Here is a 72,089-nt window from a genome sequence, read left to right as displayed (position 1 = left end):
TATTTAATGAATCGTTTAACTTATCTAAAGCTCTAGTGTTATTAAATGTGTACGAAGGTCCTCATTTGAATGAGTCAAATATTTATCTAGTATGGACAGTACTTGCAATCTCAAGGAAGTATATAACAAGAAGATAGAATACAAACACAATACCAAATTTGGAAGACTTCTACAGCCTACTGAAGACCACAGCATTGTTGGAAATTAAAATTAAAGAATTAAGGATTCATCCTAAGCCATTTATTAACAATCCATGGAAAAATGTCTTATCATTGATTGACACTTTATAATAACTGAACAGGTACACTCTAATAACTGGATTGTTATACCTATAAAGTAATTGTATATATTGAGCTCTGTTATAGTGTCAGGCTGATGTAAATAGTGTACATAGTTATTAAGCTGTTATATACAAATACTATAGAATTTATTCAACTGTATTTTTAAAAAAAAATTTTTGAGTAAAAAAAAGAAAGTGGCTGTAATTGGGGGGGTCTATATCAGATGAACAAAAAATCCATTCATCGAACGCATAAAGATCGAAGCTTCACAGGCATCGAAAATGGTATTGTGGGGGCTCAGTACAGTGAGGAGTAGGGTATTTGCCTTTTCCTCACTGTAGTGCAATCTAGGAGTTAGAATATATATTTAGCGGGGGGGGGGGGTGCAGGCCACCAGAATTCCAATTTCGATTTACGTGACATTTCGATTATTCTGTATTCAATGAACGGATTTTTCATTCATCTGATATAGACCTGTAATTGGGGCACATGTGTGCATGTGTGTGTGTGTGTGTGTGTGTGTGTGTGTGTGTGTGTGTGTGTGTGTGTGTGTGTGTGTGTGTGTTTGTGTGTGTGTGTGTGTGTGTGTGTGTGTGTGTGTGTGTGTGTGTGTGTGTGTGTGTGTGTGTGCGTGTGTGTGTGTGTGTGTGTGTGTAACTCTGTGACTCTGTTTGTTTTTGTTTGCCTGTGTGTGAGGAAGTGAATGTATCTGAGTTGTTGTGTGTGTGTGTGTGTGTGTGTGTGTGTGTGTGTGTGTGTGTGTGTGTGTCTGTACAAGTGCATAGTGTTTACTGTGTGTGTGTCTGTAAAAGTGCATAGTGTTTACGAGTGTCTTTACAAAGTAATTCCAGTAGGCGGCATTTGGTACTATAGCACTTTTCTAACTCTAGCTGTCACAATCTGCTTTGTATTTTATCAGATTGAACAGTAATGTATTTGTCTAACCTTTGTTTATTGCACCTGTGATGGGAGGGTCCAGTGCAGTTATGGCATTTCATATTGCAATTTATAGTATGGGAGAAGTCAGATGTGCACAAACATACACAAACATGTACACACACACACACACACACACACACACACACACACACACACACACACACACACACACACACACACACACAAACACACACGTGCTTTCACAAAAGCAATCACAAACATACCTCCACACTCAACGTACAACCCTCACCTGAACACATGCGCACATATACAAACACTCACCCACATGTATGCATGCACACAAATGCATCCCGTTACACATGCACTCACAAACAGATACATACACATACCCTTCCACACACATACACACACACGCACACACATGCACACACACCCGCACGTACACACACACACACACACACACACACACACACACACACACGTAATCCTGTACACATACCCATACAGAGACACATGCACAAACAAAACAGGTATTATATGTTGCTTAATCTTGTCTTTAAACCAAACTGTTCATGTCTGACTGTGGTTGCTAGCTCCAAACAGAGCTGTATCACACTTTTTGTAGCTGTTTTTAGCAAAGGACATATAATATACCGTGTTTTAAAATAATTTTGTAAAGTAGAATTTGGCATAGTAGTTCTTTTCTGTCTGTTCTCGTGCTGTAACATCTCTCTTTGCATTTTGTCAGACAGAACAGACATTAAGAATACACAGATTTTCTGTGGAAATAAGCACTGCATCAGAACTGCATTTCTTTGGAGTTATGGTTGTGGAGGATTAGTGGAGTTGTCACATTTTGCATTGGTCTTTATAGAGCAGAGAAAACACTAACAAAAATGTTGCATTTACACATTGTTTGGCAGCTCTGATATTGCTAGCTAATGCATTTCTAGTTTGACAGCTCTTCTGACAACTGCCAAGAGAGGTGTAGAAGCAGAACATTTGACTGATCCTTTGACAACTGTCAAAGAGTTTTCAAACTACATTTGACATCTATTTTGAGATCTGTCAAAAGAATGCTAATGTGTAAGATTTGCACCCACTTGTTTAAAGCAGCATAACACAAATCTATACAAATGAGTCTTGATGACCTTTGCTGTTTCTTATTGGGCTTTATACAATAATACTGGCCAAATGTTTGGAGGTTTGACCAATCATGTTTAAACATTTAGAACAACTGTTTTCTACAAATACCTACCTACTATGACCAATATGTACATAGCCTTGGCTTTGATCACCTTAGTTAGCAGAAAATGATAAAGACCTGATTATTATCCTGATGTCCCCAATTAGAATCATAGTTGTGGCACCTGCTTGAGCTGGCAGAAGGAAGGGTGGTGCAATGCACATAGACGTCTCACTCTCTTTGGAGGGGGAGAGAGGGAAATGGACTCATGCTCAGAGAAAATGGTCCCCAGATACAGTATGTTCCTGTTGAGGCACTTGTGATTAACATGCCCTCTCTATTGTCCTTTGCTTGTCAAATCCTGGATCATGTTATTGGCCATGATTCATGAGGTTAGGGATAAATAAGGAAAAAAACCTAACTACAGCATAAATGATGCCACTTCTCAGTTTACTCTCTCTGCCTTTGAAGGGGAAAGTTGGTCAGGAGGGAGACTAAAGGTTGGTAGGAGGAGGGGAGAAAAAGTCCCAAAAAATGCACATATATTTGGAAAAACAGCTTCCATTTCCTTTATTGCCAATTTAATTTGATTCAAGCATCATAGACATGTATATATTTAATTCTATTGCTCAGGTAGCTCCCACTGTACCTATGGCACTTGCCATGAAGATACCTAATGTGGCATATTGAATTTGATCTTACCCCACCCATCCATAGTTTACAAATTAAAAATCAATCATTAGCTATGACCCCAGTCCACTGTCTAGCTCAACATAGCCCATCAAGAGAGTTATTTTAATCACAAATGAAAGATATTTTTTAAATTATTTTTTAAAACCTTTGGTGGTCTGACCTAAACTAAACATTTTGTCACTGTAAAGAACAGCAAATTAATATTTTGGTTTGAGTCTGAGATAGAGATTAAGAATTCAAAACAAATTTGTACATGTCAAAATTATGTACTTGGATAGGAGTTGCACATTTGAAAATTCAGGAATGGTAAAGGTGAATTGTGATGTAATCATTCCTAAGTAGATTACAGCAATTTCCCGCACATCACAGTAGTGTACACTGTAATGTACCATGTTAAATGCATTTATTGCAGTCACAATTTTCTTAGCATTTTCAAAGGCTCCAAGGAAGATTGATAGCTGGGCTATAGTGATCTAGCTTATTTTTTTAAATCAAACACTAGAATCACATTTGGAAAACCAACTGGCTAACAAATGAATGGAAGGAATAATATATAGAAGGTCTGACATTTATTTTGTTTTGTTAATTATAAAACTACATTAAAGAAAAACACCATAGCAAGAATGACTAACAAGACTAAATCAGATGTGGTGTCCCATTCATAGGTTGTAATTAGGTTAATGACCACTAGGGCCCTTACATGCCTATCCATGTACCCAAAACCATTTGGGTCATGAGTATCACTGGTGTATATATGGGGAGGAGAGGGACATGTTAGTAGGGAGGTAACTAGGGATTTATACTGGGTTAAATACTTTTCTTATTGACAACCTCTGTCTATACGGGACATTGAGGTCAGACTGGGGGTCTGTTCACTATTTCTTATCCAATTGTCAAGGTTTTGTTTGAATAGAGTCAGGCAAGAACTCTGTTTTACATGGATAGAGAGCCTATTTCATAATGTAGGGATCCTTTAGGACACATAGCTGTCTCTCCAGCAAGTTCTGTTTATGTCACAAGTGAAATTCAAATCTCTGGATCTAGCGTTTCTAATGCTGTTTGGTTTGCACATGTGCAACAGATCCATCAGGATTGGGTCTTTGGCAGCCTTATAAGCCAAGCAACGATCCCCTTTCAGCAACCTATAGGACACTGAATACAAAGATAGAGCCTTTACATGATCAGTGTAGGACAGGGTTTTTATCCCCTGAATTCTCCTGGTGAGAAAGCTTTGTGGGCAGTCCAACTGTTGCAAGTGTTTGGTTAGATACATGCCAAAGGTGGAATTATCTTCAATGATAGGTCTGATAAGGGCCAAGTAGAGTGGTACTATAACTTCCTTTGTCCCGGACCCCATACCCTTACTTATAAGTTAGGTGACATAGAATGATTTTCTTATTATCTTAGCAAGATATTGGTCAAGGGCCAGATTGCTGTCTACATATATTCCCAGATCTCTTACTACTGAGTAAAGTCTTAAGTGCATTTTATCGATGGAGTAATTATCTTTGGGTGACAGCTTCCCAAGGGGCATTATAATGCATTTTTGGCATTGAATTTTAGACCATGGCTTTGGCACCAGTTATTTGTCTGTGTTAAACCCACTTGCAAGATGTTGGTGTCTTGGGGGGTAATCTATAACAGCTTCCAATTTACAGTCATCTGCGAATTTGATGAGCCAGAGGCTTTGAACATTAGCCCTGACTTCCAAGAAGAAGATGCCAAGCATGAGCAGGCCCAGCACAGAGACCTGAGGTACTCCACTGGTGATCAGTCTCTTGGTGGAGGTGGTATCACTGACCCTGACTTCTTGGGTCTTGTCTGTAAGCCAGCTGGCAATCCAGCAAGTTATGTAAGGATTTACACCTAGCTCAGAGAGTTTGTCAATAATGGCTGACTGAGATATTGTATTGAATACCTTAGCTGGGTAAAGATATGCAATATGCGCTGTTTTATTATCTTTGTCCATTGCCTTGGCGACCATCTCAAAGAAGTCCATTGGGTTAAGTAGGCTTGACCTTCCCTTAACAATGCCAAATTGGGATGGGATCAGTATCTGTAGTTTGCTAGTGTCCTTGTTTATCATTTTGTGATCATTTGTTCCATGGCTTTGCATATTAGACTTGTTAGAATGATGGATCTGTGGTTCCCTGGGTCGGTTAATGGTCTACTCTTGTGCAGAGGAATGACTATTGTGGTCCTCCATTCATTTGGAATGTAGTCTGTTTCAAGGCTGTAGTTGAAGTGTGCCTCAGGTTGTCCTGATAGGTTATGTTTTAGACTGCTCAGTTGGCAACCAGCATTGTTGTCAGGACCAATAGAGGTGGTGTTCTTGGCTTTAAAGAGTGCTGTCAGCAGCCGGTCCCTGCTGATAGCTGGGGGAAGTGTGCTGAAGGATATTTCACCAGGTGGAGCTGAAAAGGGGGAGTGAGGCCTGAAGTTTGAGCTGAATTTTATCAGCCAGTAGATTTGCTATATCACCCTAATTGGTGAAGGTGGCACCATTCACCACCAGTTCAGCACACGGCTGTGTGTTATGTGTAAGGTACTGGAAATAGCTGAAGAAGGTCTTCTGATTGTCCTTAGCCTGCTTGGCTATGCTGACCTTGTAGCTGGCCTTGTTGGACTTAATTAGACCTCTTACTTTCTTGCATAGTTGTGTAAGGGAGAGCATGTCAGTAAAGGAATTGATCTCCCTGATTTTGGCCATTATTATATACCCTGTTTAGGTTAGGATTCCACCAGTGGGATTTGTTTTTAGTGTTTACTTTTAGTAGATATGGCAGCCTCTGTGCAGCCATTCACAGACTCTGAATAATTCTGCATATGTAGCTGTGGTCTCAGTTTGGGGGAGCCTTGAATTTTGACAAGCTGTCACTTAATAGGATGGATTTTGCCTTTGAATAGTTCCTATTACTGGTTTAGCTGGATTTTGGATTTTCTAAGTTGATTTTTTCATCAAATGAGACAACTTTGTGATCTGACCTCAGTAGTGAGGATGTGGCATGGGGAGAAGTGTGTGTGCATGATGGTGAGTACCAGATCCAGTACGTTTGATCCTCTGGTTGGAGTATGGACTATCTGTTCCAAAGTGTTTGTGCTAATAAAGTCCAGGAAGCATTGTGCTTGTTAGTTTGAGGCAATGTACTTTTCACAGTCTATAGAAGGGTAGTTAAAGTCACCATTGAATAGGTGTTTGGTTGGATGGTGAGTTCCTCTATTAGGTTTATATAAGAGTCATGAGACTCTAGAGGCATAGATGGTGACTTGTAGCTACTCATGATATGTTGAAGGGCCTGACCAATGGTCACTTGCACATGGATGAGTTCCATGACTTCTTACTGTTTAATCATCCTGGAGGTATGTTTGTATCTAACATAGATAGAGACTCCTCCACAATTGGTCCCAGTCTGTGCTATTGTTGGTCTAAATATGTGGAAGGCACTATAACCTAGCACTTCTGGAGTACTTTCTATAGCTTTAAATCAAGTCTTAGTAACAGCACAGATGTCTACATTTTCTAGAATAAGGAGGGCTTGAAAGGTGCATAGTTTTTTGTTTAGGTTCTGAGCATTGAGCAGTAACACATTAAGGGTGTTTGTAGACTTTTTCACTATGCTGATATCTTTGTCTTTTTGACATTGTCTAAAAAAGGGTGTAAGGACATGTATAAAGTTTTAGCCAATATCCAAAAGCACAGAGGGGACAAGTGCAACCCATCCTTGGCAAAGCAGCATTCTCTTTTGACCATGTCCTGTTATGCTGACAGATATTGGATCCCCCTTGAGTGACACCAGAAACTATGCCAATTATTAAAATCAATCATTTTATATTCATACTGTTGCATTATCCCTGGTGAGGGTAGAATGCTGCACAATACAAGGCTCATTCTGAGAAATCCACTATGTCGTTTTTCATATAGTCCAGTGAGATATGTCTCAGGTCATTTACACACACATGGACTATAACAGAATCATATTGGTACCTGAAGTGCAGTAACTTAACTGCATGTGTGATATTTCAAATCCTGGCTCCAGATAGGCAACTAACCGTTATCTTCCCCTTGTTTAACCTAGTGTTTGAGCATTTGTGTGTCACACAATGCAGTCCCCAATGACAAAAGTATTAGGTGAAGTATATGTTTGACTTCTGGGCTTTGCTCTTGTAGGACCATTGGGTGTAGGCTTATGAGAGATGTTTGGTGTTGCTTTTGGTGTGTGCTTTAGTGATTGCTGAGGAGCTGTGTTACTATTATGTGAGATTTGGGAAGGTTCCCTTTAAGTGCCTCAGCATAGAGCAATCTGTATGTGTGGTAAGCAGTGTGTGTGTGTGTGTGTGTGTGTGTGTGTGTGTGTGTGTGTGTGTGTGTGTGGAGTGTAGAATGGGTATTCCTGAAAACCTCATTTGTATGCAGGATTTTTGTCTCTGTAGAAGTTGTGTATTTACATCTCTTGAATATTGTGTTATTTTGTTTAAGGATTAACTAGTTGTCTGAGAACATGAGGCAATTGCTTCATTGCCTTAGGATTCCCAAATCTATCAAGCTGGCCACATAGACATTTGGAAATTGCATATCCATGTTGTCAGGTATTGTAATAGGGTGGGCTGTTTAGGGTAAATGACTGACTTTTAAGAGAGATTTCCTAGTGAAATTTGTGGGGTTAAGGGCAAGATGTAATATAGTACTAGGATATGGTAGTGCTATTTGATACTAAGACTAGTTTCTGGGTTTAATAACAAGATGTTATGTAATGGCAGGATGTATTAGTGTTATTCCATGCACAAGTTAGCTGCTCTAAGCTTATTTCCTCACAATACTGCACAGTTTAACAGGTGTATGATCTAATCTTAACTTTATAGGGAAATTTTACTCTCTAGATGTTTGCTAGTGTACATGGCACTGCTAACCACCACTGCCTAGAGAGCAGCTCCATGCAAACTTGTTGATTTATATCAGAGAAAAAAGGGCTTGTAAACTGACTCTTATGCCCTCTAACCAATAATCAACCACACTTTGAGCTTCCTGCAATGCTTCCCAACTCAGGGAAACCAGGTAAACACCTTCTTCCACAAGATGAATGATCCTGGAATTTCTTAATGTAAAAGCACACCAAAATCAGCTCTTAAGTGCTGATTAAACAATAAATAACTATCAAACAACTAAGTTCCTAGCTAATTCACCCTTCTGCAAGGAGATTTGGAGGCAGACAGAAGTAGAAAAGCATAAAAACATAGAAAGTACTATTTTTGCCACAAAATTAAATATGTTTTTTAAAAATGCTCAAAACAGTAGTAATCACTCTAAAAAGCAAGTGATGTGAATCACAAAAATATCCTTAGCTCAGATGGCTGTTGATGTAGTTGAAACATTAGAATGGTATTGCAGATTTCTCTGTAAGTCTTTTTATATAATGGTAGGTTTAGTCATATATAGGCATTGCTATGTATCCTAGGTGTATATGCAAGAACTAAAGATAATTGAAAAATTAATGTGGGGTGGGTTCTATCTGTTTGTCTCTCCCCCTCTCTCTCTCCATATATACTGTATATATATTTAAGACATGGCAATCTGTGTTATCTGGAACTGCACAATATGGCCAAAAAATCATTTGCATGAAAGTAAGCATTGCTGTTTATATAGCCAACTATTCAGGCACTGTGTCTCTACATGTATGCTAAGGGTATCAAGAAGCTTAGGCTGCTCAGACTTCGATAGTTCAGAGTGAGGAGTACTGCCATTAACTCATAAAGTAAGTGAACACAGAGGATGTCTCCTCACCTAATTATACATCCCTCAAATTGATTCATAAAAGAAAGCATACAGAAATGTAGCTCAGAAATAAAAGTGAATATAATTGAATGGCAGTATTTGATGCTTTTAGTATTGCAGACATAAGTTCAAGCATTTGATTTGGTGGCTCTGAAGACTGAACTGAAAAATAATGACAACTACAAGCATTAGCGGTATTTTCAGCTCAGGGCAAATGAAAGCAATGGCCAGTGACTAGCAAATGTTGTAGTAAACATTTTATATGAAGGTCAATCTGGAGGTGGAAATGACCAGTTCTCAAAATCCTATTCAATAACACAAATTTGGTAGGCAGAAGGTAATTTCAGTAATAATATACTATTGGTATCATATGTGCTGTTATACATTCACTATAACAGTACACATATGTGAAAGTTAATATTAATGTACTCAAAACATCTATGTTATTCACCAACTAACAGGTCAGCTATAAACTGAAATTCTTGGCCATTGTTGTTTTTAATTAGCAATCCACAGAATGCCATATCTTGCATCAGTATTCTAAGACTCGGTAATATTCATTAATATTGGGCCTTACAAATGCATATTAAGCAGAAAAAAGCGTCTATACAATAAATTCATCTGGCCATCTGACTGCAGTTCACTTTGAAATGCAAAGTGATTTTAATAATATAAACTGAAATTCCGGACATCTGTTGAGATATTGCTTTATACATTGTGGCCTATGAACTTTTTCCTGTTTATTTAAAATATTGTAAAATATGACTGGCAGGTTGTTGTGGAATACTCAATATAAGCAGCAGGATTTAGCAAGAATTCATCATTATGCATAAAAAATATGTTATGCATACTTGAATTCAAGAAAAGAATAATATCAAAACTCTTATTTGTTATTCTGCTCGACTCATTTCTTTCAAATGATACAAAGACCTTTAACACCAATAGATATGCTGTCTCATATGTTAGAATAAATAATATAGTTACTAGTTGTAAAGATATGGACTGAGAGCTATCCCTCTCTTTACATACAGTTTAAATAGTAACTTTAAAAGTGTGCTCTCAGTAAAGATGACAAAAGACAAATAATGTTACAAAAACTAAGACTGAAAAAACACAGTGAGGGGATTTTTGTAAAATTTACAGAGTGGATCTGTATATGTTTCCTATTAGAGGAAAAATATGTGAAGTATGACAGAATGACTTGTGTATCTCTGCTATTTTGGTGTCATGTGTTTTTAAGTTCTCCCAGTTACTTAATAAAAGACAAGAAATTCAAGCCAATCTTTTAATTTTATCGTGAAAGTTATTGCTTCACATAAACAGATATTCTGTTCATATAGCAGATTGTTTCACTGCATGATTAAGAAGCAGTAATACTTTCAGAATGAATATTTGCAAACATTAATATGTAGGTTTAGATGTATGTTTTAATTTATACATATATTCTAATTTTGACTTGTTCAGTGGCGCTGGGATTGTACTAGTTGTAGGGTCATTTTACTCAAAGCTGAACGTGATTTCATGTTTTCAAGGTTTTTACTGCCTGTTACAATGCACTATGGTTTTGTGGTGACTCAGTGCCTTCTTCAGATTTATGAGCATTTTTCTACTTCTGATTGCAAGGCAACCATGACCTCAGAAAATAAGTGGAATCATTGCAGATAGGGAGGGAAAGGAAGTGAGAGTGATTTTAACTTCATATCCTTATGCATCAATGAAAAAGAAAAGGGAGCTCATTTTTGTGCCATTTATTTTAGGTACTCTTCCAAAGATTGACGAGTTCTGGTGCAGATAGGTATGAGCAATGTATTAAGTAACTTGTAATTTTGCTTTTAGATTGTAACTGAGTATTCCAAGGTGTTTACAGTTCAAGTAGCACTTCAATATACACAGCAACCTAGGAATGCACTTTATCAGATTGCATTTGTTATTCCGGATTGGACAGAGAGCAGGAGGTGAGACTTGAATCCTTAGGGTACAGGCCAAAATATCTGTTTCATAACTTCATACTTCCTGATCCCATTGCACTATGCTTGTTGGTTCGCCTGGTGTCTATTGCCAGTCAGTGTGTCTCTGCATCAAGCTGGCCTTCCTGTGAGTAGTTTAATAAAGTTTTTGTATTATTTCTGTCTTATCAACATTTTATGAGTGCATAATTGCTGTACGTTGGTACGGTAAGGTGGTGTATGGTTGTGAACCTTACTGTAATAAGATTAATGAGTAGAGCTTTACATGTTACTGTCTTGCTGTGGTAAGGATATTTTTAATTCAGTTCAGAGAATTATAATGGTTTCACATGCACATCAGACAGATTATGTCTGTATGGTATACAGAGCTCGTATAATTGTACACTCAGCCTATAATTAGACAAAATGTAAACAATAACAAATAGTATACTGGAGTATTACATATGGGTATGTGTGAGTTATGACTTTGATATTTTTCTTCTGGCTTTTTCCGGTTAGAAGTCACCATGGCAGATCACCTGTCTGCTCAAGATTGTCAGTAGAGTTTTTACAGTGTCAAGTTGCCAGCCCGGCGCTCAACCTTCCACGGAAGGCCCACACATGCACACACTCACGCTTAGGGCCAATTTAGAGTATCAAATCCACCTACAGCATGTCTTTGGGATATGGGAAGAAACCAGAGAACCTGGAGGAAACCCACGCGACCACAGCGAGGACATGCAGACTCTGCACAGAAGGCACCCTAGCCGAGGATCAAACCAGAGAACCTCTTGCGATGAGGCGACAACACTAACTACTGCACCACTGTGGCTGTCCATGACTTTGATATTTTTCAATGGACATTAATTACTATTTTAAAATGCACACAATGATTGGACAAAACATCAGTGTGCTCATTGTAAGATAAGCATTCCTGACAGGAACAAGTTCAGTCAGATTCCTTTCTTTTTCCACCCTGCTAAGCTGAGAATTTAAAATGTGGAATAAATATTCATTACCAGGAAACTGCTCCATGGAGAAAAGTAATACAATGCATTAAAAAAATTCTCACAAATATTGATGCCTTGAGTTCCACTACAAACAGCTCAAAGGCATAAAATGCAAACCTTTACCTGTTAAAAAACATTATGTCCCCATTACTTACTGATGTCATTCCTCATTCATCTGCCAGAAAACAGCTTATATGAAAAGTAGTCTGCACTTTTGTCAAAGTTCACTCAAACCATGTAGACTGTCCACAAAAAATAAAATAACAGGGGGAAAATAGGCAGAGATAGCAATGTACTGGGCAATCACAGAGGATGCCCAGTACATAACTTTGCTGCCCCAGAGTACCAGAAGATAGCAGAAGAACACTCAAGTCCTTTTATACAATGGCATTATTTATAAAAAAGGTAAGACTTTTTTTTATTAAATAATGTAATGCATAAATGCAATATATCACTCCCGTGTGAGGGTAATGCAGGCTTTACCCACTGCTGGCTTTGTTTAACCACTCATGTTTCACCTTTGTGATCAGATCCTGTGTTACTCACACCTAGTCATGAATTACTGATAAACTGAATGATACTTGCAGTTTACGGAACTTGAACATATTCTGCACAGGAAATGCATAGTGAGTACACAATAACATCCAGAATTGCACATGCCACAGGTTTGGACTGATATGTGCTTTCAAAAATGCATTTCTTGTGTTAGGTAGTGCAAACAATTGTTTGCATTGTGCATTCACATATCAACTCAAAAAAGTGAAATATGGGAAATATAACCGACAGTTTACCTGTTACGCCTTTCATGGGCATATGTTAGCTTAATAGTGTATAAATAATTGTAGAAGATTTAATCACCTTTATAATCACTATGGAGGAAAAGAATTTCATACATTTGCTGATATTGTGATAATCTTGCAGTAGGAAGGCACACTGTTCTTATTAAAATTGATGGAAGTTATATTGTAATAAAACACAAGGTAAAGATTATTAATTTGCTTGGGGTTGGAGTTTTGTTTACTTTGGATAATGTATTAAAACAGATAGTTGTTTTAATTTGTTAAAGAAAAAACATTAATTTCATACAAAATAGAAAGAGTTCCATCTTTTTTTAAAGTGGAATCATATGTTCCCTTTTATAAATGTGTAGAATGAGCTGACAGCATAGTAGACTTGCTTCTAGAGCTATTATACATAGGTGGGGTTAAAATCCAAATTAGGGTTGAATATAAATTACTAGTAAGTGGCATTTTATAGTGAGTAACAGCTAAAGAAAATGATGGCTACTTTTTTATTCTACAATATAGTGATTAGTAATATTGATGTAAATAGTTAAATTACATGACTCAAACATATTTTTTTACTATAAATCAAAAACAGTATGCTTTTTAATACTGTAAAGGAAGAAGGTGTTATTAATAGATTATATTGCTCCATACCTAAAATATGTGATTACAGTATGTTATTTGTAATGGACCTATGCTTGTTTCCATTATTATGTGAATCTGTGTAAAGCATGGTATTGTTTTGTATTGCTATGGACTGTTAACTTATACTAATTAACTAATAGGATCACTGATGCTTCATAGAATATGGGTCTCAACTCTGCAACCACTGCAGAGAGAATGTATTTTTGCATCATTACCAATAAAGGAATGTGAATTTGTGGAAAGCTAGTTGATTAAAGTATGAAAAATAAGTTGTATCATACATAAGTAAGACGATGGACATTTCTTCACTCAAATTATATAATTATCAGAAGCATTGATGGGAATATCTAAAGTAGAAGAATCAAAGACAGTGAATTTCTTACTCTTGCTTTAAAGGAAGTTGAGGCTACTTTCGATGCAGTTGCTTGTGAAGCCAATATTTAACTACTTGAGCTCCTTAATTTAGCTGTCATAATGTACAGACATGTGGCTTTTATGTAATGGATGTATCTGTGTTGTTTGACTTGGTAAGCTTAGATGTCATCCAGCTATTTATATGGGGATTCAAAAGTAAGTGCAGTGCACTTGCTTAGAGCTCTGTTTAATGGGATCACTGTGTGATGAGCCACATAACTAATCAGGCATGTAGAAATTTTGAATAGTGCCAGCAGTCAGACCAAAAGACTGCATAAAGACAAGTATAGTGTTAAAGGGAGAAGAAGCACCAGGCTGCCTGATGGGTGGGACACCACTACAGTAGAGCACATGAATAATGTAATGTATGTTATAAGGAAGGCAGGCTAGCATGGTCATATTTGATGCATAATCCAATGTCCAATGTAGCACCTCATAGCTGCATCTCTCAATTGTCTGGCACAAGAAGGCCAACTTGGTGACCATCAGAGACCACTGAGAGTCAACATTAAAGGGCCAACCCTGTTCATCTTATATATGGAAAGGAAATTGAAGATTAAAAGGATGAAAGGAGAACACATTTGGCATAGGCAAGTATACAAGGGTAACCATAATGTGTGAAAACATGGGAAAGGGTAATTATTGTTTGAGATAAAGAGCCACTTTTTCATCTTTAGAAAATAAGATAAGGACAAGATAGTGAGGGAAGGTTGTGAGTGGGATGGAAAGAAAAAGCCAGACAGCAGGGGCACAAAGAAATGTATAAAACACAGTTACAGACAGACATAAGTAGCATGAAAAGAAAATGCTGTAAGGACAATGGAGGGATACAGAGATAGAGGGAGTAAACGCATTTTGATGGGGAGAGTTGGACAATGAAGAAGGAATGGGAGGTGACACATAAGAGATAGAAAACACCAAGATGGGGATTGGGTAGAGACCTAGCATGGCTGGATACCAGACAGGCCCAGAGAGCAACAAACCCAGGCATCGGTCATCTCAGTGTTTGATAGTATGGACTGGTTGTTTTCCTGTGGTCTGATGGGTGAACTTGCCATCCATTTGACCCAACAAGATGCACCAGAAGGCATTCCATGTTGCTGAGGCAGGCATGCAGTTGCCACCACAACTTAGCCACTACCAGCAATAGCAAATGATGCCAGGTTACCAGGAAAGCACTTCTAGACCACTCTCAAAAGGGGAGGCTTCACTTCCACCTAAGAAGTGGACACAGAGGGTACCACTGACACTTCCAGGTCACACCCAGCAAGGGAATCATTACCACCATGCATAGAGGTAGTGAGGACCTACTAGGGGAGATTTCACTCTACACAGGCTGAGGTGAGTGTGGCCACAGCATTTTCTTTTCCTCCAAAACCAGCCCTACACAAGGACACACACTGGACAAAAAAGAATTATACACACATGCTAAAAACATAGTTGCAATGGTACAGTGGACTGACACAGACATGATACGCCTCCCAGTGCTGGAAGAGTTGCTCCTGCATTCTTTGGCATATAGTTATACTTACTGCATGTACCTCTACCAGTGTAATATAAAGTATGCACTCCTAAGTATACATCTAAAATGGTTTATCATCAAATTTTCAAACGGCACAATGCAAACCATTCAAAATTTCGCCTTTGCAAAACCACTTCCTGCATACTAAGTAGAGCAGAGTGTCAAAGTGCATTTAATGACAGAATCACATTCAAACTTTCGATATTTAATTTTGCAGTTTAGTACTGCAAATCACGTAACGTAACAACCCCCCCCCCCAAACCCCCTGTAAATTATATATCCCATCTCTGAGCTAGCACAACATTTTGGAAAAAGGGTAATTTCCTGATCGGCACTGTGCCAGGATCTCTAATCAAAATGTTGACCACATATGTGCAAATGTACAGTGGCATTCGCTGTACTGAAAACTCACAGCAGTGGAGGTCTGCAATACAGGAAGCAGCCTTGTGACGTTCGACATTCCTATGTTCGAAGAACCTTTATTCTACATTTTCATGGTAAACCATCTAAAACAACAAGATACTAGAACACATTAATACTTGAAAAGTGTTTAGAGTACATTTCTGGGTGTCTCTTACCAACTTGTTCCTCTCATTGTCAAACAGGTCAGTTGGGAGTTGCCTCAGGTCATTGCATTAATGATAACAGTGTTTACCAGAAATGTTGATGTTAGCATCACTGTCCATATCAGCAAGCTCATGCCAGCCATCCACTTTCTGCAAAGGCATATTATACTGCTCATATAGGTGCTCTTGAATGTTCCTATACAGGAAGAGTACAAGCATCTTGCTCTTCCTGGCACACAGTGCTGGAACTTCACATTCCACAACAACTGAAACAGACAGCTTCATTCACTCAATTCTGTCATTCCCCAATGTCTGAAATAGCTAGATCTATTCACTGAAGTCCACCACCATACAAGCAAAATGGTAACCCCTTAACCATGATAGCACTTTTGTAGCTCATGCTCTGTTGAATGTAGCGCTGCACTGAGATATTACTGTAGCCTGACAGCACAGTACCATGACACAAAGAATGCATATACTGCTGTGCCATGGCACTATTAGCACACTAATGCAGTGTGCATGGGCATGCTGATGACATGCTTCATGGTTACTGTGATGTGCACAGCCACCACCAACAAATCTTTGTAATGCAATGTACTACAGTAAAGATTCAGAAAACAGTAGGGCTAAGCAGCCTTATTAGCATAACAACTGCACAAATTTGCTTTTGTTTTCTTGATATAAAGAGTCAAAGCCATTTTGTGAAGCCCTGCTCAATGCCATACAATTGTGTAATAGGAGAATGTCAGGCAAAGTCCTGTAAACATATAGCTTTGCAGAGCCTGCCCAGTAATGTACATTAGCAAGGACAGCAAACCTGTGGAGAATGTCAATCACAATGGGGCAGTATTTGTGGTATACATGAAATAAGAACGTGAGAGAGGCATGGCAATACACCATCTGCCAGAGGTTTTGGGGGGACAGTGGATGCATTGTGAATAACATGCACAGAAATGGGTGGGAGGGGAGGCTGTCAAAACTATGGCCATCATACAGCAGACCATCCACACACACATACACACACACACACACACACACACACACACACACACACACACACACACACACACACACACACACACACACACACACGCACACGCAAACACACACACACACACACACACACACACACACACACACACACACACACACACACACACACACATACACACACACACACACACACACACACACACTGACTGTCTTGTTCTGACTGGAGGAATAGTTAGGATTGCCCAACCAGTTGTCTAGATGTCTAGGTTATTCTTAAAAAGGGTCATGGCACTACTATGCTTTACTTCTAAGGAGAGTATCTTCCATAAAATAGGTATTTTCTATTAAATCTTTCTTGCCACAGTTCCTATCCATATGTTGTTTAAGTTTAGGTTTCTTTGGCAGTTTTTTATAGTGGCATTAGCTTTGTGGATGTGTAGGAGGTATCATAGGATAGGGTCTTTCAAGTCACTGTTGCAAGGCAGAGATTTCCAATCAACAGTTGGTAGGAAACCAGATAGAGTAAGAACACTATAAGGTTGTTAGCATAACTCAAGGAGGATATACCCTTCAGTTATTTTGGTAAGAAAATGCCATGATCTATTTATTAACTAGTCAAGTACCTACCAACAGGGGACATTATAGTTTAATAGTGGTCTGATAAGAAAGGGGAGTAGAGGGAAATAAGACATCCTTGGGTCCAGAAAATACACCCCTGGTGATTAGTCTGGTTATATTAAAGAATTGTCCAATAACACTGCTCACATGGTAGTCCAAGCATAATTCACTGTCAATGCAGTCGCCCAAGTCCCTAATAACCAAGTCAATTTTCAGGGTGGAGGGGTCACCTATGTGATAGGAAAAGGAATGTCCCGATTTGTCCAAAATCACAATTCTGCATGAATTAGCATTTAGTTTGAGGCCATGGTTCAAGCACCTTTTGTTAATATGAGCTAGATCCTCTTCTAGGATGTGTAGGTCATTGGGTGTATTTACTGTTGCTCCGAGTTTGCAGTCATCTGCAGACTCCATCAGACACAGATGTTGTTGCCTGCTTTAATATCAGAAAGATACATACCAAAGAAGAGTGGTCCCAGGAACAACCTCTGAGGGACACCATTTTAGCTACTCTTTTAGCAGACAGCAGTCCTCCAACACTAACACACTCAGCTCTGGAGATGAGCCAGTTTGCTATCCAGTAGGTAACATGGGAGGTTATATTTGTGAGAACCAAGTCTAATATTGTTGAGATCCTCACTGAAATTTGCAAAAGATTGTGCAAGGAGTTTGCATTAATGAAACTCATAAATCTCTGCACATACGTGTCTGTGGTGGTGTAGGCTCCTCATTTATGGTGGGATAGTTAAGATTACCCTATAGGATGGTGTTGGCTCTATGGTGATGTACCTCATGCTTTGACAGAGCCATAGAGGAGTACAGTAGTCAGTTTTCTATATTATATTTAGTGATGGTACAAATCAAAAGCATTTGTGCAGCTCACATTTACAGAGCTCAGCAAAGCTTGTCATAATAACCTGTGTTCCTGAAGAGTTTTACTTGCATTCAGTGCTATCCAGGCAAAGCAAGGTATTTTAGATTGATAAATTGCACTTCATTAACTTATTTGAACAAATCAATCCTGCTCCCTTGATTTACTTGTGCATGGCTGGCACAGTGATGCAGCAGTTAACATTGCCTCACAGTTCTCTGGCCAATTCTGAGCCGGGGTGCCTTCTGTGCAAAGTCTACATGTCCTCCCTATGTTCACTTGAGTTTCCTCTGGGTAATCTGATTTCTTCACACATTCCAAAGACATGTATCTGGAGTGTTTCTCCCTGGGCTCCACTGAAAATAGGCTCTGTCCTAGTTAACTTTCCTGGTCAGCAAATGTTAAATAAATTTACGTATTTTACTTGTAAAAAGTACACTTCACATTGTTGTTGCTGTTAGACTGTTAGCCTTGAAATTGCCTTCTGAAGGTTTTATCTAACCAGTTGTTTAATTTTGTTTAATTTCATTTGTGGTAGCATTCTACTTTGGACCTTCTTTTACTGTGTTTTTACATAAGCAGGACTGGGATTATTTATCTAGTGGCAGGAAGTGTTTCCAGGTCAGTCTGAGTTAGGTAACAGACAAAAGGGTTCTTAGTTTAGTCATTTTATTGGCCAAAGGGGTCAGTATTCAACTTTCTTTATTTTCAATACTGATATAAATTCAGTGCATTTGCGCAGAGCTGCTTACTGCACCAGTGCCTTGTACAACTTGAAGCAAATTTTTCCCTATATAAAAGCATTGTGTGACTGGGTGTAAGTAAACATAAGAGCATAGGGATCCTTTCAGATACATATCTGTCTCAACAGCATGTTCTATTTATATTGCAAGCAAAGTTTAAATCGTTGGATCTAGTATTCTTGGTGCTATTTGTTTTGCAAATATGCAAATGGTCCATCAGAGCTGGATATGCAGATGTCTTATATGCCAGGTATAGATCATCTCTTGGTAACCTGTAGGAGGCTGAGTATAGAGATAGGGCTTTAAGGTGATCTGTACAAGACAATGTGTTAATACCCTGGATTATCTTGATGAGGAACCTCTGCTGGCATTCTAACTGTTGTATATGCCAGGTCAGGTACATTCTGAAGGTGGCATTGTACTCAGTGATGGGGCTGATAAAGGCAGAGTAAAGTGGTATTATAACTTCCTTGGACCTGGATGCCATACCCTTACTTATAAGTTGGGCAGCATAGAATGATTTTCTTACCACAAGGGTCTATCCTTGGTCCCATCTCACCAACACTGGTCGCATTTCACCTTAATCTGGTATCTTGTTCTTATTCAAATATATACCCCTGACATTGTATGCCTAGATCCTAATGCTAATCATTTTTTGATTAATTGTACTAAAGCAGTTTCTCTTTCAAAACTTCCAACATTCCATCTGCAGTTTTTCCATAGAACACATCACTCCAGTTAGTTGTATATACTGAGTGTTTTGCTTCCATATAATCTGTAATTAATCTTCTGTGCATTGGTTTATATTTCAGTTTGGCAGAATTATCTAGCAATGAATTAACCTTTATAACTCCATGATCATTGCACGTCAATGGTGATAAAACTTGACTTGAAGTAAAAGTAATTTCTTTAGAACACAAACAATGTTTAGTATGCGTCATTCCCTGGTAGTTTTTTTTTTTTTTACAATCTGAAGCAATTCTTGTTCCTGAACATACCTTGTGAATAATTTCCTTACTAATGTTGTTGAGTCAATATTATTCCAGTCTGTTTCTGGTAAATTTAAATTCCCAGCTAATATTATTCTTACCTCTTGTGTTTCATGCAAGAACTGTATGAATTCCTCTAGGTCATCAGTACTCTACACACTCCAACAATTGTTATATGTTCCAGGGTTGTCTTTGTTGTCACAGTTAGACAGTCTATACTATTGGTGTCATCACTGAACATGGAATAATCACATGTCTCACAACTATCTTCAATCCCTAACATAACACCTCCATCTGCTTTCTTGTTAGAATGTCTGTTACAGTAGAAATACTTGCATCCTGACAGAACTGGTTTCCTATGATTGTTCTTTAGCCATGTTTCACAAACAATAGCAACATGAATCTCATGGAAACGTAGCAAATTTTCCATTAAAAGAAACTTTATGATTAATGTTATTAGTATTAACAGCCATCAGAGATGTATCAAATATAGCTATCTGTGAACTGCTAAATTTCTGACTTGGCAATAATCCTGCCTAGTGTTTGTCAGATATTGCGCAATATCTGCTGCAAAAATTTGCTTCCCTGATCTTGACAAATGCATACCATCCTGTCTGAACACATCTTTGCCCAAAACTAGGCTTGGATGCTCTACACATTTCCATTTTTTAAAACAGGACATTTTTCCATGTGGGTATTTACCCATAAAATCTTTTCATTCACGGTGACCTGACTATCCTTTCTATATATGATTTGTGAAAAATGCATTGTAATTGTCTTAATTGTCACAGTTATTCTATCTAAGAGGGCTGTAAGTGCCATACTAACAGTCAGACAGTTCTTGTGGATGAGATCATTTGTATCAACATGAATAAAAAACGATCCGTACTTCCTTACATTAAGGCATTCCATGGCTTGTGACACATCTTTTGTTTTTGGTCCCAGCAAACATAACACTATTCAATGTTCATTATCTTCTCTGCAAATGTAAGTATAAATTCCTCTAATAATACATTCTCCAATTACAAGAATATCTTTTCTGACCAGATCTGAAGAATCTTCAACTACTAATATAGTAATATTTGCTTTATTAATTGTTACAAAGGAATGATCTTCATCAACATTAGTCTTATTAATCCAACTGCTTTCTTTCTGTATTAAATTTGAAAGCATACAATTCTCATCCAACTGGCTTTGCACTTCCACAGCTTGACCCATGTAGGCAGCATCTGTCTTTTTCATCTTTTTTCTTACAGTAATGTTCTTCAATCCTTCCACATTCAGTTTTGGTTTCTTCCTTTTCATTTGCCCCTTACCTCTTTTTTTCTACCTTCTCTTTTGGAAAAATGATGCTTTTTTTCTGTACATTGAAGGTTTTCTGATAGAGAAAAGGTTATCATTCCCTGTAATCTGTGTGTTACATAACAAAGCAGTGTCCCCTTTGATACATATTCTCTTTACAGACAGTTATCAGTTTCTTTTTCATCCTTATTTGTTTTCAACTTCTTCCTTTCTTTCTTTTTTTTGTTTACTTCACTCTGAATCCTCAGATTGCTGAATTCTTGTATCAAGAATTACAAAGTTATCAGGGGTATCGCCTTGTTTCATAGGGGGTGAATGATCTTTACAGACAACAGACACATGCAAAGTATGCTCAGAAATGTTGATGATCAATGTGTCCTGCAATTCACATTAGTTCTTGCAGCTAGCTGCATTCCTTATCAATGCACGAGCCAAGTGATCCACTGCTCAGAGTCATAACATTCTCTTCTCGGTCACCAGGGGCACTGCTACCCACACGGCATCACACCAGTTGCAAGCATGTGAGATTTCACGGGCATTGTTGTGGGTGCCCAGATTGGGGTTACTGGCCCCATGCCTCTGGATGGCAGGGAGTCGCGTGGTGGCTGGCATGCAGCCGAAATGCTGAACTTCCAGGTCTTCGAACCAATGCCCCATGGGGAGTGCGGCATCCTCCACAGTTATCCACGACTGCTGTTGAGGGGAGAGGACACTGGTGTGCACCAGACTTGCCATCCAGTAGATCCTCATTAAAGGATTTAAAGTGTACTCATTCCAAATACAGGGCCTCGACAGAGGCCAGTATTGTTATTTTTCATCACTACCTCCCCGAGTTGGGAGTGGAAAATTTGCATGCCTGCTGCCTTCCTTGGAAGTAGTAGCTGTTTCTCAGGCTCTGTCTCCAGAATCGAACACTGCTTCCTCATTAGCCATGGTCACTATGGTAGGCACAGATAGTACCATCAAAAGTTGATAGGGCAGACATTCGAATGTTGCGTCACCACCACGATGGCACGTGATCGGCCTGAGTTCATCTAGAGTCACCAGAACTACTGGGCTGAGACCCAGATTGGTTTTGGTCTGATAAATGCATGCATCCCCAGAGGTCAGCACTCATCAGCATGTGTTAGCTCCAGAATTATCACAGTTATGCAAGTAATGGTGGCATGATCAAAGGAACCATAACTGATTTTATGAGCCATTCGCAGTTTCACTGTAGAGTCCATGTGCATTGAGACTTGCATGGCTTAATCTATGAGACAACAACAAAAACAAATGGTTCTGCCACCAATTCCACTTAAAAACACTTGAAACTTGAAAACTTTAATAAAATATACGATGATAAGATAAAATGAAATAAACACACTGGCTCATAAACCAGATAAGCACTTTTGGTATAATACATTTTTCGAATCCTAAATGTTTGCCAGTGAAACTTCCTCTTAAATACCTTAATTTCCTAGTGTTCACTCACTTAGATGCATTTAGTAACCATAGCAGCATACACACCCTTCTAATTATGTCATTTTGAGTGCTGAAGAGCTTTCCCTTTTAGTGCAGGTTTTAAAGGGATAAATGCATTCAGACCTAGTGACTGATCTGATTGCAAATTCATTATTCACTTCATCTCTTCAATTTCTGTTCAGTTTACTAAATCCCCACCTCTTGGTGTTTCACGAAGCCTAGTTAGTGCCATGAATTTTAAAGAATGACTGCCATTTATACTAATATGCATATAAAGTGCATTGCTGGTAACTTTTTTTCTTATGTCGGATAAGTGCTTTAGGATACGTTCTTTAAGAATTTGATTAGTTTTCCCTATGCAGTATGCCTTGAAATGACTGCAGGTTGCCACATAGATAATGTTCTTACTTCAACAGTTTGCAAATCCTTCAAACTTATAGTTCCTCTTAGTCAGGGGATGTGTAAAAGTATTTGAGATGTTTATATGAGAGCATGCCTTGCAACTTCCACATCTGAATGTTTCAACTCTCCTATTAATCTGAAAACTCCTGTCTTCAGAAATAGCTTCAGTTTCTGTTTTATAACATAATAGTCTTTTTAAGTATTTCCTGTTCTTAAAAGAAAAGCTGGGTTGATCTCCAACAATTTCCCTAATTTTGTTGTCAGATGATAACACTGGCCAACATTTTCTGATGGTATTACGAATAGCAAAATTGTCAGTACTATTTGTCAACTGGCATCTCAGTTTGGACTTTACCTCCTTTTGCTTGATCTTAACTGTTTCACCTTGGTCCGAAAAATAGGGTCTTCCCCTCTGAGAGTGTAGTTCCAAGGTAGTTGTTTCATTGGTCTGTGTCTCTTTGACTTTGTATCCTCTCTTATTAAAGTCATTGATAAGTTTAATTTGCTCCTCCCTATAATCCTCATCCCTCGTGCAGAGCTTCGACACTCGAGTTGGTTAGTCAATATGTTGTCAAGAACATGCCTGGGTTGCATGCTAGTATTGTGTAGTAAATGATTGCACCATACAGGTTTCCTATACATTCTAGTATTGATGCTTCCTGTGTCATCTAACATTAACTTAACATCCACGAATTCTATCTCTGTACTACAAGATATCACTTCAAACTTCAAAAATGAAGTTGTGTTGGTCAAAAATTGTACAAAATGTTCCAAGAAGGTTAAATCGCCATCCCATAAGAGAAAGACATCATCCACAAACTGATAATAGAAAACTATGTTTCTATTCCATTTGTTGTTAATATCCACTTTCCACAGCTCTTCCCATCTTGCCAGGACCAGATTGGCATAACGATTTGCGGATGGAGTTCGCATCGCTACCCCAGACTTCTGCCAGTAATAAGTACTACCATACAGTAACAAGTTGTTATATAAGACCAATTTCAAGATACTACATAGTAAATGGATATCATTGGTTGCTTTGCGCTTCACACCAAAGTCTCTGATCACTTTGATCGCCACATCATTGGGTATTGATGTGAACAAACTATTCACATCCATAGTTACCAATAATAAATTCTTACAAGTATTCATCTGTTGCAGTTTCTTGTAAAGTCTACTTAAGAACTCAGCCGAGTCCTTTATCACTGCAGGTGTGTGAGGTAGCAATTTTTTTAACTCCACTTCTATAAAAATAGAAAGGGGTTCAGTTATCCATCCTTTTTCTGAAACGACTGGTCGCATCGGAGGGTCATGTAAATTCTTATGCACTGTGGGCATTCCATTGATGCTCGGTATAGTAGGATGACATACTTCAAAAAATTCAAACAGCTATTTGCTTATTGATCTATTCATAAGCTTGTCATAAAGCGTGTCTTGTACACTATGCGTAATGGTGTTCAATTCTCTTTTATCAATCCTCCTGTAGGTGGCTATATCCGCTAGCATCTCCTTCATCTTGGTATCTTAGAACGACATATCCAGAACTATAACTGCGCCTCCTTTGTCAACTTGTTTAATCATGATGTCCTTCATATTCTGTAATTCAAATAGTGCTCTCTTCTCATTTAGAGATAAGTTGTGGAAATATTTACTTCCCTTTTGCTGTCTATATTCAGCCACTTCATTTTCACATAATCGCACAAAGGCATCTACAGCTGGATGACATACAGGGACAAACATACTTGGTTTCATATATCTAATTCTAGTTTGAGATTTCTCATTGTTTATATGGCCAAAGAGATGTCTTAGAGTCACATTTCTCCCAAAATATTTTAGACCTATGATAAATTCACTTATTGGTGAATGCAAGGAGGGTATAAAACTTATTCCTTTCTCTAATAGTCGAGTCTGATCTCTTGTTAATACAATACTCTATATATTAAATACAAGGGAATCATTTATTCCTGAAACCACCGTTTCTTCCTCTCCCTGCTCTGGGGTCGTACTTCCCTTGGGGTGTTGTTCTGCAACAAAAAAGGAAGCTGTTGGTAAAGCAGTAAATGTACCACCCCATCTTTGGGTTTAGTGGCATTCTGTATATCAAAATTCTTGTTATTATTCAAAATGGATATATTTTCTTCACCCTGCTCAGATAGTTCTTCTATGCTGTCAGTATTGATTACTGAGCTAACGTTAGTCTCAAGAGCATGTATCACAGCTTCAGGTTTTCTTGAAACCTTTGAGTTCTTTTGCCTGGGTGTAGTATGCACTTCTGCTTCTACTACAGTTCTCGTTGGTTTCCTAGTAACAGTCTGCTCCTTTTCATGGCTTGCTAGTATTCCATTGTTTATATTAGTACTGGTCTGTATGGTTGTTTTCTTGTCTTTTGGCCATTCAAACAGGTGACTGTCACTAGGAAACCACTAGGCAGGTGAGTGGAGAGGAGGGTCCGGAGCCTGCACCACCACCACCGAAGGGAGGGGTCCCTCTCCCATGGAGGGGGCACCATGGGTGCTGGACATGGACCAGCAAATGTGACCCCCAAGGCCACTGTCTGGTGCAGAGCTTGGCATCACTCAGAGCCAGTGAGAGAGAGGGAGAAACCTCCCACAGCTCCTGTGCTCGGGCCACTTACCAGAGCAGAGCGGCCCAGCATGTGACAGGACCCCTTCACCTTGGCTTGGGTTTCTTAGTCTCACCTCAACTTCTCCCCTTAGGGTAGCAGAACACTCCATGCCCCCACCCACGCCTTGCTCCCAGGGCAGTGAAGCTCAACCCGCAAGCCATGACCCACAGAGCCACACCATGGGGGCCCTCCACCAGTGGGAGTCAGTCGACCTGATCGATCAATGGATGGTGGGGAACAGTGCCTCGACCCCACAAAGACACCTGGCAGGATGTCACTTGGGAGTGGGACCCAGACTCGCACTGTGACGGGACACCTCATCTTCCCTCTCCCAGGACTGAAACTCGGACTGGAGCACTTGGACTGGCACATTAAGATGAGATACCCTGTCATCCCTTAACTCCAGAAGGCTGCCAAATCATGCCAGATCACGTGCGCCTACATGACAATTGGGGGAGCAAAGTTGCAGGGTGTGACTGCCCCTTCAGAACTCCCCTAGGCTGCATGGGGGCAGATTCCCTTTCATGAGGACTTTTGAGTCCCCATCCTTTCTGATCCAGACCAATTCTGAAGACTTTACAATTTTTTGAGAACGCCTTTGGGAACAGGGTGAAGTCAGATGCCTCTGCCTGGCCAGAAGCTCTCTGGGCCCCACAGCCCTCTGCCCAGTGCTCCCTTAAGGACTTCTGTCAGGGCCTGCCCCGGCAGGCCTCCCCTTTGATGGTGCAGAGAGACCTCCTTCCCCAGCTCTGGCCTTCGCCTCACCTAGGGGGAGCCCATTGCCCCCACATCCCCTTGCAGTCTGCCAAATTGTCCCACATTGTACGTGCCCTCGAAGCCTCTCAGGGAAGCCTCCTCTGATCACGGGTGGCCACGTGGAACTCCCATCGTCTGCCAAGGGGCAGATCCACTCTCATCAGGACTTCTGAATCCCTCTCCTTTCCGATCCAGAGCACCACACTACCCACCTCCCACATATTTCCAGAAGGCTGCCAAATCATGCAGTGTCAGGGGTGCCCTTGGGGCCTCTCAGAGGACCTTCTCCCGATCTTGGCCAGCCTTGTGGAACTCATTGCAGCCACAGAGGGACAGGTCCACTCCCATCAGGACTTCCGAGTCTTCCTTCTCTCCGGTCCAGAGTGGCTCCAGGGAATTTGCGATATTTTGAGGACACCATCTGGTACGGGGCAAGATCAGACATGTTCACCCTGCCTGACAGAAGCTCTCCAGGACCTGCAGTCACCTGCCAGTCCCTCCCTTAAGGACTTCCATCATGGCAGCCTCTACCTCACCCTGGCTAGCCAGGCAGGAGCTTTCCAGGCCCTGCAGCCCCCTTGAGGACTTCCATTGTGGGGGCCTCTGCCTGACCCTGGTCACCCAGCCAGTAGCTCATTGGGCTCCGCAGCCATCCTCCAGTGGTTCCCTTAAGGACTTCCATCAGGACCAACCCCTATGGGCCTCCGCTTCAACCTTGGTGAAAGAACTCCTTCTCTGACTGCAGTCCCCCACCTCACCTCCAGGGAACCCTGCCACCTCCATGTCCGCTGCAGGCTGCCAAATCATGCTGTGTCCTGCATGCCCATGGATCATCCCAGGGGAGCATTGATCCAATCCCATCTGGTCTCATGGAACTCCCCTTGGCTGCCGAGGGGCAGGTTCACTGTCATCAAGACTTCACCATCCCCCTCCTTTCTGATCCAGAACACCATGGTCCCCTTTTTCCCCCATATCTCCTGCAGGCTGCCAAATCATGCCCTGTCCTGTGTGCCTCAGGGCCTCTCAGGGGGGCTTCCCTCCAATCAGGGCAGGCCTTGCAGAACTCCTATCAGCTGCCAAGGGCAGGTACACTCCCATTGGGGCTCCCATGTGCCCCTGCTCCTCTGCCCAGAGGGGCTCTGGGGACTTTGCAATTGTTTGGGGATGCCATCAGATATGGTGCAAGGTCAGATACCTTGTCCCCTGGCAAGAGCTTTCCAGGCCAAGCCACCTTCTGCCTGGTGCTCTCTTGAGGGCTTCCATCATTGGGGGCTCTGTCTGGCCCCTCTCACTTGTGCAGGAGCTCTCCAGACCCTGCAACCACCCACCAGCTGCCCCCTTGAGGACTTCCATCAAGGGTGGCTCTGCCTGCCCCACTCACCCAGGAGCTCTCTGGGCCCCACAGCCATCTTCCAGCCACTACCCTAAGAATTTCCACCCGGAGAGGGGGCATGATCTGGACCCTCTCACCCAAGCAGAAGCACTCCCTGTCCAACCAATTTCCACATCTATCCCCCTTATGGACTTTCATCGGGAGGACCCCTCTGGGCTTCCACTTCTACACATTCAGGAGAGCTCTTTCCCAGGGTTACATATCTCTTGAAGGCTGCCAAATCATGCAGTGTCACCCATGCCCTCAGAGCCTCTCAGGGGGACCTCTCATTGATCCTGGCTGGTCTTGTGTAACTCACCTTGGCAGCTGAGAGGCAGGTTTATTCTCATGAGGACCTTCGAGTTCCCATCCTTACCGATCCAGAGAACCATGCTCCCTGCCTCCAACATATCTCCTGAAGGCTGCCAAATCATGCAGTGTTGCCTGTGCCCTCTGAGCCTCTTGGGGAACTTCTTCCCAATCCGGGCCTGCCTCATTGAACTCACCTCAGCCTCCAATGGACAGGTCCAATCCCATCAGGACTCCTGTGTCCGCCTGCTTTCTCATCCAGAGCAGATCCAGGGACATTGCGATATTTTGGGGATGCCTTCAGGTATGGGTGAGATCAGACACCTTCCCCCTGCCTGGCAGGAGCTCTCCAGGCCTCAAAGTCTCCTTCCAGTCCCACCCTTAAGGACTTCCATTGTGGAGGCCTCTGCCTGACCCCTCTCACATGGGCAGGAGCTCTCTGGAACCCGCAGCCATCTGCCAGGTGTCCCCTTAAGTATTTCCATTGGTGGGGGCCTCTGCCTGTCCCGGCTCACCCAGGCAGGAGGTCTCCAAGTACTGCAGCCATCCACCAGCTACTCTCTTAAGGACTTCCACCTGAAGGGGGGGGGCACGATCCAGACCCTTTCACCCAGGCAGCAGTGCTCCCTGCCCAGCCACTTATCACTTTTCTCCCCATTCCAGACTTCCGACACAGAGAGGGCCATTGTCCGGTCCCCCTTACACAGGCAGGAGCTCTCCCAGCCCAGGCATTTTCCACCTCTCTCTCCTTTCTGGACTGCCATGGGTAGGGACCCACTCTGGGCTACCACTTCTTCCCAGGCAGTAGAGCTCTTTTCCCAGGTTACATATCTCCTGAAGGCTGCCAAATCATGCAGTGTCAACCATGTTCTCTGAGCCTCTCAGAGGAGCTACCCTCTGATCCTTCACAGCCTCATGGAAGTCTGCTGTGTCACAAGGCCTCAGACAGTCCCTCATCCAGACCTCCATGATGCCAGTGCTCCCCTTTGCCCTTCACCTAGGGCTTTCAAACTCACACAGGAGATGGTCCCATATCCAGGCATCTCTGCCCATTTTGCTGCATGCCTCCACCTCTCCCCTCAGTGGTGCCAGCTGCCAAAAAATGTGCCTTCCTGGCATGTGGCCCCTTGCCTCTGGTGTGGTGCCATTCTTGGGGCGGAATCCCCATGGTGCCAGGTAAAGAACCTGAAGCCAACCTGATGCCTGCAGCTGGCCCCAGGTGCGAGATGTCACAGCGGCTCTATCTCCAATCCCCTAAGGGCTGGGAGGATAAGATCACAGACCTGGCTTCCCAGGGCAGTCCTTGGCCCATCTGTGCTGATGGGTGACTTCCCTAGCTGGCCCCCGGTGCAAAATGCCCCAGAAGCCCTAACTTCACACCCCTGAAGGCTGGAAGGGCAGGATCTCAGACCTGGCTTCCTGGGGGTGGTCCTCCACCCACATGCACTGATGGGTGACTCTCTTGACTGGCCCTGGGTGTGAGATGCCACTGCAGCTGTATCTTCGTACCCCTGAAGGCTGGGAGGATGGGATCACAGACCTGGCCTCCTGGGGTTGCACTCGGCCCGCCTTCGCTGACGTCTGACTCTCCCAGCCATCCCCAGGTGCGAGAAACCACAGCAGCCCTTTATATGGTCCCCCAGGCACTGGGAGAACAGGATCCCAGATATGGCTTCCTGGGGCGGCCCCATTCATACCTCTCAACCATACCGAATTTCTCAGTTTCTACTGGTTTTGAGGTCCAATTTAATGGGGTGCTACAATTCCTGAGTGGCACCATTTAATTTCCAAATTTCCCAGCTTTTTTATTTTTTAAATTTGGTTTTTGCTGTTTTGAGCTGATGTCATCACGTGCACAATGACATCAGCTCCATGAACATCCTGCCAGCCTGTCGGAATTGAGCTCAATGTGTGTGTGAGCAGTTCCAGTTGCTCCAGCCAAGCCCCGAGGCTGTTAATGACCAAGAATGGAACAAGCTTAGTTTAGAAAGGGAAGCTGCAAGCAGGAATGGAAGGGTTCAGTTATTTGTCAGCAAGCAGGACTGCTGAGGAGGGATTGTATTAAGCTGTTCAGTAATTTATTATTGTATGCTGTGGAACAAGCTTTTCGGGTTTATTGTATCATGCTGCAGCTGTCTGATTATTTATTTTTATATTGTATGTTAAGGAACAAGCTGTTTGGTTTTACTGTATCATGCTGCGGCTGTTTGGTTATTTATTTTTATTGTATCATGCTGCGGAAGAAGCTATTCTGTTATTTATTGTACTTGCAGCACTACTGAGAAGGAGCAAACTATTCAGTTATTTATTGTATTATGCTGCACTGCTGAGAAGGAGTATGTGTGTGTGTGTGTGTGTGTGTGTGTGTGTGTGTGTGTGTGTGTGTGTGTGTGTGTGTGTGTGTGTGTGTGTGTGTGTGTGTGTATACGCATGGGTAAATAGTTGACCACCACTTGTGAAAACTTTCTAGATTTTTGTCTCATATTTTTGTTCTGTTCTGTTCCTCATAAAATCTGTGGTTTTCTGGATTTTTCAAACCAGTGAAGGATTGAATTCACGAAATAATGACAGGCATTTGAATTTCAGATTTCATATTCTTCAGAAAATTCAAATTAACACAAAACCTTTTATTCTAGCAATTTTCTAAGTTTATAAGACCAGTATTTGAAATTTGTCCCTATATTTGGGGCTGTGATCCCCCCATTATTGGCTTTGTCCAGGTTTTTTGTGCTAAGAGGTTGAGAACTATGGTGAGAACTGAATTCACTGAATATGCTTGGGGGGTGCATTCCCCCATAATTGCTTTTGTCCAGGTGTTTTGTGCTAAGAGGTTGAGAGCTATGGTGAGAACTGAATTCACTAAATGATAGCCATTTACATTTTAGTCTTCCTATCTTTCAGGTAACTGCTGATTTGGCATAGTGGTATGTTGCTCTGACTGTAGTGCACAGGGAGCTGGGGCCAAGACTTGGCAGTGAAACACATGTTGGTAACACAGCATTTTATTCTAGCAACTTTCCAAAATTATGCAAGCAAAGTTTAAAACATGTCCCTGTTTTTGGGCTTTTGTCCTCCTCCCAATAAATTTTGGCTTTTTCCAGATTTCTTGTGCTACAAAGTTGAGAGATACAGTTGAGTGTCAAGTGGATTTTACAAGGAGCTGAGAGCTTAAGGGGAACAGAAGTTTAGTGTTGCTTATGTGGAGTTTGTTTGCATTGTTAATAGCATAACAGGTTAAATGCTTGCATTTGATGCAGAAGGCTGTGGGTTCTACTCCCACAGTATGTAAATACATTACTGTACTGCATTGTACTTTTAAAGGGGGTGGATGCTGCAGTCCTGACAATGTCCTCTTTGGTGGCAATAACTAGTGACATAGACTATTTATTCCTCAAGGGCAACAGACACTTTATTTGTAGATGAAACAATTAAATATAAAGTTGTTTGCTAGCAGTAACCTCTTCATTAGTTACAAATCTCTTTGATGTGGAATTATTTAGATGACTCTTACTTTTGCAGAGATTGTGCATTTTGATTGATACTGCTGGACTGTAGAAGTTTGAGTAGACTTTTTATGATGGAAATGTTCTGAATTGGGCAGTTTTATCATTATTGGTGCATGCGTTTTGTTTAATTGTTTACTGGAAAAATGTTCAAAGCAATACATTTAAAATGCCCTCTAACAAATGTACTGTATTATATAAGGAATATCATTTAATACAATCAGGAAGGTGTATCAAAGAACACATGTATGTTTCATATGCAAGGGGCCTATGATTTGAAAACAGCCCAGAGGTAATCTTTATCTGCCATTGGCCAGATGTATTTTCTTTGAATGTGGTGGGTTTCAATGCTGTTTCAATGAATGTGAGTTTCAAGGGCAGAGAAGTTTTAATGCTACATCTATTTTCATTGTGAGACTGCATTGCTTTGCTTAGCAATTGTCTATTAGTGCGTGTGCTGTAAAATGTAAAATAAAACTTTTAAATGAAATCCACATCATCGTAGAAATAAAGCAGTATTCACATTACAGTGTTTATGATAAATGTGGCAAAATAGCCAAGTAATGGGACATTGGAATGGCTGCAGGGGGAAGACCCCATTTGACCATGATTTTGTGAGGGGGGAAGGGTGGTAAACTGAAAGACAGCCTTGGGTGCACAAACTGTAGCTACACCACAAATCAGACAGTAGACCATGAAGAATGACTTTTGGAGGTCCTAGCAAACTAGAATATTCTTTTTGCTAAGATTATAATATTGCCTATCATAAAATACCATACTTTTACCATAAACCAACATACTGCAAGTCACCAAAAACAAAATCCTAAGGTTCATCATCTTCTCCCTTCCCAGTGAACATCATTGCTACACAATTAAAAGAAAATGTTTACCATTTAATACAGGGTCTGGGTGCCTGGAGCCATATTTTGGTTGTTTGTCCTTCAGTTTGTGTTTGAAGCTGATATCCCACAATTCCATCAGAGTGGGTGGGGTTACATAATTATGTATGCAAATGTTATGCTAATCCGCATACAGATTTGTATCTATTTTTCATGGCCTTTGTCCAGATTTTTGATGTTTCCAGGTTGAGAGGTATGGCCCCATCCCCCTGTCTGAAGGGGACACCCAGATCTGGCTTCCTCAGATAGCCCTCTGCCCTCACCCAGGATCCATGCACCCACCACTGGGTTGCCTATCCGGGGATGACCCTTAAGCCTGGGTAAGCGATCCTCAGCCCCCTCCACACCAGCATGGTTTCTGGCCATCTGGAAGGAGGTGCCGGAGGGCCAGAGCAAGGGGCACAACTGGGGACCTTCTCCTGTATGGGAGGCCTTGCCACCAGGACCCACTCAGCCAGCACTCCCTCCCTCACCCAGCAGTACCCTGCACCCTCCGACAGAAAGCAAAGTCCTGTCGACGATCAAGACAGAAAGGGGGGTGACGTGGGGTGGGCCGGCCAAGAATGGGTCTACCCCTCCCCATGAGTGCACAGAGTCCATCCTCCCCCCTGTAACAAAAGCTTGGCTTGAATGCTGACATTCAATACATTGCGTCTTTTTGTTGCTCTGCTATGTGTGAAACTCTGACCCAGAATCAGGTCATCTACGAATGATTTGGCACCCAGTTCTGCTCAAATGTGTGTGCACTGTTGGAGAGAGCTGCTCCCCTTCCATCTGTACTCTGAGCAAGTGACGAGCAGTGCTCCTCACTGACCTTGCGGCCACCTCACTGACCAATCGGAGATCTGTGGTGCTGTAGTATCATTATGTTTAGGCGGGATTCTGACTTAGAGGTGTTCAGTCATAATCCCACAGACAGTAGCTTTCCACCATTGGCTCCTCAGCCAGGCACATATACCAAATGTCTGAACCTGTGGTTCCTCTCGTACTGAGCAGTGTTACTATCACAACAACACATCATCAGTAGGGTAAAACTAACCTGTCTTACAACTGTCTAAACTCCAGTTCATGTTCCCTATTAGTGGGTTAACAATCCAACGCTTGATGAATTCTGTTTCACAATGATAGGAAGAGCCGACATCGAAGGATCAGAAAGTGACATCGCTATGAATGCTTGGCTGCCATAAGCCAGTTTTCCCTATGGTAACTTTTCTGACACCTTCTGCTTAAAACCCAAAAAGCCAGAAGGATCTTGAGGCCTCACTTTCTCGGTCTGTATTCATACTGAAAATCAAGCTCAAGCGAGCTTTTGCCCTTCTGGTCCATGGGACATTTATATCCTCCCTGTGCTCACCTTAGGACACCTGCATTACTCTTTGACAGGTGTACTCAGACAGACTCCCCACCTGACACTGTCCCAGGAACAGGTTGCGCTCGGATGTCCTGGGTGCTTGGAGCCAGAAGCGAGATGCCCGGTGGTGCTCCCCCCTGCCTCACTGGTTAAGTGAAAAAATGATGAGTAGTGGTATTTCGCCAGTGGCCAAGGTCTCCCACTTATTCTACACCTCTCATGCCCCTTCACAGTACCAGACTAGAGTCAAGTTCGACAGGGTCTTCTTTTCCCAGTGATTCTAACATGCCCAGTCCCTTGGTTGGGATTTCGCTAGATACTAGGTAGGGACAGTGGGAATCTCATTCATCCATTCATGTGCATCACTACTTAGATGACGAGGCATTTGGCTACCTTAAGAGAGCCATAGTTACTCACGCCATTTACCCACACTTCATTGAATTTCTTCACTTTGACATTGACACCACTGGGCAGAAATCACATCACGTCAACACCCACCTTGGGCCTTTGCGAAGCTTTGTTTTAATTAAACAGTCAGATTCCCCTGGTCCACACCAATTCTAAGTCAGCTGCTAGCTGCCAGATGATACGGGATGCCAGTCTGGGCCAGCAACCGCCACAACCGGGATGATCCACAGGAAGGGCCCAGAGCACATTCAGAGTTGCAATCACCATCCCCCCAGCTACTGTGGGAGGGGTAGCATAGCGAGGAGGCAATACCCAGGCCACTCGCTTCACACCAAAGCCTGAATGACCCAGCCCTTAGATCCAATCCTTATCCATAAGTTATGGATCTGGCTTGCTGACTTCCCTTACCTACATGCCAGAGGCTGTTCACCTTGGAGACCTGTGCAGATATGGGTACAGCCCGGCGTGAGACTTACATCCTCTTCCCTGAATTTTCAAGGGCTAGTGAGAGCTCACCTGACACTGCTGGAACTGCAACGCTTTCCAGGGTGTGGGCCCATCTCTTGGAGAAAACCCATTCCAGGGCACCCTGCCCTTCATGAAGAAAAGAGAACTCTGCCAGGGGGCCCCGGCTGGCTTCTCTGTGATCATTTGTGTCACCGGACTGGAAGCCGTGAGGTGATCGTCTCCACCGTGCCAGATTCGGGGATCTGAACTCAACTCCCTTTTGGTTGGGTGAGGGTGATGAAGGCATCGTCCATCCCTTCAGAATGGTGCTCACCTATCTCTCAGGACTGACTGACCCATGTTCAACTGGAACCCTTCTCCACTTTGGCCTTCAAAGCTCTCATTTGAATATTTGCAACTACCACCAAGATCTGCACCCACAGCGGCCCCATCCAGGCCCTCACCCTGGGCTTCAGTGCCACCGCATTGGCCCTCCTATTCATCACGGCATAGCCACCTTGGTTCCCAGTACCAGTGATGGCCAGATATGGGCCAGATGCTTCAGCGCCATCCATTTTAAAGGCTAGTTGATTCAGTAGTAGTGTTGTTTCACACTCCTTAGCAGATTCTCACTTCCATGGCCACTGACCTGCTGTCAATATCAACCAACACCTTTTCTGGAGTTTGATGAGCGTCAGCATCGGGCACCTTAACCCGGCATTCTGTTCATCCCACAGTGCCGGTTCTGCTTACCAAAAGTGGCTCACTGGGCACTCGCATTCCATGCCCAGATCCAAGCTAGTGAGTTGGGCTTCTTACCTATTTAAAGTTTGAGAATAGGTTGAGATAATTTCAGCCCCAAGACCTCTAATCATTCACTTTACTAGATAAAACTGCATCCACCGAGTGACAGCTATCCTGAGGGGATACTTCAGAGGGAAACAGCTACTAGATAGCTCAATTAGTCTTTTACTCCTATACCCAGATTAGATACCCGACTTGCACATCAGAACTGATACGAACCTCCACAAGATTTTCCTCTGGCTTCGCCCTGCCCAGGCATAGTTCACCATTTTTCAGGTCCCACCAGATGCGCTCATGCTCCACCTCACCAACTAGTACTAAGACTGCTGAATTCAGCACAGCTAAAATTAACCCTTTGTAACTCAGAGCAAGCTTTTTTGACAAAACCAAAATGGCTAAGTAATTCACAGATGCTATAAGAAGGTACACTTCCTGTAGTATAAGATGGGAGAAATTTACTTCTGCATACCTCTTGTTATAGTAATACTACTGTAACAGAGCTACAATCAGCCCAGATCCATGCAGTAAATACACCAGGAGGCTAGAAAACAGCCAATAAAAACTAGGAGAATTCCAAATCCTAAGTGCTCAAATCCATCTGTGATTTGCTGCAAGTAGCCTATTTTGCACATCGAGCAAATTACAGCTGGATCTAAACAGGTTCCACCCCTGCCCAAGCATATATCCTCAAGGTGGTGATTTAAATGTAACAAAACAGTATTAAACAAGACAGACCAACAATAAAATGGTTAAAGTGCAACCAGCAGTATCAGGCAAGGCACTGTTTCTGTAAGGACCTGGGAATATGGGCAGATGCAGCTTTGAGTTGTTCTAATTATATCAAACAATTGGTTAATGATAGTTATAGAACTATAGGATGCATAAAAAGATTTATAAAGTCTAAGAAATCAGGCATGATGAAGTCATTGTTTGTTAGTTATATAAGACCAAAATTTGAGTATGGAATAATATAAATATAAAAGAAAGGAAGAGTCATATCAGTAACCATCCTATCAAAACCATTCTGACAAACTTCCTAGCCAAAATCTTGCATTGTTCTTGCTCAACACCAGGATAAACTAAATCCCTAAATGAGAACAAGTACCTGTTCAAACCTCAGACCTCCTTACTCTCCCTTCTTCACTTACTTCCTTACTTCTATCAATTTCTCTCCTCTGGCCTTCTCCCTAAATATGCCTTAAGCCTGCTTTTCTCTCATGTCTTATTAAAATTCCTGTTTGTATTACGCTAACTTCCCATTAATTTATATATAAACTGGCTAACATTTCTCTAATTATTAAACAATTGTCATATAACTTGCATCTATTCTTAACAAATGCTTTCATATTATGTCAGTTTTGGTATAATTATTTAAACTGTAGCTGTTTTTGCATTATTTTTTGAAGATTGTAAAATTATATTTCTTCAAATGTTTTGTAATACTTTGGAGCTTTTCTTTCTGGTCAGATATTCCCAATAATCAAATGTCAGTCAATAAATAAATTCTACCTTGGCTATGTGTTGCTCAAAGGCTAGATCACTATCTGCATATGTTCCCAGATCCCTAACTACTGGGTCATCTCTTAGGGGTGTATTATTGATAATGTTATCAACCTGTGTTGGCTTTTTTCCCAGAAGGCCCAATAATGCACTTCTTGGCATTGATCTTTAATCTGTGACTTTAGTACCAGTTATTTGTCTGTGTTAGACCCTCTCTCAGTATGTTAGTTTCATGGTGGGAATCTATGATAGCTCCCAGTTTGCAGTTACCTGCAAAATTGGTGAACCAGAGGCCCTTGACATTAGCCTTGACCTCTGAGAACTAGATGTGAAAAGGAGTGTACTCAGCCCTGAGCCTTAATGTACTTTGATGGGGACAGGTCTCTTGGTGGAAGTGGCCTCACCAATTCTCAGTTCTTGGGTCCTATCTGTGAGCCAACTGCCAATCCAGTGAATTATGTAGGGATCTATGGGTAGTTTAGTGAGCTTGTCAACAATACCTGAGTGTGGTATCATATCAAAAGCCTTAGCCAGATCTAGGTAGGCAGTTTGCACCATTTTCCCCATTTCCATTGCCTTGGAGACCCTCTCAAAGATGTTTAACAGGTTATATAGACATGACCTTCCTGTAGCCAAACCAGATTGGGATGAGTCCAGTGTCTTTGTTGATCATTCCCATGACAATTTGTCTCATGGCTTTGCATATTAGATTTGTCAGACTAATGGCTCTGTAGTTTCCTGGTCGGCTGATAGTCCACCCTTGGGAAGAGGGATAATTGTTGCAGTTCTCCATTCACCTTGTACAGAGCCTATTTTGAGGCTGTAGTTGAAAAGTGACTGAAGTGTTCCTAATAGCTCATGTTTCAAGTTAAACAGGTAGAGTCTTACAAACAATGAAAAATAAAAGGCAGCTGTTGCAAGACAAAAGCGACGCTTGGTAGGTGGTAAATCCTTTATAAGCAGAAAACTCCAAATCCAGAAAAATACAGACAATATTCATCCAGGACAAAACAGTGCAAGCAAACACAGCAGTATTAATAAATAATAATTAATGCTGTGTTTGCTTGCACTGTTTTATCTTGGATGAATATTTTCTGCATTTTTCTGGATATGGAGTTTTCTGCTTATAAAGGATTTACCACCTACCAAGTGTCGCTTTTGTCTTGCAACAGCTGCCTTTTATTTTTCATGTTTCAAGTTGTTTAGAAGGCAACATGGGACATTGTCCGAGCCCATTGAGGCTGTATTTTTGGCCTTAGCAAGTACTACCATTAACTGCTCCCTGCTAATAGTTGGGGGGGATATGCTAGTAGGGTTTCACAGGGGGTGGTAGGGGGAAAGTGGGAGATAAAGTCAGAGATGAGTTAGTCAGGCAGCAGATTCATTCTGCTTGGTATAAATGGTACCATATATCACCAGTTCAGCACACTGCTGTGTGTTATGGTTTTGAACATAGCTGTAGAAGGCCTGTCTTTACCTGAGAGGCTATCTTGACCATGTAATTGCCTTTGTTACATTTAATTAGTTCTCTTAGTTTCCTGTTTAGTTACTGAGCTCTTGTAATTATGAGAGCTTTTCTTTCTGATTTTGGCCATGACTTTTTTCCTTTTATTATATATCCAGTTAAGGTTAGGATTCCACCAGTATGGTTTGTTTTGAACTTACAGTAGGTAGTAGCTACAGCAGCGTCTATGTAGCCACTTACATGGGTGTACAGATTTTCTGTGAACAATTCCACATAGGTTGCTGTGAACTTGGAGTTTGGAGGGGCATTGAATTTTGATAAACTGTTGCTTAATAGGATATAGTTAGCTTTAGAATTCTTAACTGTTACAGGTTTTGCTGTGTTTTTCATGTCCATTTTTATTTTGAAGGAGAGGGCTTTGTGATCCAACTTCAACAGTGAGGACATGAAATGGGGGGCAGCTTTATGGCCGGACCTTACCATGGAGGACATGACATTGGGCAGGGTGCAGCACTCTCCCATGTTGGTGACTACTAGGTCCAGTCTGTTTGAACCTCTGGTTAGAATGTGCACTATCAGATCAAAGTCAAAGTAAACTTTATTGTCATTTAGCCCCACACATGAGTGCAGGCTAAGCAACATTCTGTTGCTTCGAGCTCAATGTGCAGACAAAAACATATTAAAATATAATGATATAAATATAAAAATAACTACAGACTCTATATATGACATTAACATTGACATGACACTAGGGCACAATTACAATTTTTTGTATGTCTATCTATAGCAGCGCTTAGTATTGCACTTTAGATATTGCATTTAGAGGCTTAAGCAAAGGTAATCTAGAGACCATTTTTGTCCATTGCATGGAATGTAGCTTGTATTTAAAGTTGTTGCACAAAAAGTAATAATTATTCAGTGAGTTATTGCACAAGTGAGAGAACCTAGTAGTGAGTTATTGCACTATAAGAAAAATATATTTCCTTCCGCCTGTGTGGCCACTGACTAGGTGACCTGTTGGCTTGCCTTGCTACTTGAGTTTAATATTCTGATGGCCTGGGGAAATAAGCTGTTTCTGAATCTAGCTGTTTTGCAATGTATGCTTCTGTAGTGCTTGTCTGAAGACAAGTAGGAGAATAGTCCCTGAGCTGACTGGTGTAGGGTATTTGTGTTAATAAAGTCCAGGAAATGCTGTGCTTGAAAATTTGAGGCAGTGTATATTTCCCAGTCTTTAGACAGGCAGTTGAAAACTCCCATGAATAGTGTGTCTGGATGGATGGCAAGTGCTTCCAGCAGGTTTAGGTATGAGTTATAGGATTTTTGGGGTATAGATGGTGGCCTATAGCTTGCTTTTGTCTATGGTGATTTGCACTTGGATGAACTCCAGCGCATCATCCTGTTTAACCAACTATGAGGCATACTTGTTGCTAATGTAGATGAAGACACCATGACCTTTAGTGCCAGTCTGTGTGGTTTACCATCTAAATGTGCAGAAGGCACTGAAGCCATGCACTGCTGGGCTACTTTCTGGGGGTTTAAACCATGTCGTGGTAAGGGCACAGATGTCTGTATTCTCCAGAGTGAGGAGATCTTGTAGGGTGTGGAGTTTCTTGTTAAGGCTCCTACCACTGAGCAGTAAGACCTTTTGATTCCTTTGGGTTTTATTGCTAAGCTGGTAGTTTTGTCAATTTGGCATTGTCAAAGAAGGTTCTAAGTGAATAAAGTTTTAGCCAATATCCAGAAGCCCAGGGGAGACAGGTGAAGATCATTCTTGGCAAAGCAACGTGATCTGTTAACCATGTCCTACCATGCTGACAAATATTGAATTCCCCTACAGTGACATCAGAAATTAACCCAATATTAAAGTCAATCATTTTTTGTGCATTCTGTGGCATCATCCTTCGTGAAAGTAGACTGCTGCTCAATGCAAGACACATACCTGGCTGAGTCACATTTGGTGAGATCCATACTGTTTCTCATCATATAGTCCAGTGAGGTATGTCTCAGTTCATTTACAACAAAATGGATAAAGATAGAATTATGCCCATAGCTATAGTTAATTCTCTTGACTGTGTGTGCAAAGATGGATCTTGGCTCCAGATAAGCAACTAACCACTATATTTTCATTGTCCAGTCTGCTGAGTGGGGCATCTGTGTGTAGTACAATGCAGCACCCTATGACAAGTGTCCTTGGTAAAGTGTAGTACAATGCAGCACCCTATGACAAGTGTCTTTGGTAAAGTGTTTGCTTCTCTTATGGGCTTCATTCTTTGAGGGTCCATTGGATATAGGTGTATGTGTGGTGTTTGGTGTTGCTTTTGGTATGTGATTTAGTGATTGCTGAGGACAGGTGCTGCCTTTGTAGCCATAGGACATCTTTGAGGTTTGGGAAGATTGATTTTTAGGGGTGGGAGGTTGGCATAATGGTTAGGGTGTTTACCTTACAAACACAAGGTGCATGGTTTGATTCTCACATGGGGTAAATGGCTAGGTTTAAAATGGCCCACAAGGGCAGTTAGCCTAGTACTAATCTATGAATCTATTTAGTGACTCAGCATAATATGGTCTTTGTGTGTGGTGTCAGGATATGTTGTTACCTTTAATGTGGCTACATATCCTGACACCTAAGAGGCAACTAACCATTACCCTGCCTTTGCTCATCTGGTTGAGTAGAGCATCTGTGTGTCTAACTATAAAGTCACCTGTAAGTAGGACATTGCAGGATGAATATAATTGGTCTTACTGCCTTAAGGGCTTCAGCATATTAGTTATGTGACCCCTATTAGTGTCTGTAATTCTTATAGTGTCAGTGTGAGCTGCACTTTAGATATGAGCTATTAATGCTGGGTTGCATGCAGGAGGTAAATCTGATGATTTAGATCAATGGCTAGTCTTTAGAGTCCTAGTAGGATTTGGCAAAGATTTTTAACAGCACCATCATAAGACAGTTTATAGTTTGCAATCTGTGGATATTGCATGGGTGCAGTTGAGGGAGGTAAGACAGCGTTAAACTTATTGCCACTAGCTGGCTGATACACTGGCATCTTCAGTTGAATTAAGCATTTGTAGCTCTTATGGATAGGGTCCTTTGGGTTTAGCAGGAAATCATTATTAATAAACATGAGGTAGCTCATACACTGCCTCAGGATTCCATATGCTATATGCCTGGCAGTAGAAGTGGGATTAATGGATTGATTCACCGTGATGTCGAGTGCTGCTTGATTTAAAGTAATGGATATGAAGAGGGGCTGGGGCAATATTATGCTTATGCAGTTATTTGGCCAGGTTTTATGCATAAGCCTGCACTGATCCTTGCAACTAGTACTAAGGCTGCTGAATTCAGCACAGCTAAAATGAAGCCTTTGCAACTCAGAGCAAGCTTTTTTGACAAAACCAAATGCCTAAGTAATTCACAGATGTTATAAGAAGGTACACTTCCTGTAGTATAAGAAGTGAGAAATTTACTTCTGCATACCTCCTGTTATAGTAATACTACTGTCACAGAGCTGCAATCAGCCCAGATCCATGCAGTAAATAAACAAGGAGGCAACAAAACAACCAATAAAAACTAAGATAATTACAAATCTCAAGTGCTCAAATCCATATGTGATCTGCTGCAAGTAGCCTATTTTGCACATCGAGCAAATTACAGCTGGTTCTAAAACAGGTTCCACCCCTTCCCAAGCAAATATCCTCAAGGTAGTGATTTAAATGGAACAAAACAATATTAAACAAGACAGACCAACAACTTCTTCTTCTTTCGGCTTTTCCTGGTTAGGGGTCGCCACAGTGGATCATCTCTCGCTCATTATTGGCAGTGGGGTTTTACAGTGTCGAGTTGCCAGCCCAGTGCCCAACCTTCCACAGAAGGCACACACATGCACACACACACACCTAGGGCCAATTTAGAGTGTCCAATCCACCTACTGCATGTCTTTGTGATGTGGGAGGAAACCAGAGCACCCGGAGGAAACCCACGCGACCACAGGGAGGACATGAAGACAGACCAACAACAAAATGGTTAAAGTGCAACCAACATTATCAGGCAAGGCACTATTTATGTAAGAACCTGGGTATATGGGCGGATGCAGCTTTGAGTTGTTCTAATTATATCAAACAATTGGTTAATGCTAGTTATAGAACTATAGGTTGCACAAAAAGATTTGTATAGTCTAGGAAATCAGAAATGTTTGTTAGTTACATTAGACCAAAACTTGAGTATGGAATAACAATATGGAAGCCTTATAAAAAAACAAGCATGAGTAAATTGAAAGGAGTACAGTGTAAATACACCAAAGGCCTCCATGGATATGAAAATTTAAGTTATTATGAAAGAGTAAAATATCTGAACTTGTACAGTGTCTCTTACAGAACTTATTCAAGTACATAAGGCATTTAGAGACAACTACCTCTGGGAATGTTTGGGGTTATTAAATAGTAGCAGAAATCATAAGACAACCTATGTAGAAGATTCTATAGGAATGAGAAGTGTACTAATTGATTTTCTGAGACAGAGAAGCCGATGTATGTAACAGACTACCAAATAACATTAAAGCAAGCACTAATTTAGTTATTTTTAAGAACAGCCTGGACACTTATTATGGGAACAAGTGTTTTGGCATTTTGCAAGGCGAGAAGGGTATTAATGCCACTGCTTGAAATATTTGTATGTATATATGAATGTATGTATGTTGTTGTTTGTCTTTCAGCTTTTTCCCGTTAAGGGGTCGCCACAGCCGAACTCCGGTCTGCTAATGATTGGCAGTAGATTTTTTTGAAATACCGATGTGCCAGCTCGACACCCAACCTTTAACGAAGGCACGCCCATTTACGCATGCATGTCTTTCGAACGCTACCCAACCACGGGGAGGACACGCAGACTCCACACAGAAGGCACTCCCAAGCCAAGTATGTATGTATTACATGAAAACAATTAAAATTATATAAAACATAAGAGCAAAGAAATGTACATAATATAGTAACACACAATTCAGAAAAATCTCAAAATGGCTAGAATTAGTGGGCAACATAAGTACAGACAAAGAATAATATGTTCCTGTTTTTTTTCTTTTTTTAGATGCAGCAGTTAGTTAAATAGTAAGAGGCATGTGGCTTCAAATTTATGCAGTCTTTTTAAGAAAACAAAGGTTGATCTGGGCCCCATGCAGTAAAAATAACTGAAAAAAGCAAAAGAGACAATTAAGATGAGGTGAAATCTGAATCCATAGTGCTCAAACTCACCCTGCAGAAATTTGTCTACCTCTTACCTAGATCTAATCACAACTGATTCTAAGATCTTTTCCATCATTTGTGAAGCAAATTTCTTGAAGGATGTCATTTAAGTGGAACAAATCAGTATCAAACAAAACAGAACAGCTCTAAACAATTTAATTGGAACCAGTAATATTAGGCAATGTACCTTTAGATGAGAATGACTAAAATGATAGTAAAAACAAAAAAACATGCACAGGCAATACACCTAGTAAGTTAAGCAAAATATTCCCAGAGTCAACAAAAGGTGAGGGTGATGTGATCAAAATCAAGTAAGGGGCGGGGGACACATTTTTTGGGGTTACAGTAAACTAGCAAAATTCAAGATAAGGGGAAGACTCCTAGGAGAACCATTTAAAGAGAGTGAATAGTTACTGAACTATGTGGGGATTTACTAGAGTGCCAGTAGGCTAAGAGGTGAGCTAACTACTGTATTATGGGTGGTGTTCAAGAAAGTAATAACACAGAAATGGAAAACCAAGGAAGAACAACATGGAGAGAAGTGAGGGCCTTTATGAAAACAGTAATGGCACAAGGAAGGGAACCACTAAAGGAAAAAAGTTGTAGAACTTTTATGAGAAAATGTAACAGGCTATGGTTCCACACTCCATGATAGAACAGAGCAGTTAATATTAACTTGAAACATGGCTGCTAGTCCTGGGATTCAATACTAAACTGTTGTAATACTAGAAGTCCATGCTCTGGGCTGTACCAGTTTTTATTAAATATAAAATAAACTTACTGGACAGTAAAGACAAGCCAAAGGAAAAAGTATGCACCTTTTTACTTATGAAATGTGTTTAAAAGTATGCCACTGTCTGAAACTGTAAATAAAGGCAATATTTGCTTTACAAAATAGCTCAAATTGGCTAGAAAAGCTAGGCAACAAGTGTAGACAAAGAAAAGTACTTTACTAGCTTATTTTCTTTTCTGATGCAGCAGGTAGATAAATAGTGAAGTGCCTGTGGCTTAACTATCTGCAGTGTGTTTAGGAAGACAAAAGGCTGAACTAGGACCCACACAGTAACTTCAGCAGAATATAACAAAAGAAGTAATGAAAACTAAGTGAACTCTGAACCCAAGTGTTCAAACTTACCATTGACATGCAGCAGTCAGTCTAACTCTCACTTACTTAAATTACAACTGATTCTAGAATTATTTCCATCCCTGGCTAAGCAGATTAACTCAAAGCTGTTATTTAAATGGCATGAAGCAGTATTAAACAAAACAGAATGTCTCAAAAATGATAAAAGTACTACTAGCAATATCAGGCAAGGCAGCATTAAAGGAAAATGACTACAATGCTAACGGTATAAAATAATAACAAACAATGCAGAATCTCAAATTGGCTAAAAATGCTTAGGCAACATGAATACAGATAATGCAAAGTGCCTTCTTTGCTTTTTTCTCGTTTACAAATGCAGCGGGTAGTAAGGGCCATGTGATGCATCTCTCTGCAGTCTTTCTTATATTTGACATTGAGTCTAGGATTCGTAAACAAGTATTGTATAACTCTGCACTGCTTAATGGCATGTAGTCTGTAGTGTAACACAGCACACAACTAAATAGAAAAGACTGGAACAGCACCAAGATACCAATGAAATGAGTGAATAGTAAAATAAAGCAGCCATATTATAGGAAAGTGCAGAACTTGTTAGGTCCAGTGGATAGTTATCAATATAGAGAGTCATGTGATCTACTTAATGTCATCAGCAAGCCAAGCTACCTCAACAGAGTTCATGCACACTGTCACTCTAAATTAAATGTTGCATAGCTACTACTAGCTGACAACCAAATAAGCAAATGAGGGTCAGCAGAAAAAAATACCAACCTATTTCTTAATATAAATGGGAAGGAAAGGTATGAGATATGAAAGTGAGAAGGGGGAATGACAAGCACAGGAAAACACAAAAGGTTAATCATAAGGTATGACTGGGAATAAGAAAAACAGTTTTAACAGTGTTTTTTCGATTGTGGGCTCGAAATCCATTTGCAATATGCAGAGAAGGTTGAAAAAGCAAGGAAGCGAGGAATGGCTGTCAAAAAGATAGTCAGAGGGAGAAGTTAAACAATCAAAGCCAGATAAGCATAAAATGTAGAAAGACAGGGGAACTATGCACACAATACTTGAGGATGCTAGTGGATAGGTATAAACAGATGGTTGCTGGTAATACAAAAGGGATGGACAACCAACAAGATATACGGGAAGAAACATAAAGCAGGGATAAACCTGAATAATGATAGGGTGCAGTCCATGCACAGACATCAAGACAGCCCAGAAGCAACACCACAGGCCATCACTTTTCTCACTAGCTGATAATGTAGCAAGGCTATATCCTTGCTGGTCCATTTGTTGGGCCTTTAACTGATGTAACCTACCAACCCGCACCTAAAGTTTCTCCATGGTGCTGTGGCAGGCATGTAGTTGCCAGTGCACCTCAGCATCCACCAACCTCCACCCAATGCCAGGAGATGACAGGTCAATGCCAGAACAGAAGTCTATGCCCCCATCCAGTGAACTGGCTACAAAAGCCACCAGTAATCCTTCCAGGTTGCCTTAAGCATAAAGCCTTCCATTTTCCTAATGAGAGGCAGACCTGTTGACCACTGGTGAATTAGTACCAGAGATGTTAGCCAGTGCATGTTGAGGTAACTGCTACTGCTCCATCAACCCTACAACTACAACTGAACCTGCAGAAGAATAAGAAAAAGAGAAAACATTAGTCTGTATATGTGATAGAGATACAAGTTCAGTTTTACAGCAAACTGGCACATTTGGCATATGCACCAAAAGAGCTGTGCCCATCTTCTGAGATACTCTACCATTCTAAGTTCTCATTCTCCTTCCATTAAAAAACAAAGTAGAGCACATACACTTGAGTAATGAAATTGGATGAAAAATAATCTTTCTCACTTCATAACCTCTCCCTGCTATTGCAGAATTTGGATGGGCTAGAAACTCTGTAGGCTGCTGTACTGATGGTGGCACTCTTCACCTGACTGAGTGATGCCATTGGCATTATTCATAAGCCCTCCATGTTCCAGCCAGATGTCTACCTTGTGAAGGAGCCAATTTACTGCCACAAAATGTGCTTAGCAAAGTCTTCAGATTGGAAAATAAGAATACCTTCTATTCCCTGGCACATCATGTTGGGTACTTGCACCTTACTGTGCCCAAGGAAACTATGTCCTCTCATTCTGATTCAGCTGATGAGCAACATGGTATAAACATATACAAGAATGACTTTTAGCCATATCATGATGTAGAAAATTTCACTGCAATGTGATGCCATCAAATTTCCTTAACTCTCTGCCATGACTGTTTGAATGAGCAAAGTAGTCACACGCTTCCTTAGCAATGTGCTTAGGATGGCGAATTTTAGTCAGGGTGGTTAATATATTATACTCCAGTAGTGATTCTGAGTCAGTGATTTGAATTGACCATTTCAAGAGGTACTTAATGCAATATAAAGCCCGGATACCATTTTGCTTGAGAACATTTACAGAATAAAAACTGCGGCATACAGGACTTCACACAAAAACTCTATGGACTTGAATATGTAAATAGTGAAGGAAAAAAACAAACCTGGTAATGTGACCCAGCAAAGAAATCAACACCTGTAGTATGCAACAGTAACAGTGAGATGGCTGCCATAATATAAGTTTGAATAGGGAGCACAGCACAATGGCATGAGATCGTCATGTCCAGCTTTGGTGGAAAACACACTGAGTGCAACTGAAACCTAGGGAATGACATGCCATAAAGGGCAAAATAACCACAATACACGGGGCAAATTATTGCAATGCATTATAAGGGGGCAACAGGATGTCATATTTATTTAACATTTGTTGACCGGGAAAGTCCGACTAGGTTCCACAGATCCTGTTTTCAGTGGAGACCCGGGGAGGAAAGCTCCAGAAGCATGTCTTTAAAATATGGGAGGAAACTGGAGTACCCAGAGAAAACCCACACAAATGCAGGGAGAACATGCAAACTCCACACAGAAAGCACTCCAGCCGAGAATTGAACCGGAGAACCTCTTGCTGTGAAGTGACAGCATTAGCCGCTGCACCACTGCTCTGCCCAATATTTATTGACATTTGACATTTGTTTACCAGGAAAGTCCACTGGGCCGAACAGAGCCTATTTTTAGTGGAGGCCCAGAGCGAAAAGCTCCAGTACAAAAATAACACAAATTAGATACAATATTTACAAGACTTAATACAAAAATAAGCAAAAAAAGACAAATAAGCAAAAAAAAGTTCCATATATCAGAGAACAAGTTAAATTGAGTTGCATCCACTGGTTTGAAGGTGGTCCAGCTATAGACTCTATGTCAATTGTAGGTGATTTGAATTTAAGATATCAATGAGTATAAACGAAATACAAGATTACAGAGAAAACTCAAATAAACAGTAGCTTTAGAAAGTTATATTTAGTAAATGGTGAGATCAAAATGAAGGATTCTTCAGAATATAAAGGTTGAAATTACATCTAGGTTATTTCTTGTGGTGGAAGAAAGTAGTTTAAGAGGCTAGACAGTTAAGAAGCGGTACTAGGTCTGGGAGATAGAGAGTCAAGTGATAGCATCAATCAGGGTAGAGCAGTTGCAAATCCATTTAGAGTAAAGATGCTTGTGTAGGGCAGTTTTGAAATTAAAGGGATGCTGTTCAGAATGGATAGAAGAAAACAGGTCATTCCATAATCTGGCAATGATCCAGAAATATAAGAGTTTACCTGCAGGTAGGTTTGGTTTGTGAATTTGGAGTAAGTGTTGCTGTTCTGATCATAGTGGCCTAGAGGGGGAGTAGGGGGGAAATAGGGAGCAGAGAGTAGGGCAGCCTTGTGGTTTGTAGATTAGTTTATGTGAGGTGGTTAGTTGGAGGAGTAATAAGTAATGTGGGAGTTCAAGCCACTGGATTTTCTTAAGCAATGCAGTGATGAGTAGAATGATGACTGTTTGAAGCAAAGCTGGTGATTTTGTCGTAGCAAGATTCTAGTTTTAGTTTCAGGGAGGACTGCAAATTAATTAATAAGGGTGCACCATAGGTTAGACAGGGAAGTAGGTAAGAGAGGGCTAAGGCTTAGTTAGTTGATGAGGAGAAAAATATATTATGCCTGTAAAGCCCTAGTTTTTATAGCTTTTTGAAATATTGGATTGGATATATAGATCAAATTTTAGATTTTCATCTATTATGACTCCTAAAAGTTTGGTACTAGCTATTAATTCAATTTTTATAGAGTTCAGTGAGAGTAAGTTAAAATCTTCTTTGTTGACAGCAGTATTTTTTGGGGGGTAAACAGCATGTTTTTTGTTTTTTGTTTTTTTTTTTTTTTTGGCATTTAAGGAGAGGTGTTTTTTGCAGAGCCAGGATATGACAGTAAAGAAAGCTGTTTGAGTAATTTGTTGTAATATGTCAGGCTTAGATGCAGAGCAAACTATGGTTGAGTCATCTGCATTCTGGGCAAGGGAGGTGTTTGTTATAGCTTGGTGTAGATTGTTTATGAATATATTAAACAGAAGGGGACCTAAAATTGAACCTTGTGGGATGCCTGTATGGTTATGAAGGTATTGAGAGATAGAGTGCTGCCAATTAATGGGTGATGCCTATCTGAGAGATAGCTTTTAAACCAATTAAGAAACTAAGAAGAAAAACCTATAGAAGTGTAAGATTTGAAAATGCAGTACTGTACGTTAATTAGCTGGAAACATAGTATGCCATGAGACTGAGAAAGAAAGTCTTAATTACCCAAGCTTGTGCTTCTGTAGGTGACAGTCTCTCCCTTTTGAACCAAGTCTTGTGCACTGTTCAGCATGAAAATTCTAAACACTGTAGTTCATTTAATAAGGTTTTATTAGATGTTCACAATATCCGAATACAGTCTTCATTAATTTTTTATTTTTTTATTTTTATTTTATTTTACATTTGTTTACCTGGAAGGTCCGACTGGACACAGGTCCATTTTCAGAGGAGGCCCAGGGATAAAAGCTCCAATAACGGTAAAATACAATGGATACACATTCACTAGATAAATCATACAGGGGCTCAATACCATTGAGCATACTTGCATGCAATATAACAGATAGCATTAATAAGATAAAATAATACAGGAGTTCTTTTACAGTTGAGCATACTTTGGAAATAATAACATCTTGTAACATAACTAAGAGTGAGTCATTACTAATATAACTGTTTCAATCTCTGTCTTTTCTTTTCTTTTCTTTTTTTTAGAAATCTAGGGGCTTTATTTATGGGAAAACAAGTAGGGAGACTGGGAGGTGAAGAGCCATCATTTTATAGTTTAAGTGTACTAATAAACAATTCAAATTGCTGTACATCATTCTGATTGTCCTGAACAACATAAACTGACATAGTCTCTAGATGACCTGTTTTCTGTACTCATGCTCGAGTGTTAAACATCTTCTCTGAAGTAATAGGTCGAATGAATGTACCAGCCTTAACTGCCTGCTATTCTGAACACAGCATATTATATTCTGTTTTACAGTAATTTTCCTCTGTTGGCTATATCCACACTTCTAGTCTTGCTCCTCAGGCTACGTCTTATTTTTTAGCTTAACTTATCTCTTGATTCTTTCCTTGAGAAAGGATCATAACAAGAACTCTTTGCAATCTTGCCTTGAACAAACTGTTATTTTAGCAAGGTCAACATTCAGCGGAAGAGTCTTTGTTTCTGCTTTCTCAAGTGTATGTATAAATGAAATGCCATTTCCTTGCCAGCAAGGTCAGCATTCAGTGAAAGATTCTTTGTTTCTGCTTTCCTAAAATATATGCATAAATGAAACACAATTTCTAGGTTTATTTTATTCTTTAGCCTGTCTAATGTCTAATAACTACTGTACAATGAAAATCCCTAATCTAACTGTTGCCCCTGAGGTCCTTTGATGAAAGTCTACTGGGGCCTAGTTTTGTAGTTACATTACATTTATATTGCTAACTACTTTATTTAGCTTTTATGCTATGTAACTTATAATCTGAAAATAAAATAAAAAATAATTTGGTAAACCTGTAATTTTAATTTTGACCATTAGGTGTCACTTGAGCATTTATGGCCCATTTGGATTGAAATCTCTTAACTTTATAATTTGATTTCATATTACCTAGATTCATAGCCTTTAGAGTATTCATGTGAGTAATATATTTAAAACTTGTACATTATTTACCCCCCCCCCTTTTTTCTGTAGGAAGAGGTCTCGAAAATGTATTTGTATACTGTACCATGCTTTTTCTGAAAGTAGCCCTTCTCTGGAACTGAGGTTTTCTTAATGTATGGTTAGTCTGCAGACTATATATTATACATTCCTCCTGAATTTCTTTACTTTTACTTACTTTCTTTTTATTTAAAACTTATACTTTATGATAGGGCAAAATTCCTGAAAACCTACATAACTTAGTAGTTGATGGTTTTACTTTATTATTGCTTAGCCAATAATTTTGGCATGCAGGGCAAAAGTGGCCCTTGTTCTGTTTTATATACATACAACCTTAGTGTAGGGACTGGACTGGTAACTTTGGATTGTGCCTTTTTATTAGCATTTTCCTGGATGTCTTGGATCGTTGCCAGATTTTCCTCAACTGTTGAACCCACTTGGCTCAGCTTTGTTAAACCTTTTACCTTAATTTTCTTTTACTGCATTGGATATAGAGGAAATCCCCTCCTTGGCAGTTTCTTCTGCCACATATTCTATAGCCTGTAAAGCATGATGGCTATTTTCTGAAGACTAATTGAAATCTGCACTTAAAAGATCACTTTATAAATGGTCTTGAAGCATAATTACCATATTCTGTGTTAACTTGTGTCTATACATTTTATTTATATTTGTTTTATAACACTGCTTGCCTTTTTTTAACTTTTATGAATATTTATGAGCTATAATAGTTTAATAAAACCTATACTTTCTGTATTTTAAGTCTATAACTTTGGATTGTCTGTTTGTGTCCTTAATTTCTGTCAAATGTACAATAATTATGTAAAGTCTACTATAATCTGTAAATGTGCACTGTAATCTGTAAACTAATTAAATTAAGCCTGCCCTGTTATGCCTTGTCTATCACTATTATTCAAATAATAAGCCTGTAACGAAAATAATTCTGTTACTTTACCCTTAACTGATGATTGAATAATGTAATTACAAATATGTCTATCACTTTACCCTTAACTAATGACCGAATAATGTGAAGTATTTTGAGATTTGACTGAAATGTATACTGCCTTTAAGATTTGACTGAAATGTACTCTACTGAACATACAACTGAATTTGAATGTCATAATCTGAAACTTGACTGATATTTACATTAGCATTTACTGAACATTTAAAAATAGCTGTGCATATTCTGGAAACTAACTAAACCAAAAGAATAAAAGCATAACAGAAACTTGTGCATGTTATATTCTAATACAATTGTCTGAAACATGAAAACATTTTGACAGTATCTGAACACAAATCGGAAACATGAGAACATTTTGCCAGTGTTACCTGAGTATAAATAAACTGAAATCCATTTGAACAAAGATAGACTGAAAACTACTACTACTGTACAATTATTAAAACATGAGCACATTGAAAATATCCATACTTGCTTTAAGCACTGAAGAAGTAACTGAAGCACATAGACAGTCAAGTTCTGTCCCACAGTTCTTTGTCAAATTTTGCTCTGCATTGTTCTAGTCGCTGACAAAGTAAAGTAAGGCCTGCTTTAATGCTAAAGTGTCCTCTTTATATTTAGGCCTTTTAAACCTCTTCTTTTCATTTCTTGTTTGACTGTATTTAATATCAGGTCCTTTAAATAACATTTGCATCTTTAACAATTATAATCTGATAGCATTGCTTATTGCTCTGGCTTTATTTACATTTTTTCATGAAATGCAGCTTTAACATCTATAAACTGGCAGCATTACTTTCTGTCCTGGCTTTATTTACAATTTTCTGCATAAAATAAACATACATTTTCTGCATGAAATAAACATTTGATGCTAATAAGCTCTTGCAAGTCTGTAGACAAACTGATTTTTTTTAACAGAACACTTAATTTTGACATAATGTAATTTTTTTTAAATGGTACTGTCACACTGGGAATGTAACAAAAAGTCTGCTGTTATTTTCTTCCCGGGGTGATTGGCTTTAAAAAATGCAATCTCCAAAGGCTTGCTATTGACTCCAATTACCTTTGACCTTTTAAACCCTGATAGCGTGAAAACTGTCATGAGTAATGAAATGTAAGGTCTGCTGTCCTTTTTCTTCTGAAAATCTGGTATTTCACTGGCAACATTAACCTGATATACAGCATACTTCTGATTACCCTTTGGGCTTGAGCTTTGTACATTGCTTACATCATTTGCCCAGTCATTAACCATAGTGGGCTGCCTTGTATTTGAAAAACTAACAATATTTAAATCAGCAACCTGTTTAGCTTTATTGGAAACAACTGGAACTAAGTACCAGCTTTTACACGCTTGTGTTTCCATGTCCAGTATTAACTGTTGGAATTTACTGCTGCAAAATCAGTATTACAATCTGTTTCTGTCTCACCACTAGAATAGACAGCTTTTCTAATGTCTTGGCTGTGGCAATTGCATTTAACTTGATAGTTGTAAATGAAAATAATGTAACACTGTGCATTTTTGCACCTATATACAATCAGTTTTAACTGTTGAACTTTCTACATTTTGTCTTGGTGATCCTTAGATTTTAACATGCTTTTTAGTCGGTGAAACTCCACCCACTGTCTCACCATAACCGTTTCTTTAGCTGATGTAATTTAACTTTTCATTGGTAGCACTGTCTTTAATTTAGCCTGCTAGGCTAGCTGTAATCTGAGCTGATATGTTTGGCAAGAAGAAAGTTGGGACAGGAGCATAGAATGAGATATAGTGTCAAATGTGTTAGATCTAGGAAGAGAGCAGATGCTATATGGCCTCAGTCACAGATTTTGTTAGTTGTATCTAAGAAGAAGATTAGTGCAGTAGAAGTACTGTGCCCTGGACGGAATCCATGTTGGGTTGGGGAGAGGATGTTATTATTTATCAGTTAGTGGACTATAATGTTTTTCAGAATTTTAGAGATGGGGATAATAGAGCAATGGGTCAAAAGTTGGAGATATTAGAGGAAGGCCACCATTATGAAGGGGTAGGATGATAACTTTTTTCCATAGAGAAGGATTCTTGGATAGATCTGTGGATAGATCTGTGGATTAGGATGTTGACTGGAATCAGGAGCGATCTTAAGGAATTTGACAGGAATATTGTCAGCTGAATTGGAACAGGGTTTTAAGTTTTGCAGGAGTTTTTTTTTAGAGAGAAAGTGGAGATAGGGGAGGGATTAAATTCATGTTGGGGGGGTTCTTTATTACAGTTTTGTGATGAGGCATTAGAGCTCAAGATATTGTGAGGTAGATGAAAAGAGGAGGTGGGCATAAGGGGGTGATTGCTTGGTAGAGGTGAGGAAAAGGAGGCTGTAAGATTAGCTATAGCATCAATGAAATATGAGTTCAATTTAGACTTGATATGGTTGGGTGCCATGTTAGGGTAAGGGCAGGGATTAGATTTTGGGCCAGGGTTAAAGAGATTACTGGAGAACGAGAAAACTGTGGGGTTATTTTTCCTGTTTTCAAATTCCAGAAATACTGTTGCTTGTCTTTGCAAATAAGTTTTTTAGCAAGGTTTCAGAGCTGTTCATAGAGGATAAGATTGGAGGGATTTTTCATATTTGAGTCAGTGCTCCCAGGCTTTGTCCTTATTTTTCATTATTTCTTTAGTAGATTTATATAACCAAGGGGCATAGTTGGATTTAATTCTTATGGATCTAGTAGGCACCAAGCTATGTAGAATGCTAAGAAAGGATTTATTGAAGTGAAAGAGGGCATCATTTAGTGGCAGTGTTTTAAGACAGTTCCAGTTGTAGTTTCTTAGAATACCATTGAAGTTATGGGGGACAGAATTTTGATATGTCACGTATAACCTTGATATTGTGGGCTTTTGAAAGAGGTGCACAGTTGTGAATAGTGTAGACTGGGAGGTGGTCACTAAAGGAATTTGCCAGGGTACCAGAAATTGGATATTTAGAAAGGTCTGAGACTAGGATCTAGTCTAGTATTGATCCTTTGTTAATTTTATAGTTAAATCTAGTAGTTAAGTTCATTAATTGAGTAAAATGTAATAGATTTATGCTAGTGAGAGACTGGATAGATGGAGTATAAGCCCAGTCAATGTTCATGTCACCTAATATAGTTGTTTCATTTTTTATAGTGAAGGAAATCCAGGATAGCATGTATTCTAATACTGGGATGTTATTTCCTATTAAAATGTAAATAACTATAATGCAGAGTTTTTTGGAGTTGTTGATGTCAAGAAATGAAATTAAAATCTCGGCATTTTTGGAAATGTGGAATAGAATTAGGAAATGGGGATATATTAAGGGTGTTTGGGCATATTAAGGTGAAACCACCTACTTTTTTAAGTTGTCTGTCTACCCTAATTACATTGAAATTAGGAGGGAGAAATTCAGAGTTTTGGATGGAAGGTTTTAGCTACGTTTCTGTAGCAGCTAGCATATGTATTCTATTTTGGGTGAGACAGACATGAAACTCGGTGGTTTTGTTATAGATGTTTTGGAAATTAATGGTAGTTAAGTGGGGATTTTAGTATGTTTAAAAGAGTTAAGCCATAGAGGTGAGAGAGAAGGTGGGGGACCTTGGTTAGGGTGAATATCACCAGAACATATAAGGGAGGAGAAGAAAAGAATGAACTTGTGGATAGAGTCTTTCAGCTTAAGGAGAAAGAAAGGAGGAAGGCATACTATGGAATTTTGTTTGTAGTATAAGGAGTAGTTGGTAGCAAGAATAAGGCGTCTGCTACAAAGTAGAGGAGTTAAGGAATAAAGGCTGGGAGTAATATAAGAGTATGAGTATTCATTGGAGCTAGCTTGTGGGGTTGTAAGGTTGAAAGTAGTAGTTAAGGAGTAGGGGCTTAGTGCTGTGAGGTTAGTGAATAGTAGCAGATCTATGGTTAGAGGGAATAGGTATGTCAAGTGTGAGGTGAAGGAAGGCATTGCAGAGGAAATGCAAGTAGGGATGGATATGGGACTAAATTAGGAAGGAGAAGGAGGGAATAAAGTGGATGATGAGTGATTAGGTGGGCATGGGAGTATGTGGGAGTGGTTAAGGGAAGTATAAATGTAATGAAAGAGGGGTGGGTGGGCATGGGTGTAGGGTAGGGGAGCAGAGTGAGCCTGGAGTGAAGTGGAGGGCGAACGGAGCAGAGCTACACCTGACTCCAAGCTAGCATGCAAAAATAATGTGTGACAAGCTCAGGTAAGTTCTAGGTGTCTAGGTTTGCTCTGATTGCTAGATTCAGTCAGTATGCACCAAGCCTAGCTGAATGGAAAGAGTAATGTAAAATAAAGTAAAGATGCTATGAGGGAAGTACAGCTGGTGGAATGGGTAGATTGGAGTTGAGATATAGTAGAGTGCATGGAGAAATAAACTGAAAGGGGAATGAGTAGTCAGACCCTGTGATGCACAGGTCAGTAATTAAAGGGAATGGTTACCAAAGGTTAGATAATACCATGTAGTGAAATAGCATACAGATAACTAATAACACATTCATAAACTTTCAGTAAAGGTAATTTGGCAGCCCGCTTTCACTTTCAGCAGAAACACTGCAGGACTGAGTGCACATTCAGGTCACAAACCAAATGAGCTGGTGATGTTATGAAAAGTCCAGGGAGAATGGCTGAGGTTTAGTACATATAAAGAAGGGAAAATCAAGCCAGTCAAAATACAGTCAAGAGGAGCTACTGCCTATCCTAATGATTTAAAACAGGAGGGATAAGAGTGCACAGTGAAAGGTCAGAGATAAGTTAAGAGCAAAGGAGAGGGACATGAGGGAAAAAACAGACAAGGCAGAAGTGAAAGTATAGTGCTACAGAATGTGGAGAAAAAACAGGAACATTATTATGGAAGGAATAATCAAAGCTGGTTAGCAAAAAAAGGAGAAAGGGAGGCTGAAAGGACAGAGCAGTTAGGAATGGAGGGAAATATTATTAGTTGAGTGATTACCACACCTTGGGGAGCAGCAAGAGGCAAAGGTATATCTCAAGAACACTTGCAAATATTGCATACTCTATAAAGGCAATATATAGCTCAGTATAAGCAGATATGCTATTACGTACTCTATAAAGTCAGTAGATAATGCAGTATAAACAGATTTGCTTACATCACATACTTTACAGGAAAAGGAGAAATGTTTGTCTGTTCACTGGACTTTTGCAATTTAAACTCTTAGCAGCTGCTCCTGTTACAGCTGGAAAACAACACTTACTTGGAGCCAGATATGTAGAGCATTGCACTACAAAATTGCAAGGTAACAAGAACAGAAAAAATACGTATAAGAAGTAGTGAATGTATGTCTCCAAGTATCTAGTACAAGTAAAACTGCTGCTTAATTAAAGGTAAACTTCTTTTGGAACAGCTTTATATCACTAACGCAATACATCAACCTTCCGCTAATCGGCTATACTTAGCATTCAAGGCACAAAAGCCTATAGGTTAGCAATGGATGCTTAAGCTGAAAAACAAATACAATGACGTGAGAATAAACTCTTTCTTAGGCACATGCATTGCATCTTGCAGTTTAAGCATCTGAAAAACTTGTCTAAAAATAAAATAAAAATACACTAATTACCTTGTCATAACAAACTGGAATGTATCAAACAACCCCTTTGTTGTGTGAGTAGATACAGTCTGTATGGCAGCTTCTGATAATTTCCCTTGGTCAGATTGAAAAACAAGGGGAAACAACTGTTGCATGAGCAAAAGGGGAATTACTGCTATATTCTCTGGCAAGTCCTTCTGCATCTGTAGATGAACTCTGAGTATTAGTGAATATCCTGGAAAATTGTACAAGCACATTGCCATACAGAACATGAAAAGATGTCTCTCTTCCAGGCCTGCTTGGATCAGTTCCTGCAACAGAACTTGCTGAACTGTCTGTTTGCTAAGGGGACAATCAGGTCTATTTCAGATGCGCCTTAGAGATAGATCACTTCTTGGAAGGCCTTGGGTGTATTTTCCATTCATGAGGGTCTTGTCTCCAACTACATTTTGAAGGCATGTTTGATGCCTGGGGAGTCAAACTGAGTTAGGTAGCTGTGCCATAGGCTATCACAGCAAGTCACCTTTGTATCACATTACTGTAGTGTTGTCTATAATCACTTGAAGAGATCCCAGTGTCCAGACATGATTTAAGATTTTCAGGGCATTGACTACTACCATCATATCTTTGATGTTTATGTACTTTTATCTATCTTTCTTGTTCAACAAACATTGCACGTTTATTCCCTGATTGTTCCTCATGCAAAGTCTGAGCAATCTGTTGTGACTGAATGGCACATGGATGGCAAGGAGAAGGGGAAGCCTGGATTCATGTACAGTTGGTTGCTCCACCAGTGTAACTCCCCTTTTACAAAAACTAGCACTGGAACTTGAAAATATAGCCAGTGCTGATAAATGAAACCATGAATCCTAATATGCAGAGATACTCTAGCAGAAACTAAAGTGTGCCTGGAAAAGTAAAGAAAGACTTCTCTGTACAGATCTGTTTTGTACAGAGGAAGAAAAACTCATCCTATGGAGGTGTCCGAGATCCTACCTAAACTACTAGCCTGCGGGAAGGAATTCAGTTGGTACCCCAGATTAAGAAGAATGTTCCTGGCAAAATTCAAGAAATCCTGACCATTGGTAGAAGAGTCTGCATATATAAGACAGTCATCTACATATGAAAAATGTACTGTCTTGAAGTCTGCAGTAAGTTTTATTGGAGTTAGAGACTTTTTAAATACCCTTTGAATGGTATAGAATCCAAAGGGTAAGACAGAGAACTGATAGTGAGATCTAAGTGAAGAGAATTTTAAGAAATGCCTAAATTCCTTGCAGATTGAGACATACTGTATCTTTCCTTTCTAGATTTACCATGAAATAGAGAGGAGGAATATGGGATAACAAGGTCTGAGGACACAGCATCTTGAAAGCTGATATCTCTGGTCTCCCTGACTTGTCTTTCTTTCTGGTACTTGAAAGATTCAAAAGTAAAAACTTTGACTTTTTTATCTTCTTTGAAGGCACCCTTTTCATGCCCCATTGGACAACATGTCATCTAAAATGAGATGGGGAGAAAAGACAGACTGGTTTGCTGAATGAGGAGGAATCACCTGCAAAGAAGGAACTCTCACTGTCATGTGTACCTTGGGGCTGCCCTTGGTACCCAGAAGCTCACCTCTCCCCCCTTTTTGCTAGAGTTTCCTTACCACTATCTCTACAAGTTCTTTTTTTTTTCTTCTTGTTCCATGTTCAAGTTGTCTGTTTTGATTTTTAACAAAGGGTACAGATTCAAAGGAGTCTTCTTAAAACTGGCAAAAAGGGCCTGAAAAAGCTGAGAAACCCCTTGAACCACTTTCCCAGCTTCATTAAAATAACTTAGGCAGCAGAAGAGCTAAAAAGAACATCTTTTTTTTCAAAGGGACAAGAATGTCAGATTTCAGCTGTTCAGGTAGATTTTGAGAGTACAGCAAATTTTCTCATAACAGAACATGAAGCTGAAAGAGCATTAGCAGCATCATAAGATCACTTGAAGGAATGTTTGGTACCTTGTGGAGCAGAGCCAATAGCAGCATTCAAAGAGGTTTCAACATTAGAAGCAGATAGATTAGAATATAAGTTCCTCATGTTTATAAAGTGACCAACAAATACATAAGCATGTGAATTTGGTAGTTTAAAACTCTAAAAGCCATTCCAGAGGAGGAATATAGTGTTATTTCTCAAAGACCTTCCCATCCTTAAAACAGAATAAGATTAACCTTAACAAACAGTATAACAAAAGAAAAAAATAAAGCAGAAAATTACAATAGTATATCTTTTAGGATTACTCATCAGATATTTATGAGATTGTGGGACTTTATGCAATTGGTTAAGATATTTGGAAGTAGGGGACTGAGTGCCAAGCATACTGCCAGCTGTTAAGAAAATGTCCTCATGAGCAAATAAAATTGTTGGAACATTTGCTGGCTGAGATAAATCCAAATGTAGCCTGTCATAGAATTTTATTAACAGTTTCTGAAAAGAAAAAAGGATTTGTGAGGAAAACATAAGGACACATTCTTCAGAGTCAGAATGCTTCGGTGTTGAAAAACATGCCAGAATCATAATGATCTCCCTCTTATCCCTCTTCCTCTGACAATAATCCATAGTTACAATTCAACGGGCACCTCTTTTTCCATCAGAATGAAACAAGGACACAGGATTTAACATGTTAGAAGCAGGCAACAACCCATTTAGTGAGTCCCAGTAAATATTTTTTGTCCAAGGAAAAGGAGGAGGGAAAAGCAACTTTCTTAGATTTTTTGTTTCCATTTCCTAGGAAATTCCTAGAAATCAGACTGGATAAAACCAGGGGCACTTGCCAGGAGCTCAGGCATTCTAAGTAAGTTATGTGGTACAATTAAGCCACTCCCTCTCCAAACTTGATAAGAGTGGTTCTCCCTTGCTCAGTGAAGACAACCAAATTGAACACATTGCTAATACTTGGCCCACGGTTGCTTGTCCAGGTGCAACACCAGAGGGCCTGCATAAACAGGATGGATGGTCTGGGAGCCTGACTTGGCTCACTGTGGAATTATCCCTGCACAATTGTGACACTAAAGGAGTGGACACCACTCCAATCTGCTTGCTCACTGTTTTTCTTCTTGTGGGAGAGAGAGAGGAGAATGGCAAAACCTGGAGACTGTAGCATGTTCAAGCCTAAAAAGAAGTCTGAGCCCTGGTGGCTGAAGTGGTATGTGTCTGTAACCCTACTAATAAAATGTTTTTTTTCTTTCTAAACAGTTACACTAAGGATGTAATATTATCTAAACAAATATGTCTTAACCACATATAATTAAGTAAATAAGTAATTTATTTAATTTATTTATTGACATTTGATTACCAGGGAAGTCCGATTGGGTAGAAGTCCATTTTCAGTTGAAGCCCAAGGAGAAAAGCTCCAAATTATTACAAAACATTTTAAGAACAATAATTTTACAGTCTTTGAAAATAAAACAAAATCATCTGCAGTTTGAATAAGTATAACAGATTAGAGATGATATAAAAACAATGGTTAAAAATCAATACAAGTTTTATGACAATCATTTGTCACTCACATTCATCTCATCCCTCAAAGAATGTAACTGGCATCCTCTAAAGTACCTCAGTCTAGATGACGCAGTTGAATTTTTTAATACTACCTTCCTGAACATCCTTAATTACCATGCCCCCATAAGATTTTCCAGAACCAAAGCACAACCCTCCCCATGGTTACAGAAAACCACTAAGTCAGAAATGAAAAACAGGGATAAAGCCTGGGAGCATTGGCGCAAAACCAAATCCCCCTCAACTAGACAGAAATTCCTGGAACTACGCAATAGAGTCAAAAAGCTAATAAAACAGGATAAATTCCAATACTACCAGTCTGCCCTAGACTCCTCACAACACAGCCCCAAACAATTCAGATCCTCCATAAACTCCATCCTTCACCCAGGTAAAGTCAGTACCCCTCCTCCTAACATCCCTCACTCCTCAGAAAATATTGCTAACCCATTCAACACACACTTCACCCAAACCATACTATCACTAGCTAAAAAACACAACCCCCCTCCCCTCCAATCCACACCTTCAACTTGTAATCGCCCCACTGCCTTCTCTTTTTCTTCTGTACCTACCTCCAACATAAAAAAACTCTTAACTAAACTTAAACCCACCAAATTAGCAGCAGACAACCTCCCAAGTGAATACCTACAAATTGCAGCTGATGCTCTGGCCTACCCAGTATCCATCTTGATTAACCAATCTCTGTCAGAAAGTTACGTTCCCACACTGTGGAAAGTATCACATATAATTCCCCTCCACAAAGGCGGACCCTCCACAGAACTAACCAATTACCGCCCCATAGCTATTCTCTCTCCACTCTCCAAAATACTAGAGAGATGCATACACTCTCAGGTCCCAGACTACCTCCTTACTAACAACCTCCTTTCCAGTACTCAGCATGGTTTCCGACCAAACCATAGCACCACCACTGCCTTACTCTCCTTTACTAACACTATCCTTCAGCATAAAAACAATGGCTATCTCTCCTCTTCTACTTTCCTAGACCCATCTAAAGCATTTGACATGGTCCCACACAAACAACTTATCTCTGTCCTCAATAACCTATCCTTCTTACAATCAGTCACCAACTGGTTGCAGAGTTACCTGTCTGACCGCCAACAATCCGTTGTATGGCAGAATGACATATCTTCCCAACTACCTGTCTCCATAGGGGTTCCCCAAGGATCCATCCTTGGACCCTTACTCTTCTCTGTTTACACCAATAATCTAGCCTCTGCCACCAAACATGGCACACTAATATAATACGCAGATGACTCAACCATCATCTGCTCAGTCCAGTCCCTACCAAAACTGCAAAAAGTCACACAGGAAGCCTTTTCCTCTGTTGAAACTTGGTTATGCGATGCCCAATTAATACTCAACCCAAACAAAACTAAACTACTCATCTTCCAACCCACCAAATATACTCAAAACAACTCTCACTTTAACATCACAGCAAAAGACAACACCACTATATACCCAACTGAACACACCAAATTGCTAGGAGTGGAAATAGACAATAAACTAAATTTGACATTCACATATCCATGTCCATAAAAAAGTCCACAAAAAACTAGGAGCATTGTACAGAAATAAGCAATTTCTCACCAAAGCAGCAAAGATTTCAATAGCAAATTCCCACCTTATCTCCACCCTACTTTATGCCTCTCCAATATATACCAACCTAAAGCAATGCGATCTAAACAAGCTAGAGACCTGCTACAACAAAAATCACCAAATTCACCACAGGGGCATCCTACCGTAGTCACCACTGTCTCTCACTTGCTGAACTGGGCTGGCTTGATCTCCCTCACCTACTTCAGTGGTATCAACTCTCACTCACCCACAAACTAGTAAACCATCCACTAAATGTCCCATCCCTCCAGAATCTACTCCAACCCTATCGCACCACCAGACCACTAAGATCCAGCAACAAAAATCACTTGCAGATCACTAAAGCCAATAACTCTGCTGGTGAAGCACTATTCTCTTGCACCATAGCCAAATTATGGAACTCCCTCCTACCCATAATTACCTCCGTACCATCATGCACCCACTTCAAAACTTTACTAAAAGTGCACCTAAAAACATGCTTGCACCTCCCACTCTAATATCACCCACCTCATCCAACCACTACCTTTCTTTCCACTCCACTACTTACCTTGATTATAGCAAGCTCAGATGCTCATAAGCCTAGTACTTATTATACAGCAGAAACTTCTCATTGTAACATTTGTTAATGTCTGTTATGTACTTCACAGATAAAGATTCTAGTTGTCTACTGATGTACTATGTTCTTCATCTGTAAATATGTTGTAAGTAATTGCTATGTTAAATTGTTAATCGCTATGTAATCCAGTGTAACTACTGTCTGTTTATTTTAACTGTGGAGCTTTTCTCCCTGGGCCTCCACTGAAAATGGACCTACGTCCAGTCGGACACTCCCGGTCAACAAATTTAAATAAATAAATAAATACAATTTAATATTTAGAGAAATTTTAGACAGTTTGTAGAGAAATGAAAGGTAAGTCAGCCTACAAACAGGAATTGCAATATGAAGTGTGGGAAAATAGGCTTATGGTATATTTAGAGAGAAATTTGGAGAAGATAGTTTGATCGATGTAAGGGAGTAAGCGAAGAAGGAACAGTAAGGAGGTATAAGGAATGGAAAGGTACTTGTTCAGATTTAGGGATATATTTTATTTATTCAATTAGTTTATTTAACGTGTTTGCCGGGGAAGTCCAACTTGGAACGAAGCCAATTTTCAGTGCAGATCGGGAAGAAATGCTCCAGATGCATGCCTTTGTAATGTGGGAAGAAACCGAAGCACCCAGAGGAAACCCACATGAATGCACAGAGGACATGCAGACTCTGCACTGAAGGCACTCCAGCTGAAAATCAAACTGGAGAACCTTTTGCTGTGAGGCGACAATGCAACTGCTGCATCACTGCACTGTACAGATTTATACTGGTTTATCGTGCTTGAAATGTGGGAAGAAACTGGAGCACCCTGAGGAAACCCACATGAATGCAGGGAGGACATGCAGACTCTGCACTGAAGTCACTCCAACTGAAAATCAAACTGGAGAACCTTTTGCTGTGATGTGACAATGCAACTGCTGCATCACTGCGCTGTATAGATTTATCCTGGTTTATCCTGGTTTTTAGCAAGAAAAGAGCCAGATTTTAGCTAGGAAATCTTTCAGAGTTGTTTTGAAAGATGGACGGACAGTATTGACCTGATGTTTACAGATAAGGAGTTCCAGGCCTTAGCAACCTTGTACAAGTACAGGCAATGCTTTCCAGCAAATGCATATCAGTCTCTGTGGACCAGGTGAGGCCTTGACGATAATGTGGGCACATTCTGTGGCTCCCAGGACCTTAGGGATAGGGGTCTACTGGAAACTGCCTGAATAGGGGTGTTTTTCTCCTCCTCTCCATGACTGCAGAGAAGGGGTGTTTCTCTCCTTTGCAGTCTTGGAGAACCAGATATCCTCCTCTGCATGTTATGGCAAGCTATCAAGGAACTGGTACAGAATATGCAAAGTTGATGGCTGTAATATCCTTAATATGTTTTCGTATGTCACTGGAAGGTTTCAGTAGCTAACATGATTAATGTTAAATATACATTGTGTCCAGTGGTATGATATACATGCATTCTGTGGCATTTCATTTCTTGGCAAAACAATTGGACTAGTTCACACATGAGCTGTTCACACTTCACACTGCAGCAGTCCACTATAGCTGAGCTGTGAGGTAATGGCAATACTGCAGGTAATGGTTGCTATAATGGCCAATAATACATATTGTTCTACAGTAATTGCTAATTCAAGCTTTTTCAGTCACCAAGAAACTCGTGTTTAGAATAAGTCTGTGCATTGCATTTTTTGTTTGTTTGTTTGTTTGTTTTTATGTTTTTCAGTTGTGAAGTCTGGTATTTGGAGTAGACAATTAAAACTTGGAGCTGTGAATGGGCTGCTTCCAGTAGTCCAGGTTTGATTCCCTCTGCCTCCATGTGTCTACTATGTGACTCTGTAAAACAAAACACTAAGCCAGTGAGTGCTCAGGAGTAACTGGGTATCTGCATACCTCTCAGCTTCTAAGTATTAAAAATCATAGCAGTATTTCATATAGAGGAACACTTTGTTATTTTTCACAATAGAAGGTTTTTATATGCAAGATCCTATATAGTTAGTGGTAATAAATTATGTTCTCATAAACAGGTCTGACATTATGAGGAATATATCACATCTAGGAGGAACAAGATTAGATTCAAGGCTCACAATCATAACACTATGCCTAAATCATAGCAGTTAAGAGGTATGGGTGTTTGACCAAGGCTGCTCAGTGGTCTCATAGAGCACATGTCTAGTAACTGCTTTGAACCTTTGAAACTATAAATCATTCTGCCATGTTTAATGTCATCATTTGCTTAACCCAAGTGCCTCATTTCTCTTCTGTGGCCTCTCTGCCCATGTTTCTGAAATATCCATACCTTGCGGATTGATAGTACCTGGACTAATTTGTGCTGTGCATTGTGTTAAATGTCTATGACGTCTGGACTTGGACTTGGTGCTAAATTTGCAAAAAAAACCAAAACATTTAGATATAACATAATTTAAAAGGTACTCTGATGTTGGAGAGACTTTAATTGTATTTTAGATAAAAAATGCTCTAATATGATGACAATCCACAGAATATCAGCTTCAGCAAAAACTCTTAAGAATTGATTACATTTTTTAATCTAAAATGCCAGAATGATTTTGCAGAACCGAGACTGTTTGTCTGTCAGTCATTATTGTTATGTTTTAGGACACAAAAGCATATGGATGGAATGTTTCTTTCCAAAGATTTAAGAACAAAAATCAATACTATTAAAGTGATTTCTTATCCCTTGTCTAATTACAATCCTCTCACAGTTATATTGACTACAAATTACAGCAAAATAACTATAATTAATAGAATTCTCTCATATATAATGAAATTAAAAAGACCTAAGGACCAGGTAAGTAATAAAATGAGAAAAGAAAAAACACTTTTAATTAATGGCAGTGAAGAAGTAATTGACAATCCATTTTGAGATTCTCTTAAATCATATGTGCAGGGTTAGTGCTGTAATAAAATACAATAACTGAATAATGACTTTGTTAAGACAAAAGTAGATTTAAATATTGCTTTGTTAAACTTTCTGCAAGACAGTATTTTCCAGAATGTCACAAACATACTAGAAATATCAATTAATATGAAATCATAAAATAGCAGTAGGTCTAGAAAAGATAGAATTTACAGCTGTATTTGGCAGATCCTAAGGATATCAAGTCTGTATAGAGTATTAACTTCATCAAATAAATAAAATGTATTCAAATTCCAGGAAGGGTTATAGACACTGAGGATAAATTGATAATATTTAAAAGGTTATCATGAACACAGCAATGTAAACCTTAGCTCTAGATCTTTGTCACTGTTGAAGTGGCACCCTGACTTCACGTGTAAACATTGGAAAAAGGAGTTGTGGATGGATGGATGGATCATAATTTTCTTTTAAAATACGAACATAACTAATAAACAGTCAAAGGAAGATATTAAAAATCTTGCAAAACATATAGCTAATGTAGACGTAAATGAATTAATTACAAAAAAAAAAAATTCTAAATGAAAATAAAACTCCAGAAACATAATTGCTGAGATTTTCTCATATGTTAAAAAGTTGGTATTAAGGTTAAGAGTAAAAATATCATCCATCCGTATATGAAATATATATTGACAGTCCCTTTCTTGGGACATGATAAGGATTTCAACCTTATACAAGATACGAAAACATAATGGGTAACATGGCAGAGTGTCTCTACCATCCTGCCTTGCTGCACTGAACCTGAATTTCATCTCCAACCCAGGGAATATCTCATCACCCCAAAGGCAGGGTATGTCCATATCACTACCTTGCAATGCCAAGGTACTGAATGAATGGGATAACCATTATGCTAGCAATGTGTAATTAGATTTTGTGACATTCTATGATAACAAATATCATTATATATTCTTAGCGCAGCATGATCTTACCCAGAGATTTGATGGACTTCCTGAGTTTGGCACAAGTTGCCTGATGCTACCACTCCTCTATATGATAGCACTACCTGTACATGAAACTTGATACTGTGACCATTATGGCTCCCCACTAAATATTGGCTGTAGAATGAAGTTCCTCATACATGTGGAACTGCTGCTTCACAAAAACTGATCACTGACATCAATAGGATACTTCATTTTTTCAGTGTTGTACATTGGTGATATCTGCCAATGTACAACTCTGAAGGGTTTCATCATTCCAAGCTTGCTTCATATTTTGGAATTAGGAATGGTGATCTATCAATCCTCATTAACATACCCCAAATGAAGACTGGCACATCCCTATGTTTTAGTCTCTGGTATGGGGTAACTCCTCAGCACAGTGTGTGTTACTCCACACCCAGGTCCTTCAGGAATCTAGCCCCTTATATGCATCATATAGGCCTATTTCATTATTAAATACCGATTATAAAAGATTTATATCAACTAAGTCTAATAGATAAAAGCTAACACTACCAGCTATAATAGATAATGACCAAAATGTTTATTATTAGAAAGCACAAGATAAATCAAAATAATAACTTTAATTGATTATTTAAATATTTAAAAAATGATTCTCTAAATTGGAAGTATTTATTTGGATTTTTTGAGATATTTGAGTATCTGAATTCCTACATTAATCTAATAAAAGCATCATACAACAATTCATTGTCTTATTAAGGTATAAGCTTATATTTCTGAAGCAAACACCATAACAAAAGTTCAACTCGAAAAGAAAAAACAGCAAATGCACTGTGTGCAAAATTCCGTCTCTGTGTCTTGGAAATTCACCTCTATTCAATGCTCATAACAGTCCACAACACCTTCAATGAAACCAGGTAGAAGTGAATAAAAGTTTATTGTAATGCCAACAAACACCATAACAAAGGGAACAAAACAAAGATTCACATTTATTTTATTTGTTCTAGTAGTAGAGCCACTAGCAAAGTCTGTTTGAAGATATGATATATTGAAGGTTTTGAACTGCAAAATTAGTGTAATTTATCAAATTTAATCTGTAGATTAAATATTATTTGAATTAACTAACAACAACATATCCATAAAACATCTTGAGAATACATTATAAATTATAAAAAGGGTTCTAAACTACAATTTAGAGACAAATACAAACATGTTCTCTAAAACTATAGGGATTGTGTAGGTGAGTGTCACTACAGTCCTGCTTTGCTATCCTGCTTCTTACTTAAAAGATAAACTGTGTGTGGGGTATACCCTATGACGTATCTGTGAAATACAAGGGCAAAAATATCCATTGGAGTTCCACTATTCCAGGAGTAGGTTATGAAATTCCAAAAACAATCTGTGGTAATGAATCTCATGACATATCCCTGGTATAGTCAAAGCTCTACAGAGACCTTTGTGGATTGAAACCATATGATGATTCAGCTCCACCTGTGGGATAAAATTGATAATGCAAACAGTACACATGATGTCATAGCCATGCAGCTGTACATGCTTGAAATAGTGTCATACAGCAACTCAAGTTGTATGATGAACATGGGAATTTGTGCATGGTAAGTACCACAATGAACATGCAGACATTCTTACCATGCTCAGAAGGGGATGGGCAAGTGAGGGGATTTCTACACTGCTGCAAATTGTTAATATTTGAAATAGTGAATGTGAACTGTTCCCACTTAAGTTCAGGAGCAATTCTGATACCACCTTCTTGTATGTATGCAGGGATTGCTATTGAAGCAGTGAGGCTTCCCATCTTGTATTGCTGGCAGTACTAGTTTCGTCCTGCAGGTGGACCTGTAGCAATGCAATGGGCTACACTATTGTTTCATGGATTTACATTGCAGTACATTGTCAATGAACAACTCTGAAGTGTTGTGATGTCATGACTACAGCTCACTTTTGGAATCAGAAATAGTGCTTTGAAAGTCCTCATTATCATACATCAAATGAGAATCGGCAGAGACATTTTTTATAGACTCAGGCATAGTGTAACGCCCCACTCTACTCCATTCCCACAGACAATTTAATAAATAAATAGGGAAGTAAGTCCTTATCAGACACTAATAAATAATACTGGGGTTGTAAGATATTAAGATGCTTAGAAATTAGATTTTTGTTTCTTTGTTTTAACTTTGAAGATAGATTGAGCTGGTCAAAATTATATTGTTGTCAGAAATATTATATTCATTTCAAAATATGTCCTGAGTGCCTGATAGGATCAATATTAAATAACTAAATAAGATGTTTGCAATATTCCTTTGGCACTAAAATAAACCAAAAACTGCCATTGTTTTGAGGAGGTAGACTTTATTGACTATTCTAAGTACATTCTCATTGGTTGCTTCACTTTTCTTCTCAACATAACAGTGCATCTAACCATTTAACTGTGTCTTTCAAAAGACTTCCAGGAGAGTGAACTGAAGCATATATACTGAGAGACATTATTCTGTCATTTTTCCAACTACACAAAATATTCACGGAAAGCACTTTGAATAATTAAAATTATAATAAGTTGGTGAGTTCACTGGGCTTTTTCCTTATTTAATTGAATTGTATACCTTTTCTACAGTTTTGTTTAGTTACCCTTCCATTTGTGTCTTGAAGAGTTGCTTGATTGTTTATGTATCTGATTGTACCCCCTTGTAGTTAATCTAAGTGTATTTCCTTGTGATTTTACAGTTTTAGCACTTCTTACTTTAAATTTCAATTCAGTTAAAATAGCTGATATTGTGTGTTTCATAGTCACCTGGTTTTTTTGTTTTTTTTTTTTATGTGTAGCTAACAGATTGCTCCATTATGTTGTATAATACATACTTCAGATGAGACGTTAAACCAACTGCCTGAGTTAATGATGGCTCTTATGGACATAACAGATTCAATGACACTTATCAAAAAGAATATAGGTGCTCTTGCCAAATTTTGTTTGATCAATATCAATAGGACCTTAGATCTCTCCTGAAATGAGACTATAGAACTAATGGGATCAACCCAGTCAACAAAGTACAAATAAATACAATTTTTTTTATTTGAGTTTTCTCCTTTGATAATTCATTAGATTAGATAATTGATTAATTAATAAAAGTCTTTTTACAAATACTTTCCATTTTTTCCTACTTTTACAACTTAATCTTACATCTAAATACAGTTTTGGTTGGTTTTCTAGTCTAATTGTAAACTTGCTGAGAGCAGTAATGGTTATTTGGTGACAGGGAATAATGTACTGCTATTTCTGTAGCATAGACATTATTGGCTGGAGTTATAACTACTTTATTTTTGGCATGTTCACTTATCCACTCCACTTTTAGCCATTTACCTGTGTTTTTTCTAAGGCTTCCAATAAAGTGGGCTGAAACACATGAGCTGAGAGACATTTTTTCTGGTACTTTTTAATCTTAAACTCCACAAATTATCCAATAAAGTTCTTTAAATTTTTGCACTTACAGCCATTTGGTGATTTCACTGCTTTTTCCTTATATTATGACACCTTATAGCCTTTTTTACAGTTTGCTTACTCTCTGGACTTAATCTGGTATTGCTGGGGCCGGTTATGGATCTTAAGGTCATCCTGGGGGCTCATGCGTCTCCACTTTCATCTTGGGGAAATTCATTATATCCCCCATCCATTCCCTGCCCCACCTCCCATGCTTATTAATCATGTCTCTGGGCAAATCCCCTTTTTGGACCACACCTCCTTTAAGGGAGTACCATCAAGAAACACCTTCCCACCTGGGAGGGACACTCTCATTATTTCCTGTCACTCCATCAGTCAACTGAGCCATTAATTGAACCTGGGTTATTTGGGCTGTAGTCAAGGCTTTATCATTCTATACCACTGAAGTAGCGCAAAGTCAAAGGAAACATTAAGAGTTTATGACTGACCAAGTTCGCAGATGACTGTAATCTTGGAGCCATCATAAACTCACCAGAGGATACTAAGATCTTCCAAGAAAGCCTTTCATAACAAATAGCTGATGTCAAAACCTTGGACTAAGCATGATGTCCTTTGTAACTATCACATTGACAACACATCTGTTAAAGTGCATCACATAGTTAGTGATGTGGGAACCTGTGCCAGAAATGAGCTTTCCTTTGATCACCATGTATCCACTATTGTAAAGAAGTCCTTTTTCATCACCCAGCTAATATCTAAAGATACGGTGCCCAGATCCAAGGATGTAATCCTTCCAATGTACTCATAGTTTGGCCTTTGATTATAATGCCTGTTTTGGTATATATCTATCCAAACTCTTGTCATGACTACAGTGAGCATAAGGCTTTCTTACACAAAAAAAAAAACAAACCCTATTCTCTCAGACCAATTGAACATTTACAAGTCAGATTAATACCTGTTGATGGGATCTCAGTCTCTGTTGCAACACAAATAGGACATGATAAAGGGATAATTACATATAACAGAGAATGTTGCTTCTCTGGAACCAACTTCCAGTCCACATAAATCAAAAGTACTCCTCATACTCTAGTCAAATGTTATTTAAACAACTGGATGGAGAAACCATAAATTCACTCCAGATTTAGCACCCATGTTCCTCATATATAGGGTAACAAGTAAATGTTCCAAAATATCCTTGTTCTATCCATCTCCAAATATAAGGGCTTAACAAAGCTACAAGGATAAAAAAGGGCTAGGCCTGTTAAGATCATCACAGGTCACTAGTCTAGAAAGTACCTATAAACCTAAAAACATAAAGCTTTACTTGAAGATGAGACATGAGAGATGCACTATATAGTAGTTCAGTGGCTAAAAAATGGAACTCTGTCCTCACTAGCATTCAAAACACATCATCCAAAGCCTCCTTTAAAGACCTCATAAGGCAACATCTCGAGCAAAGTTGGCAGTGCCATGATTGCTCCCCAGGCTAGTGAAAGCGGATAAGGTATACATACTAAATCTAGAGTACTTGATAATAGTTTTCAATCTTACTCACAAACACTGGCTAATCTACAGTGTATGTACTGTACCTGTGTACTATGTA

General features: G+C 39.6%; 1 pseudogene; it reads right to left on the bottom strand.

The window, feature by feature from the left end:
* Positions 1–33,178: 33,178 nt before the first annotated feature.
* Positions 33,179–36,806, bottom strand: LOC122817641 (annotated as a pseudogene).
* Positions 36,807–72,089: the final 35,283 nt, after the last annotated feature.

Source organism: Protopterus annectens, chromosome 1.part1 (genome assembly GCF_019279795.1).
Source record: "Protopterus annectens isolate FY-2018-M chromosome 1.part1, PAN1.0, whole genome shotgun sequence".
NCBI classification, from domain to species: Eukaryota; Metazoa; Chordata; order Ceratodontiformes; family Protopteridae; genus Protopterus; species Protopterus annectens.
The sequence above is the reverse complement of the archived record's forward strand: the minus strand, read 5'-3'. Positions and strand labels throughout refer to the sequence as shown.